This window comes from Miniopterus schreibersii, assembly GCF_964146895.1.
Source record: "Miniopterus schreibersii genome assembly, chromosome: 2".
Classification (NCBI taxonomy): Eukaryota; Metazoa; Chordata; class Mammalia; order Chiroptera; family Miniopteridae; genus Miniopterus; species Miniopterus schreibersii.
The window spans coordinates 122,574,188-122,646,276 of NC_138102.1; positions in this window are offsets into that span (position 1 = coordinate 122,574,188).

The window sequence follows — 72,089 nt, forward strand, 5'->3', positions numbered from 1 at the left end:
TTTTTTGAAAAATAACTAAATTTTCTAAAACAAAAATAATTAGTGACATTGTTTTACATTTCTGTTAATCTCTTTACTGTCTGGTTTTTTTAAAAAGCCAGTTGCATTATATTGACGTATATTGTTTTGGTTGAAATCTTTAAAGATAATCTGACATTACTTATATAGTTGGAAAAGGGAAGACTTTGTGGACCCCCAAAAGATTTGGGGGGACCTCTAAGGATCCCTCAGACTAAACTTTGGGAACAGCTCGTAAAGGGAATAGTCTTTATTCTCAAAGCTAAAGAAGAATATGGTCAAAAGTGTACTAATGTTACGTAAAAACAGGTTAAAAATTATCTGTAGTCTGAACACTAATGAAATTACAGGACCCCAGAACTATCATTTCTACCCAACCCACAAACTCATCTTGAAGCTAAAAGGTAAAGTTTTTTGGACAAAACCAAGGAAGTGCTACTTTTATCATTAGGTGATAAACTTACGACTGAACAAATAGGAGGTGAAAAGTAAACATTTTTAAGGAAATTTGATAATTTTGATTCAAGGGACTTTGAAATACTAGTAGGTAATAAACTCATGATGGCTAAGAGAAGAAAGCAAAATTTCCATTCCCGTAAGTGCTCCACACCCAAAAGAAGCAAAGACAGGCTGGAGAGTACAAAGAAATATTTATTTCATTTCACCTACTTTTGACTTTCTAAAGTAGAGATCAATCTGCCAAGAAAAGGCAAGTCAGAATGCCAAATTATTTGCATTAGTCATATTTTAGGCAATACCCATTTACCACAGTAGACACATTTTAGTTTAAATAGGTTATTTCATCCAAAAATCCATCAGTGAGGGTATATGGAAAACAATAACAGCAACCATGCTATCACCATCTCCCTTGGGACTTTGTAGAGCACAGAGAGAACCATAAAGAAAGAACAGCTACAAGTTCATAGTCCATTTTCATCCTCTTAGCCCACACCTCAGGGTACCCAAGGAACACTGTCTGCACCAGACCCTAATAACTTCTGATAAAAATATAGAAGCCCAAGGCTTATTGCTAACATAAGTAACCCAGGCTTTTTCTGATACCAGAAGGGATAGGAATGGAAGCAGGGAATTTTCACATATTGGTCACCACTTTCTCTGGGAGATATTTAACTCTATGTCAACACACTCACAGCTCCAACATATGAGAGTCTTGGTTTAAATATTCATTGTGTTACACTGCCAGAAAATAAATGCAATTACTTTTCTGCAAATTAACAATTTAAAAGTCAGCCTTAGGTTTATTTTTGAATTAGCTTTCTTTAGCCTTTTAAATTCAAGTGAAGAAATTAACTAGATGAAGTGTTAGCAGTAGCTAAATTCAAGATGAAAAATAAGCTAAGGAAAAGCATTATCTTTAGAATCATTAATTAAACAAATTAGTAAATTAGCAAGGCTGCTAGATATACACAGTAAGTTTTCCCGTTATAATATGTATCTAGCATTGGAAAGGTACAGCTTATTTTATGGGAACCCATCATAATTAGCATAATCTTCCAACCTTCAAATTCATGTGTTGCTATCAAAGCTGTAAATTTAAATTCTGGAACGATGCCCAAAAGTTTTTTTTAACTGGAAACCGAGAATATCCCTGAAAGAAAGAGGTCTCCTCCCTTCATGGTTAATGCACATTTTGCTTCTCAATAGTTTTCGCAACACATTCTTGGAGTCTGTATTTCTCTGGCCTGGCTCTGTGACATCAGTTCTCAAAAGTGATGTGTGTTATTAGCACAATGGGTGGGCAATTTTCAAAAGTACTTTAAACAAAACACAGCCAAATATGATTCATTTTAACTTTAAACAAATACTATTTGACACCTGGCACCATAAAGAAGGAAAGAAGGTCATAAAACCATATGGCGTATCATAGGAATGCAGGACTACAGCACTCAGAAAGCTGTCATCCAAAATGACTGAGGTCAGATTGCTGCAGAACTCAGAATTTTTCAGATTTTAGGAAGGTAATATGGTAATATTCTATATATTACACAACTTTGTCTGGGGTATTAGAGTATCACACTATAATCAAACACATTAATATCCTGTAGTGAAATATACAACATACATTAACTGGAATGAAAACTGTAAACAGTCTCATACTGGTTCAGATTAGGTACTGAGATTAAATGAGATATGAAAATAAAAATCTGTTACCAGTCAACAGTATGTCGAGTTGCATGCAAACACTGGAGAAAAAAAAAAAGAGCAAAAAAAAGTAAAAACAAATATAACAGAGAAAATGAAGAGGTTTGGGCAAAAATGATATGAGGGAGAAAAGAATAACAAAGAGAGAAAGAAGGAAAGTAGAGAGACAGGTCCAAGCTTTCCTGGTATAAACAGCCAGAAGGGACTTTTAAGATTTCATGGTCCAACATATCCAATGAAGAGACTGAAAGATCAAGGTCACACAGCTGGCTAGTGAGGGAGGCTGGAGAAGACTGGGCTCGTTTTTTACTTTGTTTTACTGCCATTCTTCTAGTAGGAAGAAAGACACCCAAAAATGCCCACACACTAATTCCTGGAACCTATAAATATGGCAAAGTGGTTTTGGGGGATGTGGTAAGGTTGCAAACTCCAAAATAGGAATATTACCCTGGATTATCCAGGTGAACTCAATCTAATCATACAAGCTCTTTTTTTTTTTTAATCCTCGAGGATATTTTTTCCATTGCTTTTCAGAGAGGGTGGAAGAGAGAAGAGAGAAACATCGATGCGAGAGAGACACATGGATTGGTTGCCTCCCACATGCTCCCCAACAGGGGCTGGGGATCAAGCCTGCATCGGAGGCATGTGCCCTTGGCAGGAATTGAATCTGGGACCCTTCAGTCAGTGGGCTAACATTCTAACCACAGAGCCAAACTGGCTAGAGCTAATCATACAAGCTCTTAAAAGCAGAAAACTTTCTCTGGCTGGAGTCTGAGAGATCTGAAGTATGAGAAGGACTTGATCTACTGTTGCTGAGGGCAGAGAGAGGAAGTCTCCTGTAAAGCAGAAGCATATGAAAGAATGCACATAGACCCTAGCAGCAAAGACTGGCCCTTAGCTGCCAGCCAGCAAGAAAACAATCACCTCTCTCCTGAAACTACAAGGAACAGAATTCTGCCAGAGCAAGAATGAGCTTGGAATTAGATCCATCCCCAGAAAGGAACATAGCCGAAAACACTAGGATATCAGCCTTGTGAGATTCTAAGCAAAGAATCCAGCTGAGCCACACTGTACTTGGATTTCTGACCCACAGAACTGTGAGATAATAAGTGAATGTTGTTTTAATCCACTAACTCTGTGGCAGCTTGTCATGGTACCACCAGAAAACTAATACAGCCATCCCTGCGAAAAGTAATGTTGTACAACCACAGTTGGTGGATGTGTGTAGGAACAGAGGCATTACAAGTATGGGCTCAGGGGTATTTAAACTTGGCTATAATAAAGTGCAATTTAAATATACCAAAATGTTTTTATTGGGTATCTACTACATGCTGGCAGACAGTGCACTGAAATTTACGTAAATGATTACTTTTATGACTCATGATCAAAGCTCTACTTTTCTAATACCCATGGTACTACTATCATAGGAATTATAACATGATTATTTGATACAAAGTGGTTTATAAAATGGAATACATAAGAAGAAAATACTCTCTCAGTGAAAAGTTGACTTTCAAAGATAAACCAAGCCATCTCAGGAGCAATGGTTGTCATTAGAAATGATTTAAATTTAAGGAAACATTCAAATATCATCTAGCAAGTGATAATATATGGAAAATAGAATGTTATTTTAAATAAGATATTGACAATAATTTGGACTTTAATGCAAAAATAACTAAGTTGCCATATCTCAATAGGCATAAATTACCCAAAATTTAGTTTAATGAACCTTACAAGATACAGGGAGGATCCTATAGATAATTATCTCTTATCTAATAGCCCTGGATCATCTTACTATAGTTTAAAATCATAAAAGCCAACATGGTTTAAGTATTATTGATCTCTCCTATGATTTCAGATCTTAGACTCCAAAATCAAAGTCAACTGGAAAAATCACTGCGTATACTGCTCTGGCTAACTGCCTCTCTAAAGAAGACACTGTAAGCATAAATTAAGGGAGATGAACATTATTTTATAATTAGAGACTACATTTAACTTTAAGGTTCAAATGTCTAACTTTTTACAGAAATGACCATAAATACTATAACCATTTTCAGTACTATATAGCATAAAAATTTCCAAAGTTCACAGAAGTCAAGGAATTTAGTAGCCATTCACATTATATATTATTAAATACGACCTGAGGGCTATATAAGCAAAGTTCAATTGTTTTCTCATCAAACCTAGCGCCATAAAATTCATAAAAGACTCCTGAGCAATACTTTGACAATATCATCAAAATGACTCCAACCCTCTTGAAAATTTTTAAAACTTTCCCTAGGCATATTTTACTTTCTTTTGGTTATAAATTCCCTTTTAGCAAAACTACACTTTCCAAAACAAGTTGTAGTTTTTTAAAAAACACATTCAAAGTAGGAATTGTCTTCTCAGAACTGACTAGGCAATGTACAATAACTTTCTTCTAAAGTTTGCCAAGTAGTAGGTGCCTTTAAATTTCTAACCAGTTACATCTGCTTTTGATCTAATTCATTAACTTATATTTATTGAACTAGAAAATTAGAAAATAAAAATAGACAGCAAACAAAATCAAATTTAAACCTAACCATAAAATGCTGGAGGTGTGCATTAAAATCAATAGTACAATTCAGAATATGAGAGAAATGTCATTGGCGATCCTATTAAGAAAAACATGCAACCAGCGACGCATATTGACTTTCAAAAGGTATTTAGTAACTATGCCTATGGATTCGCTAAAAAAGGCGAATAATTGATAAAATTGAGAAAGCAGCCTCACTCTAACAACTAAATGTCAGTTTTATCCCTGCATTATCTCATAGTTAATGTGTGATAATTACGAGATATTTCTTCTGAGTTGATGCAGGAAACCAACAAAATGGGCCACCCACCACATTCCAAGTTTTAAGTCGTTTTCCAACATTTGCGGTTTTCTTGACTAAACTCCAAACGAAAATGTTTAAAATATCTTCTGAGAGAGGGAAGATGGCGGCCCTGTGAAAAGCAGCAGAGCCCCCGCCACCTCCCCAGCCACGGACTCGATTTCCTCCTAAAATCCTGCGTAGCCAGCTTGGAAAAAACAGAGAAACATACCTGAGTGGATGGAGTGCGAGTGGGGAGCACTGAAGACACGTCATAGAGTCCGATAAGAGTGGGGGGCATAGAGAGGGGGAGACCTCCCTGAAGCCTGTGCTGGGCGCCGAGCCCCAAGGCTTGGAGGCTGCAAAGCTCCCTCCCCTCGGGAGTGCGGACGGCATCCAAAAGCGGGGATCCCACACCCGGAGCAGAGGAGAGGGGAAGGGGCGCCCCGCGCACAGGGCAGAGGGACCCAGGGGAGCTGTGTGCCCGTGAGGAGGGGACAGCGCCTTCCTAGGAAATAAAGCTTCTAGTGGCGGCTGCGACCAGCGTCTAATGTTCGGGGCGCTGACCATAGGGAAGGCTGTCTCAAAGTGTGTGGCACCCGAGTGGTAAGGGACCAGAGGACTGCACTGAGCAGCCGCACACAGGGACCCTCTGCCTCCCTGTGGGGCACTGCGTTGAGCCCCAGAAAGCGTTGAATCTGCGTGGTGCCGGGGAGGGGAGGAGCCCTCCCGCCCTGAGCTCCCGGGGCCCAGAGTCTAAAATCTGTGACCAGCCCTGAGGGGCGCCATGGTGGTGCGTGGAGCCGCCCCAGCTTTGCTGAGACCAGCGGTGCAGGGAGATTCGTGGAGCTGACTTTGGGTCCCCTCCCGCTGGGTGCCTTGGCCCGCGGGTGGTGGGACCTTGCGGGGCGGACTCTCTGCCTGTGTGCTGCTTTGTGCCTTTGCGAGTTTGATCACGAAGCTGGCTCCCACCTTCCCGGCCTGGGGGACAGACAAGCGGAGGCTGCCATTGGGGGCTGCACAGTAGACGGTCTGGGGGGGGGGGGCCTGGTGCGACCAGCCAGCCAGAGCTGAGCAGGGAGGGGCGGAGCCCGCCGGCCTCTCCTGCAGCCGGGAGCACCGCCCCCAACAGGAAAGGGGCGGGTCCCGCTCACTGAGGCCCCAGACACCCCCGCAGGGCACAGCAGTCCTGAGGGGGAAGGGAGAGCAGCTCACAGGAGGACTTTACAAGAATAAGACTCTCAGGGACTGTTGTTTGGGAACTGGAGGGAACGCTGAAAACCCTGGCTGGGGGCTGAGCAGGCAAAGAGCTCACTAGAATGTTCTTTAATAGAACCCACTGAGCCCAGGCTGCTGAAACGGCCCATAGAGAAAAGGCAACAGGCTAAAATCAATCTGAAGCTGCAGCAGGACAGAGCATGGGGAGCTAGAATCAGAGGACAGGGTAGGGACTGAGGAACTGGCTGTGGAGCAGAGACTAACTCCCGCAGAGTGACCACCTGACAACGATACCTCTAAGGGGAGTGATACCCTGGGCTACACTAGCCATCCTGAACCCTAAATACTCTATAGAAGACTCTGGAGTAAGACCAGGCAACTATAAGGTTGCAAAATAGTTAACAAGAAGAGGTGGTCCACTGAGAGCCTCAGATCAACCATCTACCTAAGGACACCAGAGCCAAACCTGGACGGCTCCTCACATTGGGTGATACACAAGTACCTCCCAGGAGAACACGAATCAGGACACAAAACAGTTAGCCTCAGACAACACAAGCTGCCCAGAAGAAACCCACCTGATTGTTTTGGTTTTTTTTCTTCTCTTTTTCCCTTAGGAAGAAGAGAAGGGGGGGGGGGGGGATCATTTGTTTTTTCTTCTTTTTGAGTTGTATAATATATTTTTTTTAATTTTAGTTTTTAATTAATTTTTTTTCTTATTTTGTTTTTTTTTTAAAGAATTTTGTTTTGCTTAGCTTATTTATGTTTTGTTTCTCTCTTTTGTTTTGTTTCTTTGCTTTGTTTTGTTTTATCCTTGCTTCTAATATCAAGACTTCCTTGATATTCCTGCTTAATGGCTGGGACTTTATCATTATAACCAACAAGTTTTCTGCTTTTCTCTATAGTTTCCCCCAAATCTCTTACTGGACTCCCTCCATGCCCGAGCTTGATCTCTCTCTCTCCCCTTGATCCATTGTCATAACTTTTTTTTTCTTTTTTCTTCTTCTTTTCCTTCTTTCTTTTGTTTTCCTCCCTTCTGTTTTCCTGTCTGTTTGTTAGACTGTTAGTTTCTCTTATTCTCTTTAATGTATTTTAAGTTTTTCATTTTCAACTATTATCCTATTTCTATTCTCTCCCTTAATTGTCTGTTGTCCCTTCTTTCAGAATCTATTCTCTGCCTTTATTATCTCCCAGTAGCTTCTCTATTTTTTACATTTTAGTTTATTATTATGATTTTCTAAATTTTAGTCACTATTAACAACTATATACTTCTCTCTCTCTGAGCTTTACTTTTCATTCTCTTTCTTTTTTTAAGCTTTTTTCTTTTTCTCTAAAACTTGTGTTCTCCCTTCACGCTCCCAGTTATATTTTCACTTGGGTTGTCTTCATTGTGACTGTTAAGATATTTTGTAAGATACACCTTGTTTCCTGGAAGTTTAGTTGGGTATTGTCCTGCCTTGCCAGCACCCATACAACAGCTTACACAACAAGGTTGGGGCTGAGACACACAGTTAGCCAACCTGAGAGGAAAGTCCTCCCAAGGACTGGTCAACAACACTCTAGACCCAACCACAACAGGAGAACCCAAAGGACCCACAAAAGGAACACCCACAAAAGGGACACGCCTAGAGCCAAGATCTCAAAAGTATAAGGAAAACACACCCCTGGACTCCACTGGTATCACAATACAAAATCCCTCCCCACAAGATTCTAAGACAGTAAATATACCTAATATATAGATACAAACACTAAGACCTACCAAAATGGGGAGACAAATAAACAACCCCCAAATTAAAGAAAATGAAAAATCGCCAGAAAAAGACTTTAATGAGATGGAGTTAAGCAAGTTTTCAGAAACAGAGTTCAGAGTATTAATTATGAAGATGTTCAAGGAACTTAAGAAGACACTAGATGATAAGATTGAGGACCTTAGTGAAAACATGAAAAAAGAGATACATAACATAAAACTCAGACAAAGATAAAGAATGCTGTATCTGATATCAAGAATGCACTGGAAGGAATTAAAAGCAGGCTCAATGAAGCAGAGGGTAGAATAAGTGACTTAGAAGACAAGGTAGAAAAAAAATCACTCAATCAGAGCAGCAAAAAGAAAAAACACTTAAAAAGCATGAGGACAGTCTAAGGGAGCTTTGGGACAACATGAAGCGAAACAAAATCTGCATTATAGGAATGCCAGTGGGGGAGGAAAGAGAGCAAGGGATAGAGAACTTGGTGGAGGAAATTAGGACAGAAAACTTCCCTATGCTGGTGATGGAAAAAGCCACACAAGTTCAGGAAGCACAGAGGGTTCCAAACAAGAGGGACCCAAAGAGACCCACTCCAAGACACATCATAATTAAAATGGCAAATGTCAAGGACAAAGAGAAAATATTAAGGGCTGCAAGAGAGAGACAAGCAGTGTCCTACAAGGGAACCCCCATAAGACTGACAGCTGATTTCTCAACAGAGAATCTTCAGGCCAGAAGGGAGTGGCATGAAGTTCTCAAAGTAATGAAAAGCAAGAACATGCAACTGAGATTGCTTTATCCAGCAAGACTATCATTTAAAATTGAAGGTGAAATAAAAGGCTTCCCAGACAAAAAAGGGCTAAAGGAATTTAGTACCACCAAACCAGCATTGCGAAAAATGCTAAAAGGACAGCTCTAAGAAAAAAAAAGAATAGTGAGAAAAGGGTACATCAGCATAAAGGGGAAAAATGGCATTAAATAAGTTTATATCAATAGTAAACTTAAATGTAAACAGAATAAATGGTCCAATTAAGAGACTAGCTGAATGGATTAGAAAACAGGACCCAAATATATGCTGTCTACAAGAGACCCACCTGAGAGCAAAAAATTCACACAGGCTAAAAGTGAAACGATAGAATAAAATATTCCATGCAAATGGAAAGGAAAAGAAAGCTGGAGTAGCAATTCTTATTTCTGACAAAATAGACTTCAAAATAAAGGCCATAACAAGACACAAAGATGGTCACTACATAATGCTAAAGGGATCAATCCTACAGGAGGAAATAACCCTTATAAACATTTATGTACCCAATATAGGAACACCTAAATATATAAAAAATTTCTTGGCAAACTTTCAGGGGGAGACTGACAGCAACACAATCATAGTGGGGGACTTTAACACCCCACTGTCAGCACTGGACAGATCATCAAGACAAAAAATCAACAGGGAAACACAGACCTTAAATGACTCACTAGACCTAATGGATTTAATTGACATTTACAGAACATTTCACCCCAAAGCAGCAGAATACACATTCTTCTCAAGTGCAAATGGAACATTCGCAAAAACAGACCACATGTTAAGCCACAAGGAAAGTCTCTACAAATACAAGAAGAATGAAACCATATCAAGCATCTTCTAGGATCACAATGCCATGAAACGAGAAATCAACCACTATAAAAAAACTCAAAAATATTCAAACACATGAAAGCTAAATAGCATGTTATTAAACAATGAATGGGTTACCAATGAGATCAAGGAAGAAATCAGACACTTCATGGAAAAAAACAAAAATGACCAGACAACAACCCCAAATCTATGGAACACAGCAAAAGCAGTTCTGAGAGGAAAATTCATAGCATTACAGGCCTATCTCAAGAAACAAGAAAAAGATCTAATGAGCTATCTAACAACAACTAAAAGAACTGGAACGAGAACAAGAAGAAAAGCCCCGAGGAAGTAGAAGAAAGGAAATAATAAAGATCAGAGAAGAAATTAATGACATAGAAACTAAAAAAAAATACAAAAAAATCAATGAAACCAAGAGCTGGTTCTTTGAAAACATAAATAAGATTGATGCACCTTTAGCCAGACTCATCAAGAAACAAAGAGGGAAGACCCAAATGAATAAAATCAGAAAAGAAAGAGGCGATTTAACAACTGACCCTACAGAAATACAAAGGATTGTAAGAAAATACTATGAGCAACTATATGCCAACAAACTGGGCAACATGGGGGAAATGGAAAAATTCCTAGAAGCATACAACCTTCCAAAGCTGAATAAAGAAGAAGCAGAAAACCTGAACAGGCCGATAATAACTAATGAAATTGAAGCAGTAATCAAAAAACTCCCAGCAAACAAAAGTCCTGGACTAGATGGATTTATAGGCGAGTTTTACCAAACATTCAAAGAAGAATTAACCCCTATTGTACTCAAACTATTCCAGAAAATTCAAGAGGAGGGAAAACTCCCAAACTCTTTTTATGAGGCCAGCATCATCCTAATCCCAAAACCAGGTAAAAACACTACAAAGAAAGAAAATTACAGGCCAATATCCCTGATGAACATAGATGCTAAAATCCTCACTAAAATACTAGCAAACCGGATCCAGCAATACATTAAAAAAGATCATACATCACAACCAAGTGGGATTTATTCTGGGGATGCAAGGCTGGTACAACATCCACAAATCAATAAACGTGATATATCACATAAACAAAATGAAGGACAAAAATCATATGATCATATCAATAGACCCAGAAAAAGCATTCGACAAAATCCAGCACCCATTTCTGATAAAAACTCTCAGCAAAATGGGAATAGAGGTATCATATCTCAACATAATAAAGGCCATATATGACAGACCTACAGCCAACATCATGCTCAATGGTCAAAAACTAAAACCATTTCCCTTAAAAACCAGAACAAGACAGGGCTGTCCACTTTCACCACTCTTATTCAACATAGTACTGGAAGTCCTTGCCATAGCCATCAGACAGGAAGAAAACATAAAAGGTATCCAAATTGGAAAGGAGGAAGTAAAACTGTCATTATTTGCAGATGGAATATTATACATAGAAAACCCTAAAGACTCCGTCAAAGTACTACTAGATTTGATAAATGAATTTGGCAAGGTAGCTGGATACAAAATCAACATCCGGAAATCAATGGTATTCTTATACACCAACAATGATCTTTCAGAGAGAGAATCTAAAGAAACAATACCATTTACCATTGCAACTAAAAAAATAAGATACCTAGGTATAAACTTAACCAAGGATGTACTCGGAAAACTATGGGACACTGAAAAAAGAAATAGAGGAAGATTTAAACAAGTGGGAGAATATACCATGCTCATGGATTGGAAGAATTAATATCATTAAAATGTCCATACTACCCAAAGCAATTTATACATTCAGTGCAATTCCTATTGAAATACCAACAGCATATTTCACAGATCTAGAACAAACATTTTGAAAATTTATATGGAACCAAAAAGGACCCCGAATAGCTGCAGTGATCTTGAGAAAAAAGAACAGAGTTGGAGGAATCACTTTCCCGGACATCAAACTGTACTACAAAACCATTGTAATCAAAACAGCCTGGTATTGGTACAACAATAGGCTTATAGATCAATGGAACAGAACAGAGACCCCAGAACTAGACCCATGACATTATGGTCAGTTAATATTTGACATAGGAGGTAAAAGCACACAATGGAGTAAAGACAGTCTCTTCAATAAGCGGTGCTCGAAAACTGGACAGCTACATGCAAAAAAATGAAACTAGACCACCAACTTTCACCATGCACAAAAATAAACTCAAAATGGATAAAAGACTTAAATGTAATTCACGAAACCATAAAAATCCTGAAAGAAAACATAGGCAGTAAAGTCACAGACATCCCACGTAGTGGTATTTTCACTGATACATCTCCTAGGGCAAGAGAAACAAAGGAAAAAATAAACATATGGGCCTACATCAAACTAAAAAACTTCTGCACAGCAAAAGAAAACACCCTCAAAATACAAAGGAACCCCACAGTCTGGGAAAACATATTTGCCAAGGATGTATCTTATACGGGGCTAATTTCTAAAGTGTACAAAACACTCATACTACTCAGCAAGAGGAAGACAAACAACCCAATTAAGAAATGGGCAAAGAACCTGAATAGACTCTTCTCCAAAGAGTACATACAGATGGCCAAGAGACACATGAGAAAATGCTCAACATCACTAATCATCAGAGAGATGCAAATTAAAACTACAATGAGGTATCACTTCACACCTGTCAGAATGGCTACCATCAACAAATCAACAAACGACTTGTGCTGGCGAGGGTGTGGAGAAAGGGGAACCCTAGTACACTGCTGGTGGGAATGCAGACTGGTGCAACCACTATGGAAAACAGTATGGAGGTTCCTCAAAAAATTAGAAATGGAGCTGCCTTTTGACCCAGTGATTCCACTTCTAGGAATATATCCTAAGAATCCTGAAACACTAATCAGAAAGAATATATGCACCTCTATGTTCATAGCAGCACAGTTTACAATAGCTAAGATCTGGAAAGAGCCCAAGTGCCCATCAGTAGATGAGTGGATAAAAAGGCTGTGGTACATTTACACCATGGAATACTATGCAGCTGTAAAGAAGAAGGTGCTTGTACCCTTTGGGACAGTATGGATGGACCTGGAGAATATTATGCTGAGTGAAATAAGCCAGGCAGAGAAAGACAAACATCACATGATCTCGCTTATATGTGGAATCTAAAGAACTTAATAAACTGATGAACGGAATAAATTCAATGACATGGAAGCATAGATCAGACTGATGAATGTCAAAGGGATGGAGGAGGGTGGGTGGGTGGAGGCGGAGAGAGTAACCAAAGAATTTATATGCATATATACACAACCCAAGGACATAGACAGTGATGGGGAGAGGGACTGGGGAGGGGGATGGGACAGAGTGGAATGGGTCATTGGGGAGAAAAAGGGACATTAGTAATATTTTAAACAAAAAATAAAAAGATAAAATAAAAATATCTTCTGAGTAATGGTGATACGTTTTCCCCTTAAAGATAAGGTGAACGAAACTACAAATACATTTACATTCCCCTGGAAATGAGCATTGGTCCAGAGGAGGGATCTGGCTAGACCTGAAAGAGAGTCACAGGAAACTGAGAATATGAATAAAAGATGATGACCTCCCTATCCCTGGAGCCAATGCATAGGCCTCAAGACACAGATATTCTCGGCCACATAATTTTGAAAAATAAAAAACAATGTTTGCAGACCTTTCTCCAGGATTGAATGAGTTAGAAGCAACCCATAAGGCTGGGTTTTTTCCTTGGCCTTCAATGTAGTTTAGATTGGATGAAGTTTACATCACATTAATCATATTCTTGCCAGAGGACAGTCCCAAGCAGGACACAGCAACACATTCATTAATCCTGATATCAAGTGCACTAACAGATGATAACCTGGCATTTATCTTTCATTTCTTGCTACCCCACTAACGCAATCGACCTACATTGTTAGTATATGACTGCCCGTGTGAGAATGTCTTACAGAGAAATATATATAACTGCAAAGAAGAGGGGACCAGCTTTCATCATATGAAGCTCAATAACAGAATGACAACTAGCATTATGCAAGTGAAAAGTAAAAAGCTGAAAAGGCAGTTAGAAGATGATCACAAAAGGAGCAGGCACTTGCCTCTAAATTTCGTCATGTGTAGCTCACAGACTTGAAATCTCCTGCAGCTGAAGGTTAGAAATGGGGGCTGGGGCTATAAAAATGCTTACAGAGTGATCCATGCAGAATTGAGGATGGTTGGATAAATCCAAGACTCTCATGACCTCTGGCAGCATTCACATCTCATCACGGCGAGGAATGTCCCAGTGATGCTTTGGAGAGTGTGGGTCACATCAACAGTCTGCCCTCACTATAAACCATCTCTGTGACGTACAGGCATTGGCAGCCTGATTGCGCCCTTTCAGCTCTACTGCGTAAAGCAGGTGCCTCCCAGGTCGTTTATGTAAAAGGATGTTCAGTTCCATTTTTCTGGAAGCTGAATTCTCATTATTTCAGACAAGTAGCAAGGATTTGCCTGGAAGGTTTCAGTACCTTTCAAGACCCACCTCTTCATTTCAGTAAACTCCTGAAAAACTTACCCCAAAGTGATTTTGCAGTTTTCTGTATACATAAGGTAGCAGTTTGGAGTTTTATCTCTGCAAAAAACTTGGAAAACCAAATTGATTTTCTAGATTACCATCTCTGACCGACTTCCACTAAGTATGGCCCCTCTCTCCTTCAAACAAAACAACTCACTCAATGGCTCTGTAATGCATGCAGGGTTAAATTCGAACTCCTTGAATCAGCATCTTCAGCCCTCTACAATCTAGCCAGGGCTTCTCAACATGAGCACTGTTGACATTTGGGACCAGAAAACCCTTTGCTGTATAAAACTGTCCTGTGGGTTTTATAATGTTGAGGAGCATCCTGGCCCCTACCAACTAGATGCCAGTAGTACCATCTTAACCCTCCAGTTGTGACAACCAAAAATGTCTCCAAAACATTGCCAAATGTTACCCCTAGTTAAAAATCAAATCTAGCCACAAACCACCTTTCCAGAAATTGCCTACCAACAGGCCCCTCATAAAGCTGCTGACCTAGCAAAACTCAATTCTCAACTGTAGTCTAGAATATTGCTTGAACTCTCTCATTTTTCTATGTTTCCAGAATGTCCTACCTGTATTTTCAGGATCCACCTTATATTCCAATCCCTTAAAAAAACAAAACAAAACAAAACAAAAAAACCTACCTTGGCCGATTTGGTTCATGGTTAGAGCATCAGCCCGAGGACTGAAGGGCACAGGTTTGATTCCCGTCAAGGGCAATACCTAAGTTGCAGGTTCCCTGCCCCAGTCCCAGCACTTGGGGGAGACAACTGATCGATGTGTCTCTCTCGTAGTGATGTTTCTCTCTCCCCACCCCCACCTTCCACTCTCTCTAGAAATCAATGGACAAAATTTCCTTGGATGAAGATTTTTTAAAAATCCTGTATACGTCATTTTGAAACCTAGAGTTTATTTTTTAAAGATTTTTATTTTACTGCTATTACTACATATAGTTATGACATCATGTAAGTCTCCTAAGCTCTAGCCTATTTATCATTATTTAATGAGAATAATAATATGTGTACCTGATTATTGTGGGAAGTAGATAAGATGATGTACATGACAGTACTTTGACAACTATAAAATACAAAACAAATGTGAGATATTATCAACAAATCATGAAATGCCTTCCGCTAGGTCTCTCATAGGGATTTTTAGCTTTTGTACTATAATTTACATGTTCATGTCTCCAACAAATTTTCATTATATGAAGAAAAGAAGATTCCCAGATTATGAGAGTTTTCAATAATAACTAGGATAATTTGGCATTAAATAAATATTTTAATTGTTTAATTAGTTGTTTGATTTAACTCTTTAATCACACCACACAGCCACTGCAAGGAAAGGTCATTTAACTTTATTCATATCTTCTGATAGCCATCAACCCTTCGGAAGTTCCATATGGGCTAAAAGACTGTTTTAACCACCCCATCATCTCTCACCCAAGAAAATCTAGTATTTCATTACGAGACCTGAGACCTTTTCTGAGAAGTTAGTAAATAACATTAAGACATATTGGAAGGAACATAGGAAGGAAGGAAAGGAGGGAGGGAGGCAGAAAAAGGAAACTAATGAGTACTAGGGTGAGACAGTAAGTTCTAATTCAATTTCCCCTTCTGCTACCCTATCCAGAAAACTTCCGCCCTTCCTTTTCAAATTTTGCCTCCTTTGGCAGTGACAAAGCTGTTTCTATTTAGAAAAGCCCCCAAACTCATCAGTAAGTATGGCTCCAAAGGTGAACTAGCTGTCAGATTTGCATCACAGTCACATGGGTCTTCACTATTTAATTTTCGGTCACAGCCTAGTCATTCAGACAAAAGTTCATGAATGAGTTTGGTAATCAATTTGGGTAACACTGTACTTTATAAAAACTTAATTTTACAACGTTAACCTGTGTGACTCAAACTCTATACAATTACAAAACAGAAGTGACAAAGTGTTTGAGATAGTAGCAACATTTATTGAATAAGTGTGTAACCTACCACATGATAATTAAAGCGATATTTATATACTTTATTATCGATAGTTTATTATAAAAATAGTTGTATTATATAAAGCCAGAGCTCACATGGGGAAAGCAACTAATTGTAAGCACCACCTGTGAAATAGAAACAAAATATTATGGAATCATTCCAGCTGTGTTCTGCACTTTATGTATAAGTTTGTTCCTGAATAAATATTATAATTTAAATACTTACAAGTCCAATTGGATTATTAATGCATTTGAAGCAGTTTTTAGTAAATACTGTCACAAAAGACATGATCTTTTTTTTTTTAATCTGGGGTAAGAGTAATGTAAAATTCCCATTGAGTTCATTTACTCTATAGACAGTAACCAATATAGATTATTTTAAGTAAGCAAAGTGGCTTTATTTAAAAATCTTTATCATCTCTAATGTTAAAATGCAGCTTTCAGAAACAAAACACACTCTAAATATGGTGCCCATATTTCCTGCTTGCATTAAGCAATGAATACCCATGGGTGACTCATTTATAAAACACACCATAGTTCACTGTAAATTGTACTCCCACAGCATATTGGCTAAGATTAAGGAACCATCTGAGTTACTGATCAAGTCTGTACATAAATACACAGAGATGCTTTTGTGGTTTATAAGTTCTATCTAAAATAAGAGCCTTTAAAAAAAATCAATGTTTCCTAATTGATCCACTAGAAGTTTCATTTGGACAGTGAGGAGTAGAGTCAGAAATAGTATCTGGTTGATTTAATTCAGCACTTTACAACAGTGGACCGTGATTCAGATGTGGTTAGAAAGAAATCTATAGAGACTTGGAGTTGGATTTTAGAGCCTATTTGATTTCTAAAGCAGCCAACTCCATAGCTAATTGATAACTTGGAATTGTAGATGAGTGGTGATATTAGGCCAATTTCCCTGAAGTTAAAGAGAGAGGACTTACAAACTCCAGTTCTCATAATGGATCTGAATAAATACATTTCAAAAATAACACAATATGAGAACCAGGTAATTTAAACCTTTGTAGATCCAATGGGGAAAAAGTTACTTTTTCAACCTAGAAGATCAGCTTTTAAAATATTCAACTAATGGTCTACAGACTCTTAGACGGTAATGTTTAATGGCTTTCTGTAGTGCTTGATTCAATGTTATCATATTTGCTAAAGCCAGGAGAATGCTCTTATTATACTTCAAAATAAAAAATTAAAGAACTAATAGTCTAAAAGGGTTTAACAAGAAAAAGAGCAAGTTATAGTCTTCTTATAAAATAAATTTTAGCTAAAAAGAAAACCCCAAACACCCCTTCCATCAAGAAAAAAAAAAACACCTGAAAGTCTAAATCAGCTACACATTAGTATTATCAAGAATAATACCAAGGTATTAAAGACTATTTATATTGAATGTAGCACTGAGAAAACCATGAAAATAAGCAATATTCTGTCTGTAATTTAGCATGTCTCCTCTAGAAATAAATATTGTCTTCTGTAGGAGTAAAATCTTTAAGAAAAGAACTTATGATAAAGAATGAAACAAAGTCAAGGGAAGTAAAGCTAATGCAGAAATATATAACTAGTTTAAATAAAATAAGCAGTTGCACTTCCAGACAGCTTGTTAAATTCCAAATACTTCCATAGATCATGAAAATAAAAAACGGTCCCAAACTCACTTATTTAAAAAGTGAGCTTTTGCAAGATACAACATCCACTTACGATAAAAATACTCACTAAAATGAGTATAGCAGGAAATTGTCTCAACATAATAAAAGACATATATGACAAATCCTCAGCTCACATCATTGTCAATGGCAAAAAACTGAAAGCTTTTCCTCTAAGATTAGGAACAAGAGAAGAATGCCCACCATTCTCACCACTGTTATTCAACACAGTACTGGATGTCCTAGCCAGAGCAATTAGGCAAGTAAAAGAAACAGAGACCATCTAAAATGGGAAGGAAGAAGGAAAACTGTCACTGTTTGCAGATGACAGCATGATTCTATTTGTAGAAAATCCTAAAGACTCTACTAAAAAAAAAAAAAAAAAAAAAAACTATTAGAAACAATAAATACAGTAAAGTTTCAGGATATAAAATCAACAAAATCATGTTGTGTTTTTATATACCAATACCAAAATATCAGAAAGAGAAATGAAAAAAATCCCATTTAAAATCACAATAAATAGAATAAAATACATACCTGGGAATAAACTTAATATAGGAGGTGCAGGACCTATACACTAAAAACTATTAAGACATTGTTAAAAAAAAAATTGAAGAAGATGCAAAGAAATGGAAAGCTATTCTGTGTTCATGGATTGGAAGAATTAACATTGTTAAAATGTTCATATTACCTAAAGCAATCTACAGATTTAATACAATCCCTATCAAAATCCCAATGACACTTTTCACAGAAATAGAACAAAAAATCCATAAATTTGTATGAAACCACAAAAGACTCTCAATAGCCAGTGTTGAGAAAAAAGAGGTATCACACTCCCTGACTTCAAATTATACTACAAAGCTACAGTAATTAAAATAGTATTTGCAGAAAACACACAAACCAATGGAAGAACTCAGAGCCCAGAAATAAACTCAAATATGTGTGAATAACTAATTTTTGACAAATGAGCCAAAAATATACAATGAAGAAACGAAAGTCTCTTTAATAAATGGTGTTAGGAACATTGGACAGCCATATTCAAAAGAATGAAACTAGACTATTAGCCACCACAAACAAAAATTGAATCAAAATGGATTAAGGACTTGAATGTAAGACCTGCAACAATAAACCACTCCGAAGAAAACATAGGCATTAAATTTATGGACCTTGGTCTCAGAGGAACCTTTGTGAACTTGACCCCAAAGACAAGGAATGTTAAAGCAAAACTAAATGAATGGGACTATATCAAACTAAAAAGTTTCTGCACAGCAAAAGAAACTGTCAACAAAACCAAAAGGCAACAAATTGAATGGGAGAAGTTATTTGCAAATGATACCTCTGATAAGGGGCTAATATCCAAAATATATAAAGAACTCACACTACTCAACAACAACAAAATCAAACAACTGGTTAAAAAATGGGCAGAGAACCTGAATAGACACTTTTCCAAGGAAAACATACAGATGTGGCCACAGACCTATAAAAAGATGTTCAATGTCACTAGTTATTAGGGAAATAAAGATTAAAAAACCAATGAGATACCACCTCACACCTGTTAGAGTGGCTATTATCAAAAAGACATGAAAAAACAAGTGTTGGCAAGGATGTGGCAAAAAGGGAATTTCCTACACTGTTGGTGGGAAAGTAAATTAGTGCAGCCCCTATGGAAAACAGTATGAAGGTTCCTCAAAAATTAAGAATAGATCTACCACATTATCCAGCAATTCATCTCTAGGATACTTACCACCAAAATATAAAAAAACTTATTTGTAAAGATATATGTACCCCTATATTCACTGCAGCATTATTTACAATAGCCAAGACATAGAAACAACCTATGTGTCCACTGCAGATGACTGGATAAAGAAAACGTGATATATACATATGTGCGTATACACATATACTACAGTGTGTGTGTGTGTACATGTATATACATATATACATATAATACTACTCGGCCGTATAAAAGAAGAAATATGGATGGATCTTGAGAGTATCATGCTAAGTGAAATAAGTCAGATGGAAAAATACAAAAACCATATGATGTCACTCATATGTAAAATATAAAACAAAAAGTACCAAATGAACTAACAAACTAAACAAAAGCAAACTCTTAACTATAGATAACTCTTAACTACAGATAACCAAATGAACTAACAAACTAAACAAAAGCAAACTCTTAACTATAGATAGGGAAGCTATCAGAAGGGAAAGAAGGTGAAGTAGGTGAAGGGGATCGAATATATGGTAATGGAAGGAAACTAGACTTTGGGTGGGGAGCACACAATAGAATACATAGATGTTGAATTATAATCTTGTACACCTGAAATTATTAATTAACCAATGTTACTCCAATAAATTTCATTTTAAAAAAACTATTATCGGGGGTGGGGGAAAGTGAGGTACTAATAAAAGCTAACACTAATATGGCTGTTTCCAGGCTCTTTTCTAACTTATTTACATCTATTTAGCTTTCTCAATAACAAGTAAGTACTATGACAGCCTCCAAGATCACACAATTAATAAGTGGCAAAAGTATAATTAGCCTATGTATGCTCTTAGCCACTGCCATATATTGTCTCTGCTAAGATAAGCAACTGCTTAACAGTGAGGAAGAACAGGATCCAAATCCAATCCTTTCTAAATTACAAAAGACTAATAACTACAAGCAAATGGTTTACATCCAAAAAACAAAACAACAACAACAACAAAAAACAGAGGAAGATGGGAACCCCATTTACAATGGGGACCTTAGGAAATAATCAGATCTCTGGAGAGTAAATCTAAGGTAACAGTTACCCCTGTGCCCCTATGGAAAAGTCAAGCAATGTAATGGATTAATCAAGTTATTTACCGAATACCAACTAAGCGCATAGTACTGCTAAGTGTTGTGGGAAATGAAAAATAAGTCAAAACATGTCGTGTGCCCCACAGGACACTAACAAGATTTATTCCAAATATCTTGCTAGATGCAAGAAGCAGCAAGGCCAGAAACAATTAAGGAATAAGCTCATAGATTCTGAAGTGCAATTAATTGCAATACAAATAGTAACTACTCTGAAAATCTCTTTTCTTCTTTGGTAGAAGATTGCAAAACCATCCAAGTTTACACTGACCTATCTGCAATTACAAGCTCCCACACAAGCTGCACTAAGACAGCAAAACATCTATTTGAAACAATTGTTCATAGTCCCTCATAGAGAATTCCAACCTCAAAAATAAACAGGCAAAGAACCGTCTAAGTTTATTTTAAATGTGCATTAATGCAAGATTTGAGCTAATTTAATGGTGACTATTTTCACTGCTTTCCTGGCTTTTCTCACCTCCTCCACCCAAAGGGAGCATGTGGGGAGTGCAAAGGATAATGTGATTCTAAAAAGCTCCTTGCTTCTATATGGAGGCCGCAAAGAGCTGGAAGAAGTGGTGAAAAAAGAGTTCCTATGTGGGGTTTTGTTCCTATCATGCAGACTGCTTAGATTTTAGATACAGAAGAACCAGAGAAAAATTAACTTCTGTCTGAAATGTTTTACTTCCCCCATTGAATTCACAAGCCAGGAAACTCCCACTTATTCTCTATTTCCATCTTATTTAACAGCACTCCACCTCTTGCTTCCCGGGCCCCGAGAAAAAGACTCATGGATTCTTCTCACACAAAGTAAGTATCAAATTTAGAGTTCCTAACCAGAGCAAACTATAGTGCATTGCTGTGGCCCAAAAGCAATTACAATAATACAGGACACTAGGGAGTTTGCATAAATGTGCAATGACTATTGTCAATCCTCAGGATGGAGAGCTAATTATACTGTATACTTTCTCAGTGTCTTAACATCCAAACTCCAAAATTCCGTAAGAAAATGTCATTACCAATTCCAGATTCACTGAATGAAATTACAGACCTGCTGTAAAGTTTAGGCAGTGAGTACCATTAAAAAGTAAATACCTGCAAAATTTTATAACGTTCCACTCTTTTTAGACCTACTCTCAGCTCTTAGTGATGACAGCATCTCTTTGTGCCAATGTGAAACAACTAAAGTATCAGTGCTCCAGAATGTGTGCTGCGTGAAACCTTTATAATCATTCCTCATTCACTTATAAAAACAACTATAGAGTATTTTCCATCAAATGTTGCTTTTGAAAAGCTAATTATGACAGGAAAAATAAAGACGATTCAATCCTTTAGGTGAGCACTCCTTAAATGTGATAGATGGTAACATTTTCACAGTCAAAACCTTGAACTCAATGTAGAGATGCAGAAACTTGGTCATGAATAACTGGGCTGGCTAAATGCAAGCTCAAGGGCTAGAGATTATTTCTCTAAAGACTCTTCAGTATGAAAAGTTTAAAAACATATTAATTTCTATTATTTGAATACTTGTTTTGTTTACTTTTTTTTCTGGTACTGAAGAATCAAGGATATTCTCAATGAGAATAATATTAATGATAAAGGCTAACAACTCAAACCTTTTTAATATGTAAATTCCTCACATTTCTCTAAGCAGATTCCATACAGCAAGTCAGGTTAATTTCACCACAAATATATGAGGAGAGGTGCTGTTATTATCTTCACCATACAGTTGAAGAAACTGAAACACAGAAACAAACAGCAAGGAAGTAGCTGGGCCAGGATTCAATCTCAAGCAATGTGGGTCCAGAGTCTGTGCCCTTAATCCCATGCTGCCTCTCAACTGTACCCCAAATGCCATCCCTATGCCACCTGATGCTACTCAACTGAACAACTGCATGAGAACATACTATTAGACTGATTTTTTAAATTTCTTTACAACTGCAGTTGTTCAATATTTACTTCTCAACAACTTTCCTGGAAATACATCTTCTCTAAGACTAGTCAGAAACATTTCTACAACACAGTCAAAGCTTGAAAAAGATACTGCGAGAAATTATTTCTTACTTTCCTACAGCATAATCAAAACTATGAATTTTTCAGTGACTTCTTTATGTGTTGTGCTGTGGCAGTGAAACACACATTTCATATTAACAGCTATAGTCTTACCTCCCCCCAGTGCGTAATCATGTATTCAATGGGCAAAGATGTTCAAAATGCTTGGTGATGAGAGCAATAAATGCTGTCAGTCTCTTGACTTTTACATAAAAGTCAAAGCACATGTCAAGAACAATGCAATGGAAAACATCTCTTTTGTGTTTATGAATTCTAATGCTGTATTTACATTCTACTAAACTACTTTGGTGATGAACAAGATCCAGCAGGAGCACTTACTTAACAGAATATAAGAATGAATTATCCAACTTCAACTATGAGAATTCAAGTATCTTATATATGGCTATATATGGTATCTTTTTTTTAATAACCATTATTGAATGGGTTAGCTGGTCATGATCATAATTGGCTCACCACATTATATACAAAGGAGGGACAGTGAACACAACTTTCTAACATCAAGGGCCAAATAGGGTATTTTAAGTTATATTGTCTCAAGATTAAGTTTAGTAAATGAAAAATAGGAAAAAAGAAATGCTGGATCTTTAATGCAATACTAACAATGACAAACTAATTTTTTAAATATGTTTTTATTGATTTTTGTAAATAGAGAGAGGAAGGGAGAGGAAGAGAGAGAGAAACATCAATGAGAGGGAAACATCTACTGGCTACCTCCTGCACAGCCCCTACCAGCGACTGAACCCCCAACCCAGGCATGTGCCCTGACTGCGAATCAAAAGGGGACCTCTCCGTACATGGGATGATGCTCAACCAACTGATCCACACCCACCAGGGCAGCAACAAACTAACTGGTTTGTTCTTCAGGAAACTAATTTGGAGCCCTTCTTTAGACCAGGACCACACACTCCACGAGGAGGAAGTGAGGAAGAAGAGTTGAGGTGGGCTGGTAAGTGCACATCTTGCCCAAAGGTATCCAAACTTGCAGTTTTTTTAAAACCGTGTTTGATATAAGCTAACACCTCCACAGACTGAGTTCACCCTGTATGTGTCTCCTGCTTTAAGTATTAGTTCCATCTCATAATTCCCCACCAAGGACCTCACATTTGTTACTTTCCCCTCAGACCCTTTACTTCTAAAGAATCTGCTGTAGTTTCAGTCCAAAGAAAATGACTTTTAAAACAGTTTATGCAGCAATAAGAATTATAAATATGTTGTTTCTCTTAGAGTTTTTGAAAGATTAAAAATATCCATTAGAGAGTGTTTAAACACAGGCTCTGGGGCCAGAATAATCTTGATATGACACTCATTTCAGCCACAATCACATATGAGTTAGATAAGTGACCTTGGACATGGTTTTTAACTTCTGTGTATCTGTTTTTAAATATAAAATGGGGGTGATAGCAATACCAGCTTCACTGGACTGTCGGAAGGATTAAATGAGTAAACACCTGAAAAACCCAGCACCTAGTTAAGTCCTCCATGAAAATGAGCTGACACAGCTACTATCTGAACACAACAGATTCCTAAAGGTCTCTAGACTGACCACCACAGGCAGAACGACTATGTTGTCTTCTTTCAAAAAGAAAAAAACATGTCATGCCCTGGCCTGATAGCTCAGTTAGTTAGAGCGTCGTCCCAATATGCCAAGGTTGTGGGTTCAATCCCAGGTCAGGACGCATACAAGAAGTAGCCAATGAATGCGTAAATAAGTGGAATAGCAAATCGATGTTTCTCTCTCTTTCTCTCTCTAAATTCAGTACATAAAAATTTAAAAAATAAAAAATTCCCAAATAAGAAATGGGAGTAAGAGATCCTTCTATTAGTTTTTTATGAAACAAAGGGCCTCAGTGGAATGGTATATTAACAACTGGCAGTCCCTTGCAGGTAAAGGTTCATTTTCATTCATGAAGAACAGGCCCATCAGCTTTGCTATGTGTCTTATGTTCACACTGAGCTTTAAATCTCCATCTTCAGTTTTCACTGTTTCTTCTTTATGATTTCATTATGGTAACATGTTTTCAAAGTGTTATACAACATCTTATACCACTGTTATTACCTTACATCTCCATGTGAAAGAGCCTTGAGTATCATCTTCTGTGATATAACATGGCAGATTCTCCTTTCAAATTCTATCCACAAAGCCAAGCCTAAATCGCTGCTGCTATTTCACTTCTCAAGACGAGAATGATCCATCGCACGGAAAGAATTGACATGTTTGGGTTTGAATGATAGCTAACATCTAGCTGACTGAGTAATTACTATGCACTGGGCCTGGTGGTTCACACATCACATGCATTAACTCCTACAAAAGTTCTGTAATTATTATCCACATTATACTAAGAAAGAAACTGCAACAGACTTACAGAACCTAACAAAGGCCTCATAGCTACAAAGCGCCAAGGTTCAGATTCAAACATAGGTAGCTTGTTCCAGAGCTTATACTCTTTTCTTTTTTCTCTTTTTAAAAATATATCTTTATTGATTTCAGAGAGGAAGGGAGAGGGAGAGAGAGAGGTAGAAACATCAATGAAACAGTCATCATTGATTGGCTGCCTCCTGCAGGCCCCCGACTGGGGATCGAGCCCTCAACCCGGGCATGTGGCCTGACTGGGAATCAAACTGAGATCTCCTGGATCCTAGGTCGATGTCCAACTGCTGAGCCACGCCTGGCTGGGCCAGAGCTCATACTCTTTTCTAGCACAGGTACTTCCTGCTTGTTCTGTGGGACTTCAGCTAGAAGCAATACTTAAGTTTTCTGTGTGAACTGTCTTCTCTCGTATGGGTATATCAATACCTAACTCATAGTCTGTTATAGGTCTAAGAAATATATATGAACTGCCTAGTATAATGACTAATATAGAGTTGCCATTCAATAACATTCCCTCTTCCTCAGTTCTCTAAATAATTATGGGGCTAAATTATACCACAAATTCTCCTTATAGAACATTTCCTCAGTACTTTGCAGAAAATATCAAACAAAAATGTCATTTTAGAAGAGGTTTCTTTAATTTTCTACCAAAAAAAAAAAAAAATGGTGACGGAACAATTGGACATCCACATGCAAAATTAAATAAATAATAAATAAATACAGAAATACAGAAATAAATACATAAATCCATCTATACACAGACCTTACACCCATCAAAAAAATTAGCTCAAAATGGATCAAAGAACTAAAATGTAAAATGCAAAACTTTAAAACTCCTAGAAAATAACATAAGAGAAAATCTAGATGTTCTAGGGTTTGACAAATTACTTTTTAGAGACAACGTCACAGGCATACTCCATGAAAGAAACAATTGATAAGATGAACTTAATAAAATTTTAAAGTTTTGTTCTACAAAAGCTATTGTCAGGAGAATGAAAAGACAAGCCAAAGACATAGAAAAATATTTGCAAAAAGACATATTTTGGTAAAGGATTGTATGCAACAAAAATTTTTTTTAAATAGGCCAAAGATTTAATAGACACCTCACCAAAGAAGTTACACTGCAAATAAGCATATCAACAGATGCTCCACATCAAATATCATCAGAAAAATTCAAACTAAAACAATGAGATATCACTACACATCTAGTAGAATGGCAAAATCCAGAACAATGACAAAACCAAATTCTGGTGAGTATGTGGAGCAACAGGAACTCTCATTCATTGCTGGTGAGAATGCAAAATGGCACAGCCCTTCTAGAAGACAGTCTGGTGATTTATTACAAAACTAAACATAGTATATGTATGTATACATATACAGGGTTTGGCAAAAGTAGGCTTACAGTTGTCCATATGGAAAAATAATACAATAATTAACCACCAAATGACCCAACAATCATGCTCCTTCCTTTGACCAAAAGCCACTGGAAATTTATGTTCACACAAAATCCTGCACAGATATTTATAGCAACTTTGTTCATAATTGCCAAAACTTGGAAGCAACAAAGATGCCCTTTAGTAGGTGAATGTGCAAGTAAACTGTAATGCAACCAGAGAAGGGAATATTATTCAGGGCTGAAGAGAAGTGAGCTGTCAAGCCATGAAAAGACATAGAGAAAACTATACATTGTCTGATTCCAACCATATGACATCTGAAAAAGGCAAAACTAAGTAAAACAGTAAGACCAGTGGTTGCAAGCAGTTAGGGGAGGGAGGGATGAGTAAGCGGAGGAAAATGATTTTGGGGGCAGTGAAACTGCTGTTTAATATCGTAACAAGAGATGCATGCCATTAATAAATGTCCAAGCCCATAGAATGTGCACCACCAAGCGTGAATCCTCAAATAAACTATGGACCTTGGGTCATAATGATGTGTGAATGTAGGTCCATCAATCATGAGAAACGCACCACTCCGGTAGGAGACATGGATAATGGGGGAGGCTACGCATGTGTGGGGGAAGGGGAAAATCTCTGTACCTCCTCCTCAATTTTGCTGTGAGCCTAAAACTTCTCTTCAAAAAAATCTATTTTTAAAAAATTATAAGTGTATATTTTTCCTTTTAGAATGTAAGCTCCTCAAAAGCAGGGGTAATGTTTTCTATATGTTCTATTGTATCTAGTAAGCTATGTATGCTCAATAAATACTGACGATGAGAACCAGTGGGTCCTGATGACAGGTGAGAAACTGAGATCTCTAAACAAAAAAGGTAACTATTAAGAACATGTGTATGCATACATATACAGGATTCGGCAAAAGTAAGTTTACAGTCGACAGTATGGAAAAATAATACAATAATTAACAAATAATAATACAAAAATAAACTGTGTTTCACATACTCACAACTGTAAACCTACTTTTGCCACACCCTGTATATACAGACATATGCAGACTATGTGTGAATATACAATACACATATGAATTTACATGTAAGGGTGTATGTGTATATGCATACATATATACATGTTTATATACATGTATGAATGTGTATATATACATATTTATACATTTTATATATTCAATTATATTATTTTCTACTAACATAAAATAGATAAATAGAGGCCCCCTTGTTTCTAGTGGTTCTGGGAAACAGTTGAAGATGTTGCAGAGGGTTGTGGTAGGTTGGGTTTTTGTTCACCCATATGTGCATTCTATGTACTCTCTGAGATGCCCCTCCCTGCTAGTAGATTATACATCTCACTGAGTTTAGCTACCTAACTTTGTTTGGGCAATGAAATGTAGGCAGAAGTGATGTATGCCATCTCTAGCTTAAGAACCAGTGTACTGTGCATTAACTCATTTTTCTCTGCCACAGACCAGTAACAGTCTACTGCCTTTAGCCCGGGAATCAATTGAAGAAAATGTGGAATAGTGTTGTTGCTGAACTGCAATAGAAATGTTCTGTGCATGAGAAACAAACTTATTTGTGTAATCTAATGTGACTTTAGGATTATTATTTCAGCATAGCATAGCCTATACTGACTGATAGAGAGGTGTTTCCATCAGAGCCTAAAGCTTGGAGGTTAATCAATAGACAATTATCCCATAGTTCTATCATTCTTTTTCCAGCTTACACACATGCTCTCCAGCCAAAATACTGCAGCAAAAACTATGACACCCTAACTATTTTTCTCTGCCTTTAGGATTTTTTAAATGTAACCTTCCTAGTTGTTTTTATTTATTTATCTTTATTGTTGAAAATATTACAGACGTCCCTTCTTTTCCCCATTGACCCCCTCCACCCCACACCCACACCACCCCCTAGGCCTTCACCTCACTATTGTCTGTGTCCATGGTTATAAATAACCTTCCTAGGTTTTTATTAATGTTTTTTGTGGAGAGAGAGAAAGTCAAAGAAAGAGAAAATAAACCATTTTCAAACTTTCACATCTAAAATCTTGAAAGTTTTTAAATATTTAGGTCCTATGTTTTATTTAAAAGAATGATCAAAACTTAAAATTCTAGAATCCTTAAATTATTCCAATTTTCTTAAATGTATAAGCAATCACAACTTTTACCACTTGTACAGCGGAAGGAGGTCTTAACTTGAAATCAGAAGATCTGGGTGTGGATTTTGGCCTGTTCTGCAGCAGGTACATTTTGAGATGCCAATTCTGTCCATGCTCCTTTAGTTGAAAATGACCCCAACTTACCCCTCTGCAAAAATGCAGCCACATTTGTGACACATGAATGGTTTATTTCTATACCAAAATGACTTCGGACAACCAGCTCCCAGTCTGCAGGGTCAGGCATCATATGGTCCAAATGGACTTTGCTTCCAAATCTTCAATGTCTATGAGCTTGCATTATAACAAATCTCTCTCTACTCAGAGTAGATCAAAAAGGATTTAAAAAGAAAGCAACAAAAAAAAACTTGCAATTAAAAGAATTTTGATTAAAACATACATGTGCATTTTAAGTGAATTAATCTCTGAGCCTGGGTCTCCTGAGCTGTAGAAACAGATTAAAACATCCTCGCTTTGTGATTGTGAGATTCACATAATGTGAATATGTGCAACTACTTGGGAATGATCAATTTTAAAAGAAATTTCACAGGAGCAATTAAAACCATCCTTAATTAAACATTCTTCTAAATTCTCAGGCAAAGAAACTACTGGTAATCAAATGTTTACTATAACAACTATACCGGCCATATTTATTTAAAGTATGCCAAATTTTATGAGAGCATTTATAATGTATTAAAGCTCCCTATATATCTAATAGAAATATAGTATTTTAAAATTCAGAATATTGGCTATAAAGCATAATTTTACTATTTTAGATGACAACAGTGATTTTTAGCTGAACCTCTTAGTATTATACCTTTTTGTTTCTTACAACTATCTAGTCTTTATTTAGAAATGCAACTAAAAAGCACTGTTTCTTTGGAAAAGTATAAGGTGCTTTATGTTTCCTGGAACAGCCTGTAGGAAAAATCTAGAACCGGTAGGAACCCATATCTGGGCAAAGAGGGAGGAGTGCGTTGGATTTAAGCATATCTTTTAGGTGCCCGGAGGATTTTTGCTTATTTTCCTGTATACAGCTTAGAGAACAATGTTTACTAAGAGACTGTCATTCTGATCACGTATTCAACCATGGGAACTTGATGTTTAATAAGTACCATCCTTATACAAGTGGCGCTTCCTTTGCAGGAAAACACTGAAATTTTTCCAAAATATGACTTGAAGAAATTTAGGGAATATTTATGGAAAATATATTTTAATATAGATAAATTCTGCTTCCAAAACCAAGACAGGGATATTAACTGCTCCCTGAACCATGAACTTCATTTTAAATGCAATCCTGTCAGTTTCTTTTTTTTTTCTCCAGGACCCCAAAGGTTGCATTTACCTGTTTACCATGTTTTGAATTGCTTTGCCAGAGACCATTTTCAACATAGGACTTTATTTTACTCTCCTATATCGTCTCTTTGTGGATCCAAATTTGTAGAGTTATGGTCTGCTCCATGAAGGCCATTTTTAATAAAATACCTTAATCTTGCAATATTTTTTAAAGTAATCTCTTTCTTCTATGTGTCTGAAAATTGCTTGATAGTATAAAAATTGCTTGGATGTCTCCTCCTGAAAGCACACTTAATATAGCGGCATCAGCATGTTGAAGCTTAATGACTAAAGTAGCAGTGATTCCAGCTTGAGCTTGATCTATTTCAATCTCAGCTGCATACGGACAAATAGATAGAAAGCACTTACAGCCATTCTTGGTGCCATTCTGTTATGTCTTAAATGTTATTTATTGCATAGTTCTCTCGGTTTCCTTTTCACATTAAAATGCTTAACTCAAAAAGAATTTAACCAACACTATACTGATAAAATGGAAGAAAATAAGCATATGGGATCATTCAAAAGGAACTAGAAAAATCTTGGACTCAAAGTCCAAAAATAAATATATCAAAAAGGCAAAATTCAGCATTATACACTCAGTGTGGATGTCTTTCTATTTCTGTAAACACCCCTGAAAGTAATTCTACTTACAAACATATCAGGCAGCTCTATAGATCATTAGAACATTTTTAAATCAAAATAAAATTATTTGTGTCATTTCCAAAGCATTTGAAGTTCTAAAGCAGCGATGATCAAAATATGGTCAACGGATCATTGGTGGTCTATTGACTCCCACCAGGTAGTGTTTAATCAGACCTGTTATGTTACTCATATTTTGAGTCTGTTAATGAGTGCATTAAGTAATTTATTTTAATTTCAGCTGATGGGACATTACGAAAGAACACTGTCCATTATCCCACTTACAATAGCAAACGTATCGCCTATCTTTATCTCATCTCAATTACAAGCAGAAATATAAGACATGGCCCTCTGGTTCTTTTGTCTGGAGTACTGAATATTAAAAAATTAACAATAAAAGAAAATCAAATATCAAAAGTATCCTTCAATGGAAAGATAGTCTGCCCTTCTGGCCAATGGAGGAGGCTGGCTCTGCTGAAGAAGCCACAGCAAGCTGTAGGGCAACAATTCCATTTTATGCATAGAGAGGAATAAAGAACCTTAACCTCTTAGCATTCCACAAAGCAGTACAATAGTGAAATACACAGCAGCAGGTAAGACAAGAAAACAACAGTTAATAAAGACCAGTATTCACACTTTGATCAATTTCAGGAAGAGGAACTAAATATATTCTATAATTAGCCTTTTCCTTCTAACAGTAGCACAAGTGGCTTAAAGCAGTGCTGTCAATAGAATTTTCTGTGATAATAAAAAGGTCCTATTCTGCCCTGTCCAAAATGCAGCCACTAGTACATGTGGCTGCTGAGAACTTGAAATGTGGCCAGTACAACTCTAAATTTTTAATTTTTTAAATTGTATTTAATTCAAATAGCCACATGGGGCTAATGGCTAGCATATCAGACAGTACCAGATGAGGAAACCTCATCATGGAAACTTAGCACAACATGGTACAGAGAATGAATGAGAAACACAAAGCAGGTGAGTAAGAGAACCAACGCATCAAGACCAGATGAACCCAAATGAGGCTGGGAGATGGGAGGTCACCAGTTTCTTAGGGAGCGGAAGGAGATGAGTCTATGTCAAAATCACACTATATTTTCATTTCAATTTTCTAAGCACGTTGTCACATTTGCATTGTTTAGCATAGTTCTATCAAATGTAGGTTTAATTATTTCAGCCATGTCTATGAATAAAATAAGAGAAAATATACAATACTTATCATATCAATTGTAAATTGTAGGGAATTAATAAATGTTGGGCCTTTCCTTTTCTATATTAAAGTGTTTTTTTTTCATTCTCACCCAAAGATATTTTTCCATTGATTTTTAGAGAGAATAGAAGAGAGGGAGGAAAAGAGAGAAAGAGAAAGAGAGAGAGAAACATCAGTGTGAGAAAGACACATCACTGGTTGCCTTCCACATGCGGGACTTGGGGGATTGAGCATGCAACCCAGGTATGTGCCCTTGACCAGGAATCGAGCCTGCAACCCTTCGGTGAGGAGGCCGACATTCTAACCACTGGGCCACACCAGCCAGGGCTAAAGTAACTCTTAAATATTGTTAATGAAAGTTACCTGAGCCAGATGGAGCCAAGTGAAAATTACAAGTAAGATTCTGTGCCTTACAGTGCAGACTAGGTAACACTCTCACCCCATTTATAGACTGGTAACTGTGCAGTTCTATTCCTGGTTATGTGGATCACGTGCTGCAATAACTAATTTTAAGATTTAGGACTTGCACATACATTAACTTCATACCAATTGGGAATGTTCTAACACATAGTGTGGCTTAGTCATCAAGCTATCTTAGCAGTATATTTAATAGTAGATATGAGAACTAATGAAATGCCTTATAATATTTAGCAAGAGGCAATAATTCAAAAGAAGGGGAGATTTTTATTTCTATTAGCATGGGTAAATCTGTACTTGAGCTCAGAAATTTAGATGTGTAATTATGAGGGGAAATAAATGTTGGAAGGAAATTAGGAATTTTAAGCATGAGAACCCAGAGAGTCATTTTATCTTACAGTTTTCTACACATTCAGTAAAATTAATCTAAAAGACACAGAAAAATCAATCTTTTGAGCAGTTGTTAATAATTAAATAAATTACTTGCTTTAATAATAAATGATACATATCAAGAGAGAAATTATTCACTTAATGTCTAGGGTATCTAATGATGTTTGAACTCTGACTATTACAATATACTAGAATTTAACTTGATCTTATGTTAAAGCTGCAAGATCTTAGCACCTTTTAATTATGAATTGAGAGAGGGTTTCATGTGTAGGCTTAAAAATGCTGCATACTCAATGTCAGAAATGAAGTGGTATTTCAAAAAAAATGAAAACTGGAGTCTTGGCTATTCTGGCCTTGAAAGTTTTGAGGGTTCTCAGGTAGAAAACATGATTCAAATATGGTAATTCCATAGACTTCACAACACCCCACACCTTTTACAGAAGGCTCAAATCTCAGTGCTATAGGCTAGATCTGTGCTATGGTCTTTTTGTCTCGAGCTAAGCTTTTTAGATCCTATTTCTGAGGCTATAAAAAGAAGAAATATATATATTGGAAAGATATATATATCTTGGATATACATATACATATAAATACATGTATACTGAAAGAGAAAGGCATGAATTCCTTTCTGGAACATTGTGCAAAAATCAAAACAAAGTTTCATTATAGTGCTCAGTGTTTTCCACCTTCAATAATTTTCCTAACTCATTTTTCTGTATGTAAAAGTTCTTTGAATCATAAACAATTTAGAGAGTAAAACAACATTAACAATAACAATCTCCAGTAAAGCACATACCTTCTGTTAAGCACAACGTTAGGTGATTTATGTACATTTTCTGTCTCCTTAAAACAATCCAGCACAGGTAGGTATTGACAGTCCATTTTTTAGGCAATGAAACCCCAGGCTGAAAGAGACTGAATAGCCTTTTCCAAGGTCATTCAGCTAGCAGTAAGCAGAAGAGCTGGAAGTCAAATCCAAGTTACCTCCAAGTCCTCACCCAAACACCAAGGGATTACAGACAAGCTGTGATATGGGCACAATGAGAGGAACAGGGGGAAGATGCAAGGAGAGGACAGATATTTTCTCTTCCCTGCACTACCACTTTCCTGATGGTAAAAGCTCTTCAGCAGCATCATTCCCTGCAGTATGCTACAACAGCACACCTCTCTAACATGAATGCTGCAGGCATCAGTCAATCCAGGTATTAATACCAGGGTGCTTGTTAACAGCAAGAGAAAATAAATCTGTAGTACAGTGTCACTCTGTATAAGAAAATGCAAGAAGTAAAGTTAAGTAAAATTACATGAGGCCCTGCTTTTGTAGAGGAGCTTCAAGGATCATTAATATCCTTTACCTCTTTTTTATAACTGAGCAAACAATACAAAGCCTCAAGACTTTTGCAACACATATTTCTTGGAAATACTTTCTTACCAGAATAATCCATGCAGGGTGTTAAACTCAATATATTGCCTTTTATAAAAATGAGCTTACATGTGCCAGAGCTGGAACATAAGAGTGTTAATGATATGAGTGACTAAATATAGTGGATTTTTCTCCCACAGAGGTTTTATCATTTTTCTCAAGCAAACCAATGTTCACATAAGGCTTAGTTGTGACACAAAGCCAAGATGGTCCTTGGGCACCCATACTGTTTCAGGTGCCCACTCATCCCAGGTGCCAACACAGAGTATACCATCAGGTACTTCAACAATCAGTTCAGGATTCTTTCCCTTAAATGTTTTCTATAAAAAATTTCTCCCAAGACATCTTTCATATCCTATTCTATTAAGTTTCATTCATCAACTGTCTAAAGAGAAGTTAGTAGAGATGCTGAACTAAAAAAATTTAGTAATAGTACCAATTAATAATTCCTTGGCATCAAAATCACAAAATATAAAATTTAACAATTGATAAACTAGACTTACTTAAAGCTAAAAACTTTTCCACTTCAAAAGATACCAATAAAAAATGAGACCAAACCAGACATTGGGAGGAAATTATTTGTAAATCATATATCTGATAAAGAATCTATATCTAGAGCATATAAAGAACACTTACAACTCAGTAATGAGTAGACAAACAAACCAATTTTAAAACTGACAAAACAATTCAATAGATGGTATGCCAAAGAAGAATGGTTAATAAGCATATGCAAAGTTGATCAACATCATTCCTCATTAGGGAATACAATTCCAATCCACAAGGAGATGCCAGTATGCATCAACTGGAATGGCTAAAATCAAAGACAGACAATACTAAATGTGGGTGAGGACATGGAGAAACTGGATCACTTATACATTTCTGGTGCAAACTGGTTTAGACTCTTGGAAAACAGATCGGCAGTTTCTTAAAAATTAAGCAGAGCTGTACCATAAAAGCCAGCAATTCCACTCCTAGGAATCTAAGAGGAATGAAAACATATGTCCACAAAAAGGCTTGTACACAAATTTCCAAAGCAGCATTATTCATAAGAGCCACACAAAAAAAGGGAAAAAAATCCAAACTTCCATACATAAGTGAATGTGTCTGAGCTATACAATGGAACTCTATTTAGTAATAAAATAGATGTAAGCAACTGATACATGCCTCGACATGGACAAACCTCATAAATATTATACTAAGTGAAAGAAGGCAGACACAAAAGATTATATATTCCATGGTAACGTTTTTATGAAATATCCAGAAATTGAAAATTTAGAGACAGAAAGCCTATCAGCGTTTGCCTGGACTGAGACTGACTGCAAAAACTCCATAGGAATTTGGAGGAAACTGACGGAAATTTTCTAAAAGGGAATTGTAGTGATAGTAGCACAACTCTATAAGCTTATTAAAAAATCACTGAATTGTACACTGCAATGGGTAAATTTTAGTGTATGTACAGTTTACCTAAATACATTTTTAAAATAATAATTATGCCTTGCATGGCTCTGCTTTTTTCTTTATTCTCCAATTGGAAAAAACAAAACAGTTTAAACCCAGAGAAGTACAAAAGCTAATATAAGAGACATCAGTGTGCTAATCACCCAGAAATAAGACATGCTGACATGCTTTATATTTTTCCAAATGTTTTCCTATACATTGTACCTTATCTACCTCAATTCTGTAAAGGATGTGGAACTATTATCATCCACATACCTCATACGTAGAAGCAGGCAGAAATGTTTAAAAAATTAATTCAATTAAAGTCACTTTATCAAAATCAAAACATTAATTTTAATAAAATTCTAATTTGGTGTCCTTCCACTTTTCCAAGTTTTATTGCATTTAAAATTTATAAGTCAAACAAAATTCATTTCTTCCCGTCATTCACAAGTAATTGCAAAGAATTAAAGGCTTTTTTGAAACTACTCTGCACCCTCCTTGCGTCTTTCCTCTTATGAAAAATGTAGGTGAGAATACGTCTTTTCTCCCTCACAGGGTTGTGACAGGCATCACAGCCAAATTACATTCATATCTTGTAAATCTGTAACTAAGGTTTTAAAGTCGTAATAAATCAGATGTAAAACTTCACTGGTTATTGAGAAAGTGCCTCAAAATTAGTGAGAATGCCGTTCAAGCTGAACTGCATGAGCCAGGTAATAGCCAGGGTCAGACACCAGCTAAGGGGCATCCCTGTCTTCAAGGAATTCATAGTCCAGAGGTGAAAACAAATCATTTCAATGTCATATGGTCAGCTCCTTTTCTCTATCCACTTAATATGTTTATAGATGACTTTAGAGTTTTTTTCTGGTAAAAGTTTCTATATGCATAAATGATTTTAGACTTGCCAAACAAAAGTGCTACATCACAATTTGGTATGACTTACACTGCTACCATCTCCGCAAAAGTAATTGTGACATGCTTTAAGGCATTTCTGAATTTGGCAGAAGACATATCAAGTTGCCAGCAATAAGTATTTTAATCGACTGTCCAAAGAAACAATATACACCTGCCTGATGACATCTTCCTTGGGTAGCAATGAGTTTTAGCTACAAAATGGAAGACCTGAAGCTTTGAAAATCACAGTTTAATTATTTGGAAATCCTGATTCAAGGGGGAAAGAGCAATTCTAGTCCTCAATGGGATTTCTAATGAAAAGTTTGTTCTAAGCTTAGATGAGTGAACCAAATACATTTTCCCAGCTGCTCCAATTAAACAGGGATCATTTAAGTAAACAAAAACTTTTGTATATGCCCTCAATAAAAACAACAGTGTCTTGTGGATTGTTGCTTGGACTGAATCAACTACATGGCCATTCCTCCCAGAAGCTGAATATAGCACAATGGTATTCTTTAATATACCCTTAAATCTGCCTTCTTTTCCAAAATTTCAGGAAATGCCTGTAATTTGTAAAATGTTTTCCCCCCAGACACTATTGCTTGAACACTGGTCAATGGTGTGTATTTTTGAAATAATGAACTGCATTTTGCTTTATCAGGCAGATATTAAGAACATCTGCTGGTTGAGCTCAGTGGAGGGGAAACATTGGTTGGCCACTGCAGAGGGAAGTTTGCATCCATCCCAGAGATTCCCCTACCATCCACCACTCCACTTTTTCCTAATAAAATTAAATGAATAGAAAGTTCTTAGCTTTCTCTCTTTACAGGGAGTAGCCTTGAATAAGATAATAATAATAATAACACAGTATTTTACATGTCTCTGCTGCTGTTACTCTGAAAAGATTGAAAAATGTTTAAGAAACACAGGAATCCACATCCATTTTGAAACTGAGCCACTATTGAGGCAGAAGAGAGGAACTCAGCAAACCCTGCAGATTCACTCTGCAACCCAAGAACACCAGGGGCTGGATGACTCAACAGAGGCCCCAAGAAGCCAACAAGAACCCTTGTCTAGTGCTGTGGCTTTCAATTTCTAAAAAACATTGTAACCTTTCAAACTGCTCTTTGGCTTTCCTATGAATCTATACATCAGGAACATTTTCATTCAATTCAACAAGCACTGCACCAGGCACCTACAATGTTTGGGGCATTATGCTGTTAACTACAGAATAAATGTCAATGAGAGCTGATCCCCCTTTTTTTTTAATTTAATAGCAACAACATTCACAAAACTCAAAGCAGACATTTAATGAGATATTGGAATCTAGAAGTTTGGAAAAACATTATTCTGGGACGTGAAGTCAAAAGAATTCATAGTTATTTGATCCACAGTTAAAGAGAAGGCATGTCACCTGCTCCTTTTGTGGAGCCACTAAGGTGGAGTGGCATCACTAAGCTCTATTCGTAGGCATGGATAACTGAAGGTAAACAGTAGGAGGAGGGCTGTATAATTAAGATTAAGAAACCAGGTGCAGGATAATTTAGTGATTCTTCAAAGATTCTGTCACTAAAAGCTGTAGGAAATTTTAACTTTCATTTCCACATTTTGGGAGAGTAAATACGTCTAGGAGTCTCCACAATTCCTCAGACTAACTTCATGACTCCAAATGGGTTTCCATAAAAAATAGGGCAAATAATCATAATAAAACCATTCCTCTCTGACAGAGCTAGAACCTTCCCAATTCCTCCTTTGTCCCATCCAAATTAGGTGGGGCAAGGTTACTCATTTAAGCATCTCTCAGCTTCTCTGTGGTTCTTTGCGCTGTTAAGACCACCACTCAACCACCTCATTACCCAGAATTCTCACAGTGAAAATGGGTTTGGATACTGTTCCAGCTCTAAATGCTAATACGAGTATATTCTTTTTTTTTTTTCTTAATGTGATTTGGTAAAGGGCTTCCTGTTTCCTCAAGTTGATATTGCAAGGGTCCAGAATGGGTCACCCCAAGATGTGCCTCTGTGGCATGCAGATTGTTTTGAGCTAAAGGCAACTTTAGGGGCAGGTTCTAGAGAAATTTCTGCCCCCACTTTAACTACCTAGCTGAATTTGAATTAGAGGCCTTGCCCAGAAGGGATTATCAGAGACCAATTCTTTTGATCTATTTATAGGGCAAGCTTCTTTTTACTAAAGGTCTGCTCTTCTATCGTCCTGAAATGACCCTTTGAAGTCCCCAAGACACCTTCCCTCATCCTTAGCTCCAGCAGGATGTCTTATATACATCCAGGTTCCCTTTCTATCTCTGAACCTCTCATGCATGTGGGGTCTCTGACTCTCTCATATACGTGGGGTTCCCATACATATGTATGTATTAAATTTGGTAATTTTCTTTTGCTAATCTGTCTCACGTCTACTTGATTATTAGACCATCCAGAAGAACTCAGAGGGCAGAGGAAAGTTTGTTCCTCACCCAATATATATAATCAGTAATGTGGTACTGTCTCAAAAGTATACAGGATGTACATGTTTTCAAGGCCCAAAATAACATCTGTGTGTCACATTTTTTCTGACCACAGCCTTATGGAGTATAAAAATTCCCCAGAGGACATGAGAGAGATTTTAACATTCATTGTGTAGAATGATCCCTGTGTCTCAAATACGGCAATAAATGGTAAGCTAAAAGTCACTACTTTTAACTAGATTTCAAACTGAATCACATTTGCCAGATAAAACATAGAATCAAGTCCACTAATCAGGATGTCCTTGCATCTGTCATGAAGACACTGGCACTTTATTGAGCAGGCCTGACTATACATGAGAGTTGTGTATATTTCTGAAAACCTTTGGTCCAGTCAGTCCCAAGGGCCATAAATCACCTTTGCAACCTTCATATCTCTATAGTGACATTTTAAATACGATCGTATGGTTTGACAATAAGTTAGTTTCTGTTGTTTTCCTAGGAACACAACTCCTTGAGACGACCTATAAAGAAGAGCTGAATGGTCAAGTAAATTTGGGAAACACTGGGGCCTTCTGGTGGATATTCTCAAAGCAAAATAATATATTCAAGGCTTTAAGAAGTCTTGCAGTAAAAAACTCAATCTTAACTATTTAACCCAGAATTTTGTACATTTATTAGCCACAGAACCTTTTCTCATTTGACACCTTTTCTCCTCATATGATTAGTGTCTGTGGTACTGGTATCCCTAAAACTCACTCTTCTACTAACTGTGCTGATTCAATCCATGAGATCTCACTTAAGAAATGGAATAAATAATGAATAACAATAGAAATTATTAAGAAGGTTGTTGGCAACTACCTGGCATATTTGTCTGCATCTCATAGCTTCAGTAAACATTTTCTAAGTGAATAAATAAACATCCTCCATATTTCCAGCATCAGATGGTGTTTTGGGTTGAATAAAGATATGCCGAAGTCTTAACCACCAGTACCTCATTTGGAAATAGAATTAAAACGACCTTACTTGAAAACAGGGTTAAAATGAGGTCACTAGCATATATTATAATTCAATATGACTGGTGTTCTTATAAAAAAAAAAAAAGAGAGAGAGAGAGAAGTTTAAACAACGGGAAAGACACGCAGAGAGAAGATGACATAAGACACAGAGAAAAGATAGACACCTGGCTGGAATGATGCATCTAGAAACAAAGGATTGTGCCAAACACCAGACACAAAAAGAGTTAAGGAAGGATTCTCTCCATAGCACCTTCACTTCACATTTCCAGTCTCCAGAACTGTGAGACAATAAACTTCTGTTGTGGTAAGCCACCCAGTTTTTGGTACATTGTTATGGCAGTCCTAAGAAACTAATACAGAGGGCATATCTGTGCATACTTTGTATCTGTTTTTATATAGTAACTTGATATAATAAACTAGGTCAGTAATAAATTATTTTCCTTAACAGTGTCTTTCATTATGAAGAGGGTTCATTTATATATTGTTTTTCCAAGTTAAATTTTAGATATCATTCAACAAATCCATATCCTTTGGAGGAAATCTAAAAATCAAGGAAAATGATAAAAAAAAAAAAAATAGATCAATGTCTGATGGCATTACTCTGAAATAGAAGAACCCTACAGAGAGACCTCATACCACAACATTCTCATTGAATATACTATGCTTGATGCTCTCCACATCTGGAAAACTTATGCACAAGCATTATATCTTTCCAGATATTGCAGTGGATGTTTCAGAAAACATAGCTATGCAGAATGCTGGCAGAATTGTCCTTTTTTAAAATTCTAGGTTATGATCACCTTGTTTCATACCAAACAGATATGGTCACAAGAGTAACATAATTGTGTATGGGAAACTAACATTGCCAATATAGTTTTAAAGAGATATTACTTCATGTTGATGGAGCTCTTTTCATTTTCTTAATGGACACAATGAAATTCCTCACAGGAGGAACTGAGAGTTAGCTGTTCAGGAGCCACCAAAGGTACATTGTAGCTGATGGGTCCATATCCAGGCCAACAGAAAGAGGCCCATAGGAAAAAGTACTTGTGAATGTGGTTACCTTTCCACGTATTCAGGTACGATCACCAAGAGCAGCATGTGTCTTACAGTCTCATCTCAGAAGTGGTGACCTCCAATCTTAGGGATGACATCAACAACTAGGGCCCTGCTAGTTATGTTTACTTAGGGCCCACAACCATGGTGTCCAAAAAGGAGGCAGAGGCCACTGTAAAGCACACATCTGTCTGGTTCAAGAGCAGAGAGGGCAATTTTCCCTTACACTCTCAAGGATATAGTGTACAAATAACTAAGTGCAGTATTCACTGTTAAAAGTTAGAGAGAGGGTAAATTTTTTTCTTCCAGTGGTTCAATAAAACAAAATTTCAACCAAAAGCTATACCTTAACACTTATAAATCATAATTGCTAATACAATTAAATATCAATACTTACTGTGTGAAGGTACCAAAGGTATACATAAATACATACATACACACGAGATATATATTATCTCATTGTGATATATTTTATATCATATTACCTCATAAAAATCTAACAAACTATGTAACCTTTGTTGAACATCCAAACTTCTTTGGGTGATAATAAAAAATAAAAAAAATTTTAACTAGACATAACCAACCAAAGAATATTTTTTAAATACAGATATCTAAGAAATACTATTTCTAGCTCAGTGGTTCAAACTGATAAATTAAACATTTATCAGTAAACACCAATAGTGAAGAATTACATGTTAAATGGATAATTGGTTAAGATCGTCTTCAAATTTACTCATATCATCATACTAAACCACCGTCTGTCCCAAGAAGAGTATATATTTTAGGATCCACACTTGGATTCATATCCATAAAATAAGTTGCGTTTAACCATATTAAGATCGGAACTGCTTACTCTGTAAGTATTTGCAAGACATCAGCTGTGTATACAGCTATTTTCTGATACACTAAGGCCAGGCACAACCTGTATTAAAAAGTATCATACAGTAAGGAGTAATATTCCAATACTCTAGAGTCCATATCCCATTATTTATTAATTAGGGATGCATATCTAATGTCTTGTCACCACACTGAAAACACACTAATGCTAATGAAACATACACTGTGCCTTATAAGTGGTAGATATTTAAAACCTAGCTCTAGAAAGCAATTCAGTTTGGTCACCAGCATTGAGCTTTGTAACGACCTTATATATAACCTTGGGCTCAAAAACTAGATTTTGTAATAGCTGATTCGCTTTGTTTAAAAGCCAAGAAATCCCAATCTACTTCTCTATTATCACTGCATTTGAAAATAATACAAGAAATAGAAAGTGCCAAAATACTTTAAATTTCATGCTGCTATTGGCTGTTCAGGATATTACCACTTCAGACAAAATCAGGAATGTCTGAGTACAGAGAAATCCAAGCAATCTTTGATGTTCCATATCAGACAGAGAAACGCTACCGACCGCCTCCTCTGCAAACATCAAGCTGCATGCCCTGAAACAATGCCAAAGAGAAACAGGCACTAATGGGTTATTTTCTATTGTTCCTCATTCTATGGTAGTGCCTTATAATTATGCAAACTACTGAAGGGACAATTTAAAATCTAATCAGGATTAGGAAAAAAATCCTTACCTTATCAAATTTTTTAATAAACCACATTTGTTTTAGTAGCTACTTAGCTACTAAGCTCATTGGGAATAGGTCCCTCCTATAATAAATCAATCGAATTTATTTTGTCTTTCATGTTTCTTTATGCAGTGCAAATAAAATGAGTTAGAAACTGACCTCCCCCAGTAAGATTATGTCAGATTGAATTAGTTTATATTAAATTGATAGGCGAGGAGAAACTGAATCAATGTGACGTTTTCTAAGGCTGCATTTTTGCATCTACTTAAAGCCTTGCAAACTATCAAATTAAGTTGTTACAAAAACACTTGAATCCCAGGGTAGAACACTAGGTTGTTTAATAGATAAGCACCAGGACAATCACTTCTAGACCAAACCTGACACACTGAATAAAATTCAGCAAAATCAAAAAAGCAGGCAGTGGAACTGACTTTGCAGTACACGTCAAGCAAAACTTGAAAAGTACTAGACTATGAGTCAGTACTCATAGTCTCCTTCCCCCAAATTTGTTTTTTTCACCCAAAAATTAGAATAGTTAGCTAGAAGGCAATACATTTTCTGTTATAAATATTGATATAAATACTTTGAAAAAGTAATGCCTGTTGATAAAAATTTCAGACAGCACAGAGGGAGAAAAATGAAGCTCCTCCTTTGTTCCACACCCCATTTCTATTTCTCAGGGGTGACCCACTTATACTTTATTATATATTGTTTTTACATTTTCTGTGCAAAAAAGAGAATCCTATAATTTTTTTCACTTAATACATCTTAGACATCCTCCCAAAAGTATCTACGTCATTCTTTGTAATGTCTGTACATTTCCCTGTGTGGATTTGCCAAGAGTTAATCAGTTCCTAATTTGTTAGCGTTTCAATGTCTGCCGTTTTAGACTTGCTAGCTCAAACAATGCTTCCATGAGCACCCTTGTTCACATGCCCTAAGAACATATCCTTTGGCTGCACAGGTGCACACGTGGCAATAATGCTATGTCAAAAGACTGCCAAACTGCCCTTCCATAAAGCCTCCTGATTAATGCTCAGCCGATCATCAGCATGTGAAAATCACCATTTTCCCACACCCTCACTCAGGAAAAAGGGTGGATACCTAATTTGTTAGCCCATCTTCATCTAATTATCTAAAAACATGTTTCATTCACTCCTCTCAATACAATCCTATAAATTTCATATTATCCTCACTTTAACAGATGAGGAAACTGAGACTTAGAAAAGTTGGGTTGAGGCAAAACCAAGATTAAAACCTAGGAAAGCCAGTTCCTGGATTCAAGCTTTGTCCAGTCTACTCAGTTCCTATGTGAGTCAATGTACTGTGGGTTCTTAATTTAAATTCTGAAACTTGTCCCACCAGATGTCTTAGGAGGTTTCACTGAACAAGGAAAGCAACAGATCTTGAGATTCAATAGTAGCCTCAGAATTTCTATTTAGAAGGTGCCCAAAGTCAATATTCTTACTTTATTAGCCTCAAAAATGGGAGATGCCAGGAGACAGTATGAGAGAGATTTTTATTTTCTGTCTTCTTTCTAAAACCTAATCACGACACTTAGGAAAAAATGACTTTTCTACGTTCCTGTCCTTTGCCCTCCTGTACTATGAGACCTTCTTAATTACCATCCTCTCCCAACCTATGACAATGAAATCTGTAGGTACAGCTCGTAACTCGGCATCCTGTGCTTGTTGTTTTCTTGTCCAAGGACAACAAAGTTCTGCATCTCCTGGATATTAGGAAACAAGGGTTTTTAATCATATCAGCTCCACATTATGTAGAAAATGCTATGATTTGTAATTTGACCAATTGCTTTCAATTTCATTGTCCTTTCCTCATCACATTTAGAAAAAAAGATTCTAGAATGGAAGACATACCTGACTAATTTTCTTAAAGTCAATTTAAGTTGCAAAGTGCAACAAGTGAAAAAGAGAAATTGTCAGGGAAATATCCGAGGGGAAAAGAAACTATACAAGCTCAGTGTTGATTATCTATGTACAGATGAACTTTTTCCAGAAAGGATTTAAAATAGACATACGAATATTCAGGAAAGTAAGATTTTAAAGAGTCAAAAGAAAATTTCTACTTAAAGCACTTAAAGAGATTCACACACAAAATAAAAAATTTAAAAAAAGCAGTGAAGAGGTAAAAAGAACATGTTGGACCAAGGAGTCAGAGACCTAGTTTTAAGTACTATTCTACCATTACTACCCACCCTGCAAATTATAAGGAGGCACTGTAGTGAATACATAGCCGACCTTCAATAAATGCTTTCCCCTGACTACTTTCATTCTGTAAATATTTGCTAAGCACCTCCTATGTGCCAGATACTATGCTAGGTTCTGAGCTGTCCAATATGATAACCACATGTAGCTATAGAACACTTGACATGTGGCCAGTATGACTTGAGATGTGCTACAAGTATAAATATACACCAAATTTCAAAGAATTATTAAAAATACAGAATATCTTACAATTGTTTTATATAGATATGTTAAAATGATAATTATTAGGATATACTAAGTTAATGAAGATAAAGTTAATTTCTTCTTTTTGTTTTTTAATGAGTTTACTAAAAATTTAAAATTACACATGTGGCTTGCATTCTATTTCTATTGGACAGAATGGTTCTAAAGTCCCAAATTTTAGTGTGTGTGGAATTCCCCTGTAATGTTGATAAAATGCAGACTCATGATCCATCTTGTCTGGTGTGAGGCCTCAGGTGCTACATTCTAACACACTCCCAGGTGATCTCTAGGTGGCTACTCTGCAGACCTCACCCTGAGCAACTGAGGCTCTGGATGCAAGCTACTCTAAGTGTGTTACATTGAGCAGTGCTGGTCTGCAAGTGTCTGTTCCCAGTGTAAAAGGTGTGAGGTACAGAAATGGAAGAAAATGAGAATGAGTTGTTTAGAAACTATTAAACTATTAGTGTAATTTGACACTGTTGCAATATCCACCTGCATGATCACTAGACTCATCACATTGAACAAGACATAGGCCAGTTGGAATGTTGTCAGACTCCTGTGGCACAAGCTGTTTACCAATCATCACTAATGGCCTATTATGACAAACTGCAGTTTTAAGAAATTGGAACTTTACCATAGTAGTTTCAGAAGTACTCCCCTAGAGTTTAGACCATCCTGGTCAAAGAGGGTTCACAGAATACCAGGGTGTGGCATATTAGGGAATTTAAAAACTTCCTGGTTAAATAAATTTAAGAAACATTATGGTTCAATGAAGTTTAACTGGCCTCTTTACTGCAGGACTTCTCAGAGCCTTCAATATAATTGTGTGGCTTTGTATCTCCAAGAGTACACAGCATATAGTGTTTCCCAACTATGTGGGGTATCAAAAACCTGCATCTCAAGAAATAGTGCTTGGTGGAATACCATGCTATGAAGTCATTCTCCAAAATGATTTCACTAAGATATCTAGCTTTTTCAGCCATTTGAAAAATACTGATTAAATACTAATAAAAATTAACCTGTGGTACATTCTTTACCAGGATCCTGAACAGTTTAAGCAATTTCAATTCACAAAAACTTATGTTTCTCTAAGATGAGATTTCATCCACTAATAGCAGAATGGTTGTTTTGGTGTTTAAATACATCACTATGAAACATAACTTAAATTTTTAAAAACATATTGATATGATACCACAGTACTTTAGGGTCTTACAGCATTATTTCTTACAACGTTATTATACAGTTAATTTGGAATTTAATTTAGATAATAGATTTGGACTGTAGAGTCTGTCCTTCTCACCACTAAAAAAATCCTTAGTAAAATATCACCCCTCCCTTTGGTTGACAACGTTACCAATTTGGCTGAATTCTGTTTTTACAAAATCATACTCCATTACTTTGTAAGCAATTAGAGACTTCTAAGTATCGATTGTGCCTAAGTTAGAGGGTATGATATGCATGTTAAATGTCTGAACAAACTTCACTTCCACGCCTAAAGAAATTTCAGAACAAATGGAATGAGACTGAAGTTTACAAATAGAACATTAAAAACAGAAAGATGGTCCTCAATATCTTTTCTTTTTACCACCACTGGCAGCAGGAATACTTTTGGCCATCAGAACCACAATTCTGTAAAATATCCGTGTTCATTTCGTCAGGACAGTAAAACTAATAGCCTATTTGTTTGTTTGTTCATTAGGGAATGACTGCTAATCATTGCAGCAAGTGCACTATAGTTAAAATGATGTCTTTAGGAATATGGGCTGTTACTTCACAAATACACCCTTTACACCTAGAACAGTGCTTGCCAGATAGTAAGCATGCAACTAATATGTTTTAATAAATGTGCAAGGGCTCTTACATGAAAAACAGCAATTAATACCAACAGAGTAAGAATTTGTTTATAGAAAGAAAAGGTATAGAATCTAAAAACAAAAGCAAGAAATACCCATAACCTTCATGGTTTACCTTTAAAGTCCATTTGCACCTCAGTGCATATACTTCAAGAAACTTATTATTTCAATAAACATGGGATCATACTCCATGATACATTTTTCCTAATGTTATTGGTACTAAGAATACATAGCTACGATCTGAATGGCTACACAGGCAGTCATTTTATGAATATAGGAAATTTAAGAAATGGCTCTACAGTCAAAGACTTAAATGATTCTTAAATTATTCTTCCTCCTCTCCCATTTTCCCCTTTGTCTGGAAAAAGATGCTTTCTGGCTCAAAGCTTTGTACATACCCCTAACAGCTTCTTTAGAAAGTCTTCCCGAAAGGACATGTACATTTTAATGTCTTTGTTATGCATTTCCAAACCATCCTTCAGAAAGGCTGTAACCTCTCACACCCCACAAGAGTACAGAAGACTAATCTTCAGAGTTTTAACTAAAAGTCAGAAGACAAGATTCAAGAAATCCACTCTTTCACCTTCCTCAGCATCAGTAAGTGGCATCCGTTAAATATCAACCTGGCTGTGATGGCCACAATAAGAGATTTTAAAAATCTAATCTTTCCTTCAGGACACCAACAATATCAAAACTTGTTTTTAAGTATACAGAAGGTTTAAAGAAATCCCAGAAGCTCAATATAAAAAAATTAACACAGTGTGAAAAACTCAGAATAGCAGGATGAATTTTATCAGGGAAAGTTTGAGTTTTGTTAATTCTGTGCCAATGAGAGTATTAAGATAATAATACAGTGAAAATTACTCATTTATCTCACTCAGAAGAATCTGGTTCTATGTAATGTTTCAAGGAGTAAACGTGAGGTACTTGAAAGGAAAAGACAGTATGTTCCACATATTCTGAGGTAAAAGAAACCCGTGTAACGATACATAGGTTATGCTCTTAGCAAAGAATACTAGAAGCTATTCCCAAGAAAAATTATTATAAATTTGAACATGGGCAAATCAAGAAATAATTATATCATATTAATTTAATGGCAACATCCATCCTAGTGAAAACAAAAGGATCTATGCATCTAGAAATTTCAGTAAGAAGATCATCATAATTTTAAAACATAAATATATCCAGTAGATGTTGAGCTGATTCATGCTGATGGACCCAGTAGCTCCTTAGGTTATGATACCCAAATTTCCATCTACTCAAGTCTGTTTATTAGTATCCATTGCACCTAATGTCAGGCATCTTCTAGCAGAGTTAACGTTAGTTAGCTTCCCCCCAACACACCCTAAGTGTCAGGCAAGCAATTACATTCTGATTTATAAGATCTTTCTAACAGACCCAAGACTAGGTCACATGTTTGTTAAAAATACAACTATTAGCTTATTTGGAGGCCTTAAGGGAGGGTCTAAGAGGAGTTTAGGAACTGGGATTCAATGAGACGTTGGTGGTATTAATTGGCTTGAGTCTAAATAAAAGGCAAGAAAAGGAGAGAGGCAGGTAAGTTTTTGTGTTTGTTTTGTTGTTTCTTAAGCCTAATTATCTTTTTCTGCAAGAACCACAGCTCCTGCCCATGAGAGAATGCACCCAACTCCTTGAGAACACTGTCTGATTCGCAGAGCTACACAGGCAGTCATTTTATGAATATATGAAATTTAAGAAATGGCTCTACTATTGAAGACTGAAACACCCATTTATGTGAGGCCCTTGTATAATGTGACATCTGCAAGAGGTACAATAGTGGCTGATTTCAAAAATTTGGGAAAAAATGTGGAGACTGAATATCAGGAAAAAGAATGGCAGTAAAATAATCTGCTGATGTCTTCTTTCACATAAATATTCAAAACATCACAGATTAAATACTGAGTTTTCATTGAAACCATGTATAAAACTTCCATGATGACAAATTCTTCAAGCATTTTTCAAGATATTTAACAGGTTTATTTTCCTTTCACTATAATTGGGCTTTTATTTTTAAAAATTGGATCACTATCTTGGTGAAAAATCCCAGTCATGTGGTTATCATCAGGGTCAAACTGTTAATGACAACAAAATCAGTGGGTGCCTAGAAATTAGTGGGTGGCATCCACTTGACTCCCACAGGCACCTTAACTCCTCTTTTAGGATAAAATGAGGCTTTAAAAAGCACTCTTGTTTCTTGGTTGATTTATTTAGAACTACATGACATGTGCTCCCTAGTCCATGTTCCATGTTCAGATTTTCCTTCATCACCACCCTCTACACACACACACACACACACACACACACGCAAAAAAAGTTTAAAAACTCAAGTATCTTCTGATCTCATGTAGAAATAAGATAACTTGGTAGGTCTAAATCTAAAAATGTTCCAATTTAATATAGCTCAAACTAATTGCACTTAAAGAGCCATTTCTGAAATTTGTTTTCTAAAAGTAAAAAGAAAATAAATCAAGATATATGTTGAGTTGCCTTTAATGATTACATAATTAAAATTTGATTTTACACCATTATGACATTTTTTTACAATATCTTAACTGACAAGATTTGCTGAAACTAATAAATAAAATTATAAGAAAAATGTAAAGAATTTAAAACAAATAAATTGACATCTGATTATAAGGACAGAAACAATTACAAGGTCTGCTGGTTGAGGAAAGTTGAAAGGCTTGTTTTGGAGACTCATCCTGGATACCTATTTTTCTTGATAATAAAAGGATAGTACTATGGTTTTTCTGCTACAGCCTCCACTTTGCTTCCCACCATTCTAAATATCATCTAGAAGCTAGATTTAAAACCCTTACTTTAAAAGTAATCTGTTTCTCAGTATCATAAAAGTAATGAATGAATGAATTCAGTAAATATTTACCGAGCAATTCCTCTGTGCCAGGCACCATTCTGAAAACTAGAAGTACAAAAAGAGACAAATGTCGCTATCCACACAGAATTTTCTTCTTTGGACTAAATTCTGATTGAAAATTTACCATGTTCAGGCACTGAATTAAAAAGCAAATTTATAACAATGAATAAAACACAATCTCACCCACAAGAAGTTGCAATTTACTTTTTTCCTGCTAACTTTCCTCTTGTTCTTTTGTTTTGTTTTTTTTGCTACTTTTACAGAAAGTGAATTCTAGAATACTTAGACCCACGTTATCCTGCCTAACAAAATTTTCAGTAGATAATCATTTTAACATCAAATACCAAGAATTTCCATTCATTTGGTGTTTGAAAAGTGTTACCAAACTCATTACTTTACACAAAACTTCAAAGTTATATCTAGAAGAAAGTGACAGTGTTGTCAAATTTGACTCATTTAGGGCTGTTAATTTCTAGGGACTCATCTCAATTTTTAAACTATTTTTATCAATACCTCTGCCTATTTATGTTCCCACACCCTTTCCCTCATCCACTATCTATAGGCTGGACCATTCTCACATTTTGACATTGAATTAGGTGATACCTTGAGTTAAACTGCTTTCCCTACTAAGGCCTAAACTATATTTTCTTTCTCTCTTTTTTAAAATTTTTATGTTTTCATTTGTTTTAGAGGGAGAGGAAAGGTGAGGAAGAAGAGAAAGAGAGAGAAGCATCCATGTGAGAGAGAAACATCAATCAGTTGCCTCCCGCACGCACCCCGACCAGGGATGGAACCCAAAACCTGGGCATGTGCCCTTACAGGGAATTGAACTGGCAACCTTTCAGTGCACGGGATTACACCCAACCAACTGAGCCACACAGGCCAAGGCCCCAAGTATATTTTCTTTTTTCCTACTTAGGCACATTAAAAGATAAGTCTCCATTTGATTATAGATTCAAAATTATTCAAAAAAGGATTTCATTTACTTACTTTTTTAGTGCAAAAAAGGTATATTTAGCATGATGAGATGAAAGAGGGGCCCCAAGCAGAGTTACACATAATAATGTTAGAAATGTTTTATCACGTAAGTGATAATTAAGTTGTATTCACCTATACTATCACAGAATTTAAACATGCAAAAGGATCATATATGCAAAGCACAAAAATGAAAACAATGATAAGATTTGAATGCAGTGTATAAAAAAATAAAGAAAATGAAAGCATATTGTTATTAATCTGCTATTATTTTAATGTTAATATCCTAACACTTTAAAATACCTGAGGAAAGAGGGACGTTTTTCTTTTTTTGATTAAGATATAATAATAAAGAAGCCCATTATTTTTATGCTGGTGCATGAGAGGAAATTAACACTTGTTTGCAGTTTTATGTTATATTGGGATTTCACAATTTACAATTAGTTTTATTATAAAGCAAATTAAATGTGTATACATACACATATATATGTGTGGTGTGTGCTTTAATCATAAAGACCTGTCTTTACATCATTGAACTGTGAGAGTTTGAGACTGATGTGAATCCACAAAGAAACATTCTGACTGCAAATAGACTATCCAAGAAGCCCAAGCAATGCACAATCATGACACAATGATCTTAGTCTGCAGATGTGAACATGCTTTTATTAAAAGGGTTACTCCTCAAGACAGTGCAACAACTCCAATTACTCTCCCTTCCTGAACCTCCACATGCACAATGAGGAATCAGGACTTGAAACAGTGCCATGATGTAAAAGGGAAATGATGGAGGAGAAGAAATGGGCTTTGGATTAATGAGCTGGCATGCACACCACAGCCTTAATGGGCAGCACTGACAGGGTTCAATTATACCGGAGCGTGCAGCCTCATTACTGCCAGGGGCTGTCACTTAGGGCACTGGTGCAGAGGAGAATCCAACTGACTGCAGACAAAGGGAAAGAAATACATGAAAACAAAAGGCATTGACAAAGCATCTTCAGGAGCAAAGACCCTACCCTCTCCCCCAGCACACACACAACACACTCAGGCAAACACACATGTGTACACACAAGCGCCTCAGCTCTGCTTATAAACAAGCACCCAAACAGGCACAATCTCTTTGTATTTACACAGTGAAGTTTCCTCTAGCTTGGCTTGCTAATTGATTATCAAATGAAGGGCTTTTTGGCAAAAATAGAACTGAATTAAGAGCTAATGTCAAGGCAATTTTTAAAAATTGGGCCTTAAAAACTATCCCTCCAAAAAATAAATCTGCATTCAAATTGTTAGTCTTTTTCCTGGGCACTGGTGCCTTCTAGTTCCATTACTCCACTTCATCTTACTAACAGTTATCCCTCTTTACCACAAAATTTTCATGACAAAGTCAAAATAAAAAATTTAAAAAGGAAGTATTTTGATCCCATGAATAGCTACATGTAAATTTTCTAGGCTATTTAAATTCTCCTCATGTGCTGGTGTTTAAATGGAGGGGGAAATGTGCTCAATGGAAATTTGATAAGGCCTAATAAAAGTTTCAACAATGTGTGGGATAAAGTCTTGCCACAGAAAATCCATTTCTCAAATGCATTCCATGAATTCACTTACAAAAGACAAAAGGCTGCCTCTCCCATGAAAATTCCTTTGCCTCTAGAAAACAAATACACATTTAATTAACAAATTCTAAATCAGTGGCTTGACATGAACACAAAAATCATCAGCAGTATGAATAGAAAGCAACTGTACATCTACTATATATTAATATAAATGTAGCCTATAAATTTTAACACATAACATATATATTCAGTATTTGATACACAGTATAATCTTATTTTAGTTACCTGGACATTAAATTGCAATGCTGACATTTTATTCTCCTAGAAAAATATCTTCAGGTGAATCTTAACAATCCATATTAAATAATAATTGGATTACTTTTCAATTATCTATGACCATTCAGAAATAAAGTCAATCTTAGTGGAGATAATTCATAAAATGCTTTGGTAGTTTTAAATAGAAAGAAACAATAGAAAATTCTCTGGGTTGCTCAGAGGATAGTTTCCAGCTCCCCTCCCTGAACCCAGAAAAATGTATACAGTTGAGATGGATTTAAGCCTCGGCGTACACTCTCCAAGTCAGAAGGAACAATACGTAAATGCACAGAGCACAGATTACTGGGTCAAGAGAAGCTAAAATAACAAGAAAAATGCAAGGGGAAAGAAAAATATCACCAATGAATGGGCATTTGTATACAAACCAAACTATCGCTTTAAAAAACCACTATGCTTTCATATTTTACAAATATGGTTAAAAGTAGCCAGTTTTCTATAGGGGAGTCATATCAAGACCTTTTCTAATATAGGTGCCAGAAACAAAGACATAATCATGATTATGAATGTAAAACACAATGGAAGCAGCCAAAAAATGACCATTCCTATTTATTTTTATATTACAGCACATATTCTCACTCTAAAACAGGTAATAAAACCTAAACAAAATTAACTTATATAAACAAAGCATTCTTTTACCAGGGATGGTTACACTCTGGTGGTAATTTCCAATTTGAAACGTTAAGTTAGACCAAAAGCCTCCTAGTCATGAAGGATCTCCTGCTATCATGTTCTACTCCTAGGATCACAAGTAGTGAGGACCAGGTGGGTTGGCCATCAGCTGTCTGGTCACACAAATGGTCCAAGTGTCATCCTCCTACACCTGCCAGGAGTCTATTCACACTGTCTCCTCTCTCCTCCCCATTTACCTCTCAACCCAGGCGATTTACCACTCCAGTCAATTGAATGACATCAGTAATTCCTCACCAGTTACAATGTCAAGTTCCACCATGAGGACCCAACAAATACCAATAAACGAAAGAACTGATCATGTAATACCCACTGTGTACCAAGAAGAGCCAGAGATCATTACTTTGGAGGGCTCCATATAGCACTGAGTAGGCCATGAACATGAACAAAGGTAAATCACTCAGTTCCAAAAATTTATAGATGGAGAAATTAAGACAATCTTAACAGAGTTTAAACAGGATATAAATACAGAAAGAGTGAAATGTATATGAAGCATCTATGTGCAGGGCTTGGCTATTGGAAAATGTTGATTTTCCCTCTTTCTACCCTTTACCGTAATGCATGACTTCATTATGCCTTAAGACCCATGGCACTTTGTGGCTTATGTCCCACCTCAGATCTGCCAAGCTAAACCACAAGAGTGTAGGATGAAGACTGCCACAGCTTAAGTGCCATGCAAACACTAAATATATTTTACATACACCTCTGATCTCATTGACATAACTGGCACACGCTAACATATCCCACAACCCATCTCATCATTTCCTGCCTACAGAACTAGTAGTTCAAATAAACGTCTTGTCTTTTAGTCCTTCTAATAGTCTTAAAAACCCCTATATAATTTTTATTCAGAAGATTTGTTGTTCCTAAATTATGCTTTGTTCTCTTCCGCAAATTTAAATGCTATCATGAGTAAGATTCTTTTTTCCTCCAAAGATATGGAAAGCTACATACCAAGCCACAAGTACTGTTACCAATGGGTAGGAAAAGGAAATAAAATTAGAAGGAAAGAGCAAAAAGAGGTATAGCCTATTAAACATTTTTATACTATAATACAGTTTAATTAAAAATTTTACCATATACTCTTTTAACTTTTTATATTACCATGTGTGCATTTTTAAAAGTAAAATTAACAAAAATGAACATGGAATATTAAAATTTAATTTTAATTAAATTAAATTAAAAATTTTTAAATTAACAAAAAATAATTATTGGCATTTATCCAATTGTGTCATGGGTAGTTTTCCTGTTATTTCCAGCAGAGAATATATATTTTACTGCTTCTCATGTCTCAATTTAAAAATTCCTTATTTTTTTTTACTAATGTTTCCATCTTTGGGCCTGTCCCCAAAGTCCCAGGTCACTGGCATCTGGAGAGAACACCTGCATGAAATAGCTACTCATCTAACCGCAGAGATGAACACAGCTAAGCCAGACTCAGCAAACATCCCACCAACCAAGTATCTTTTCTCTTGGGGGCAAGATTTGATTGGTTTTTCACCCCCAGGAGGATGATTCACCTTCAGCCAACATTTTTTCCCCAAGCTTGACTCAGCTGACACTTCTAAGTCTCAGATCTATTCTGACATTTAGTAGCTTCCAGATCCACAGTCATCCAGTACATGTTTCACCTCTCACCACAAACAAGGTCATCTTATGAACACTATAAAGGCAAATGCCAATCAAAAATGCTGAGTTTTACTGTGGCAATCTCTCAAAATACCAACCATCTTTTCTTACCCCACTCTTCCATCACTAAAACAAACCAACCCAAACTCATCTACCCTCCTTTTATCCTAAATCCCTTGATATATTTGAGATTCCCAGACTCAAGATCCCTTATCTTAGTTCAGGCTGCTATAACAAAATACCACAGGCTAGATGACTTATATAAACAACAGAAATTTATTTCTCATGGTTCTCAAGGCTCAATGTCCAGGATGAAGGCAGCTGCAGATTCAGTGCCCAGTTAGGATCTACTCCCTGGTTCATGGACAGAAGTCTTCTCACTGTGTCCTCACAGGGCAGAAGGGGAGAGGAAGCACTCTGTGGTTTCCTTTATAAGGGCATTAATCCCAATCATGAAGGCTCTATCCTCGTGATCTAATCCCATCCCAAAGCCTCCACCTCCAAATACCAGCACACTGGGGCTTGGATTTCAACACATGAATTTTGTGGGGGACACAGCATTCAGTCTACAGCACATACCAACAACCTCAGGCTTGTTAAGGTGATTGTTGAAGCAGGGGATGGTGCCTCAGATTCTACGTTTCTTACAAGCTCCTAGGTATGTCCAGGCTGTAGGTCTTCCTAATATGAACAGCACGTTTCTACACAGCCCTCTTGGCTTCCTCTACCTTAACGTTCCTCGTTGTTAGGCCTCACTTGCTCTTCCAGTATGGAAAGTTCTCCTGCTAAATGTGACGAACCTTGGTCCCTTCCCACAGTTAATTAACAACATCCCGATACAAACCTAAGTCAGTGATTACATAATACCAAGGTAACTATTCTCCATGGGAAAAATCAGTTCAGATATTTTTGGTCATGGCAATCTCTCTCCTGGGTATCTACTCAAAAACATGCATTTGCAAAGATATATGCACCCCTATGTTCACTGCAGCATTATTCACAGTGGCCAAGACATGGAGACAACCAAAGTGTCCTGCAGTACAGGGCTGGAAAAAAAGATGTGGTACATGTACACAATGGAATACTACTCAGCCATAAGAAAAGACGAAATATTGACAATTGTGACAACATGAATGGACTTTGAGAATATTATGCTAAGTGAAATAAGTCATAAAAAAGTAAGAACTATATGACTTCACTCATATGTGGGATACGAAACTGAAACTCACGGACACAAACAGCAGTGTGGTAGCTTCCAGAGGGAAAGGAGTGAAGGATGAAGGGGGGTCTAATATATGGTGACAGAAGATGATTTGACTTTGGGTGGTGGGCACACAGTGAAGTATACAGATGTTGTATCATAGAAATGTACACTTGAAACCTGTATGATCCTATTAACTATTGTCACTCCAATAATTTTAATTTAAAAAAATAAAGAGCCCGGCTGGGCGTGGTCAGCAGTTGAGCATCGACCTAGGATCCAGGAGATCGGGGTTGTATTCCTGGTCAGGACACATGCCTGGGTTGAGGGCTCGATCCCCAGTCGGGGGCGTGCAGGAGGCAGCCAATCAATGACTCTCTCATAATTGAGGTTTCTATCTCTCTCTCTCCCCCTCCTTTCCTCTCTCTGAAATCAATAAAGATATGTTTTTAAAAATTAAATTAAATTAAAAATTAAAATTTAAAAAAAAAGAGAGAGAAAGAAAATATGCCTGGCCAGTGTGGTTCAGTTGGTTGAGCACCGTTCCATGCACCGAAAAGCCACGAGTTTGATTTCCACTCTGGGCACATGCCCAGGTTGAGGGCTCGATCCCCAGTAGGGGATGTGCAGGAGGCAGCCAATTGATGTTTCTCTCTCTCAAGCAATAAAAACATATTTTTTTAAAAGAAAATATTAAATTAACCAGTCCTTTAAATAAAAATAATCTGTGTTAGGTATACATTCAGAGATATAATCCAGTTCTCATTCTCATACTATGATCTCATTTATGCCATAATACATTGGCCGCACATTTATATCACTGAAATCTATACACATGATCGAGGTTTCCCATGAGCTTCCTAAGCTGTGCTGCGCTTGGACTTCACTTGATGCACAGGGAACAGCTCAGTATTACCTTACTCCGCAGCTGCTGCTTCCTCTAACAATTGCACAGGTTATGTAGTAATAAAATAATCCCATGTATGAGCAAACTGCATGCCTCCTTCACTATCCTCTAAAGGCTCTTTTGCATGAACATGAAAAATCAGCTCTTTTCAAAGGATTTAAGGGGGGGTGGGGGGGTCAAGCAATGTTTAACACCACAGTTAGCAGCTCAGATTGTTCTAAACCCCCTCAGCACACATAAATAAAGCTAGATTTCATTATGGTCCTGACAGCATTGCACAGTCCTAGGTGTTTTATTTTATTTCAATTCCAGACAGAAGCACAGAGGAAGCAGAGGTGTTTATTGAGTAAAAGAATGCATCATAAAATATTCTTCTAAGAAATAAAGAAACAAAGAAAAAGAATGACATGAATCAAGATACACCTTCAACATATCATTTTTCTCAAAAGTATATATAAATTGTGTCTCACACATTGCTCTTGCTACATTTTAATTGGAGCCATATTTTCAGCATCAAAAGTCTGATTACAAAAAAATGCACACTTTCCAATGATATTTTTTAAACCAATGATTTCTCTTTGCCCATAATTCCTCTTTATCAAATTATGACTCCCTAGTCACATATATTCACATTTCATGACATTAGTGACTCCGTCTAGTAATAAACTTATTATAGTTTGCTTCTTGCCAGAATACCTCCAACATTCTCAGTAGAGAACCCAGAAGAGTCTCCAATTCCTGGAATTTATATTCTAAAACAACAAATTCTATGTACCTCAGAATTGTTTAAAAAATAAAAATAAAAAACCTGATCATCATCACACCTTTGCAGAATAATATATAGAAGTGATATAAATGTTAAAAATATGGAATCATATTTAACACTTAACTGATAAGTGAAAACAATTTGCAATAGACCTTGGAAATAATTTTGTCCAGGGTCCCAAACCCTGGTACTTCACAGTAATTCTTTGTCCTTTCTCTAAGGCATTATGGAATTTGCAGTCTCTCTGGGCCCTTCCTACAAGCCACCTTTATTCCTCACAAAAATTTCTCCTACTGTTATATATGATCTTTTTTAATATTTAGAAGGATGGATGACATTTACTGTCCTTCCACTGTTCCTTATGAACTTAAAATTTGCATTTAAACCACCATTATTTATATACATATGAGATCATTTTCAATTCCTGTTAACTATTACTCAGGGATCCTATTTCCCAAACCATTAGTCATGTTCCAGATGTTTCCAAGAAAGAATATCAGAGAAGGATTATTCGTGATTATCATATGCTACATTCCTGTTTAAATATCCCTACTTTCAGTTTAGTAGCCAGAAAAAGGTAAAAGTAAAACTGAGTTTAATCGGGGGATAAGAGATGTGTCTCTCAGGAATGGTTTCAACTACATTAAGAGAGGGAGAACTACTATTTTTAAATACCAATAACTGTTTGGAATTCTGATTGGAAGTAAAAAAAAAAAAGAATCAAAAATCACATGTAAAGTTTATACTGCCATGAAGGAAGAATACATGCAAATGACCTAATTTTAATTGGTTCCTGTGAGTCCTATAATTGTAACTTTTTAAAGAGTGTTTAGTCCAATAAGAAATTCCCACATTTCTAATCTAGAATTTTAAAACATTTTAAACCACTCTTCTAGAAAACTTCATACTTAATGTAAATAAATCATTCATGTTCCTCTCTAAATACAATAAACTAGAAATTTCTTTCTAAAAATGATAGCAATGCATTTATTTTTCTAAATAAGAGAGATGGGGAAAACTTTACTAAAAAAGTTATAAAACTGGATGTAACTGAACAAAATGACAGATTAGGTGGAGCAACATACTCCCTTCGTTATTTTGTTCTTGCTTTATAAATAAAAACCTGGAAGGTACATGCCCGTCAGACATGTTCCATCTGGGATCTGAAAATACTGCTATGTTCTTCCTGCTGATAATACTGCCACCATAATAGAAGTTCTGCAATCATAATTTACATCACTGGCAGCTTAGAGGTAATGCAAGAAGAAGATTTAAACCTCTCTTTTAGATCTGGATTGCTTCTTTGATGGGAACAGCAATGTGTACTTAATCTTTTATTTTTCCTGTAAAAGAGGCAAGTGTAAAGCAAACACTGTGGCTGATGACAAATTCAGTCAGGATGTGCCATTTATACATAACAGTTTTTTCTCTGGACATCATGATGTTTTCTTCTCAAACCAGCCTTGCATTTCCTGAGGTTGGATACCATACCCCGTTTTCACCCTTTATTTCCACGCAGAAATAGTATCTGTGGAAGGTTACTCATTATATCTCTAACTTGGGAGTACACTTCTTAGCTTGGTTGCATTTTCTCTATAGTTGTGGCAAGAATGACAAGGTGGTGAGCAAGGCAGCCAGGAACTCCGAGGCTCTATTCCTGCGTCTGTTCCAACAGCAATAATGAATCAACTTACTTTCTCCCATTTCATTGCCACTGTTCTTCTAAGATGCTACACGTAAACTGTAAAATCCATCTTAGCCCTTAAAGTAGGACTAATTGGGGTATCTTATTTGGAAGAGGGCTGCTCACTTTCATCCCAAAAAGGGTATCATTTTTAATGTAAAGAATTAAGAATTTTACAAGCAAAATTCACTCAACTACAGTCTTAAGAGATGGCTTCAGAACCTATCCTATTCTTTTAAAAAATAAACTTAAAAGAGAAATAGTAAGAAGACATACAATTAAAGACAATTTCCGCTTCGATCAACTTCAGAAATTATTGAGTCCAGTTCCCTTATTTTATAGATGTGAAAACAGAATCCTCAAGAAGACACGTGACTTGCCCAAAGTCCCAGAGTGAACTGCAAGCCAGAACTGGAACTAAATTTCTTCACCAGTTAGACATTTTACTACAATAGTCCCCCCTTATCTAAGGTTTCACTTTCCATGGTTTCAGTTATCCACAGTCAACTACAGTCAGAAAATATTAAATAGAAAATTCCAGAAATAAACAATTCGTAAGTTTTAAATTGTGTGCCATTCTAAAAGCATGACAAATCTTTCACGGTCTCCCTCTGTCCCATGCAGTACTTGAATCATCTGTATGCTCCCCAACTGTTAGTCACTTACCACCTTCTGGGTTATCAGATCCACTGTAACAATATCACAGTACATTTGTTCAAGTAACCCTTATTTTACTTAATAATGCCACACTCACACAAATTTTATTATAGTGTGTTGTTATAACTGTTCTATTTTATTATTATTAACCTCTTACTATGCATAATTTATAAGTTAAACTTCATCATAGGTATGCATATATATGAAAAAACAGTATATACAGGGTGGGGCAAAAGTAGGTTTACAGTTAAGAGTATGCAAAACAGAGTTTATTCTTGTATTATTATTTAATATTGTATTATTTTCCATATGAACAACTGTGAACCTACTTTTGCCCCATCCTGTAGAGAGTTCAGTATTACCTGCAGTTTCAAGCATCTACTGGGGGACTTAGAACATACCATCTCCCACAAATAAGGGGGCACTACGATACCAAAATAAGGATTGATTGCATTAAACCATCATATACAGTCTATCTCTAACCCTCCTATCCTGAGGTTGCCTTGAGACATTTGGGATCCGCAGAACTTCAGTGAAGGTGACCATCTGTAGGTCAGAGGGCCCTCCAGGAAAGTAGAGCGTGCCCTGGAATTTTCATCTGTTTTTTGTTGCATCCCAAACAAAGAAAAGGTCCAAGGCCCTACGAACTGCCCTACCTGTCGAGAGGATGGAGCGTGAACCCAGAAATCAATCTACCAGAAAAACTTAAATGGGACAGGATGTTCCAAGAATCTATCCAGAACAACATAAAATGAATTCAAACACATTCTAGGCCACTCCCCCAAATGGAAAAGTTCCATTGTCTGGGTCTCCTCCCGCCTTCAGTAACTTCACAGCTGACCCATGTGAAGAGATGCCTGGAGCCAAGGGCCCTCACATGCCATTTGTATTCCAAGCCTGTGGGTTGCTAGCATTGAGCACTGGCTCCATTCTAATCACCATGCTTTTGCAAACTGAAAAAGGCAAACTATAATTTGGAAATGGTTGCTGCTGTGTTTGTTTGATTGTTTGTTTCCTTTTTTACAGCCCAGCACATCGTAGCAAAATGCCTCGCATATTGTGTGCACTTAATAAAGGCTTGTTGAAGAATTATTTTTTAACGGTATGTTCAATTTGTGATTGCCCGATTTTGACTGCATCTGTACTGGCTTTGTTGGCATGTTCCAAAAGATAATCCCATACTAATTTTGGAAATGATAAAATGGGACACTAGTCCCCTAAACTGGGCTATATTTTTGCATGATAGTTTATAACATCCAGAAAGAAAGACCAAAGAAACCCAATTAATCCTATGAACTATTTTAAAAGAAAATTTCACTTTTGAATGTTAATTCACGTACCTGGGAGTCTTAATTCTATGAATGAACACAGAATGTACTCAAGCATGAAAGCAAAGGAGGAAATATGTCCATGTCTTTGTCTAAAGCAACTCTCATACACAGCATTTGATTCTCTGTTACAGGATGTTCACTGTACATACAAGAGAGGGAAGTTCTCCTATTGCAATTTTTGTATTAAATAGCAAATATTGCCGCTTTCCCAGCTTCTCAAGAATGTCATCTAGTAATAACAGACTATTAGACATGGAGGGGAGCAAGCCAATATTCTCTTTTTACAGATAATAAACAAATCCTCCTGGCTCTCTTCTTACATGCAAGGCATCAAATGTTATTCTACAGTCCCTCTAATCTCCCTGCAATCTTCTTCTTTTTAATGCCTTCATCTCTGCCACATGTAAATTTTTTCTAGCTGTCTTTTCCCTTCTAAAATTATTTAAACCTTCAGAATAAATTAATTCTTTCCCACAACCAGAACTACCCCACCATCCTTTACAAAGCCTCCCACAGAACTCACACAAAAATTTTAAACCTAGTTTCCATCTTCCAGCAGTTTGCATCAATGCACAACTTGTCTCTGCTAAATGTTCTTGTCCACTCAGACCAGGAATATGGAAAAACCACATTAATACCAATAACAACAAAATTAGTATAATTAGAAAAAATGACTATACCCAATTGGGGAAGACTATAAGAAGCTGCCAGGAGGGCAAGAAGGTGGAACACTCTAAAGATGCTTAAAATGAATGTTGGTTATATAGAAAAAGTGGTTGTCTGGGAGCCGTGACTTATGAAGCACAAAGAAGACTCTTATGTGGAAAACTCTCTTGCCCGTCTGCTAAAAATTCTTTATTTCACTATAGTACAATCCATGAGACTTATTTCTTTAAGTTAGAAAGTTTTACTTTTAAGACACACAAATGCTACAAGAAGCAACAGAGTGACTCCTATGAATTATTCCCAATTACAAATAAATTTGATTGATCATTGTATATATGTATCACATCTGGGGTTGGGGTGAATGGGTGAAAAGGGGGGGAGGATTCAGATGTACCAACTGCCATTTATAAAAAGAATCGTAGGGATCCAAAGTACAGCACAGGGAATATAATCAATAATACTTGAAATAACTACATAAGGCATCAGATGGGCATTATACTTCTCAGGGTGATCCCTTTGTAAGTTATATAAATGTCTAATCATTATATTGTACACCTGAAACTAATGCAATAGTGTATGTCAACTGTAACTGAAAAATTAAAAAAACACTTTACATCAAAATTTTAAAAATTCATTGGTTGTCTTGCTCTCTTAAAAATTAGCTGAGATCCAATACATATGGAACCCCTTATAAAGTATGGATTGACAGTAAAATGTTTTGCATTATAGAGGGTAAATAAGGGATAAGTGTATATTTTTGGAAAGGGAGCATTAGAAGATAAGAAAGAGCCCGGCCAGGCGTGGCTCAGCGGTTGAGCGCCGACCTAGGATCCAGGCGATCGGGGTTCGATTCCCGATCAGGGCACATGCCCCGGTTGTGGGCTCGATCAATGACTCTCTCATCATTGATATTTCTGTCTCTCTCTCTCCCTCTCCTTTCCTCTCTCTGAAATCAATAAAGATATATTTTAAAAAATTAAAAAAAAGATAAGAAAAAAAAGTAGAAAGCAAGACAAGTTCCTCACAATGTTGAAAAAAACCCTGTCCTTCCTTCAAAAGGATGGATTCCTTTGCTAAATAGAAGCAAGCATAATACTTTTACTTTCTGGGAATTGCTGTGGCCCTTGAGACTTTTTATAATCATTAAGCACTATTGAAACAGCTTTAATTCTAAGCCTTTGCACTCACATAGAGCACTTTAGTAAATCCTTCATCCTAAGAAAATGGGTGTTTTCTGAGGGAAAAGGAGTGAGCTGAGAGAATGAATAACAATAAAGAAAAGAGAAATAAATGAGGAAAGTCAGTTATTAGTTGGAGGAGGTAGTATCCAGCAAGAAACAAACGTAGTAAGGTTTATACCAGGGGTTTTCAACCAGGGGTGGCTTTATCCCCAGGAGATATTTGGCCCATCTGGAGACATTTTGGGTGGTCACATCTGGGAGGGGAAGAATGTTTCCGGCATCCAGTGAATGCTGCTGAACATCCTAACAGTACACAGGTCAGCCACCCGCAATAAAGAATTATCCAGCCCAAAACACCAACAGTGCTGAGGTTAAGGAACTCCTATCTATACTTATGTAAAATATGATCAATGATTGCAAGAATAATCAAACATGGGTCTTTGACCAGATACAAAAAGGTTCGCTAGAGAAGATTTCATTCGGCTTGTGCTGACCTGCACGGCCAAGAATAAGGCCTATGTTTTCTCCATAAATTTGTTGAGACAAATGTAGATACAAGTGTGATAGGGTCTAACTCGTTGATATCCAAGGCTCCTTCCCCAGCTTACCAGAGAATTTAAATGCACTGGCACCCAAATATGCAAAGCGATCTGATAAGATAAAGAGTTATGGGTTGGAGAGGTGCCAAAGTCTTAAGATCTGCGTCCATATTTAGAGATGAAACAAAAGCAGACATTATAACCTTGGGATTTTCCCATCCTGTGAAGAGTATGGAAGTCCAAATGAATCCAGAGGATAATGATGACAAGGATAGCAACTGGCATTGATTCAATATTTCCTGTGTGTCAAAGAGGTGCTAAATTCTTTTTTTATTGAATTTATTAGGATGACATTGGTTAATAAAAGTATACAGGTTTCAGGTATGCAATTCTATAATACATCATCCATATATTATATGTGCTAAATTCTTTACATGTACAATATCATGTGGTCATTGGAAACTACCCATTTTACAGTAAGAAAACTGAGGCTCAGAGAGAAAAGGTAATAATTAGAAATAGCCAAATTTAGAAACCAAACCTCAATATGTCTGACTCCAGCATCTAACTTAACCACTGCACCATACAAACTTCGTAATGAATCAGAAAATTGATCCACAAAAAAGAAAAAAACCAGCATTCCTTCATTTATTCCTCAATTATTTAACAGCAATGAAGAGGACAGATAGCTGCTTTCATCTCAGACAACAAACAAGTTACTGGGGATGAAAGAGAATCTCCAGAATGAGACTCTATCATCAGACTCCAGGCAACACCTAAAGTCCACAAAGTCGAAGCAGAAACGAGAGCTTTCTTCATCCAAGAAATTTTGACTCCCTTTAACTAGACCCAGTGCCAAGCATACTTTAACCATATTCTGAATCCTCTACTCTGTTAAAAGCCAAATGAAACCTTTCTCCCCCTTTCAGATACAAAGAGCTCTCTTTCCCCACTAAAGAACACTGGATGACAAATTCCAAACAAGGATTCTGTATAAGGACGTGCCACTTTCTATCCATCAATTCTAGAGAAAATAGGTTGAGGGCCTTCTTGACAGAAATTTGAAGTCCTCAGATCCCAGACCTCCAGTGGACAGAAAATTATGAGAGGCATCAAAATACTGCAAAATAATAAAGAAAAAAACTGCAGAAGCAGTTGTCTGAAGGAACAGCTGCTGTCTGCACATGAATCAGTCTCTTACATTAGGACAAACACAGTAGAGCAGGAAAAGCCCTGGGTTAGGACACAAAAGGCTGTAATTCAAGTTACAGTTTTATCACTTAGTGGGTGTGACCCCAGCCAAGTCAATTAACCCTCTCAGAATATTTCTTCACCTATTAAAAGAGAATAATAGCTCCCTGCCTTACCTTACAGAAATGCAATAAATAAAATAATACATATGGGAGGCACTGTAAAAAATTATCAAGGTTACCCACTGTGCTTGGCATCCAATTTCATCCATCTCAAATTGTTAGAGGCCAAACACTTGGTTAGAAACATAGCTGTTTAACAGCAAGCATGTCACAACACCCTGGCCAAGTTGTAATGCCCCATCACCAGGTGTCACCAGCAAAAGCACACATGCAAGGGGTAGGGCCTGATTGCAGTGACCTCTCCAGGAGGTGGTGCTAGAGCTTCCTCTTTTTCAGTTTCCATCATTATTTTGCTTATAGACACAGAACCAAATAATCCACTTATTTATAGTCATGAACTCTCCTGTCTCAATTTGAGCACATTTTTCATAGATATGATGCACACATGCCCTGGAACCAGCATATCCACTAGGACTCTGTATTCTAGTACACGGAAGCACTCCATAACCATTAACAGGGAAGGGGTCATGTTTCTCCCTTCCTTGCCTATGCTACCCCTTACCAGCCAAGTTTAATAACAACAACAAAAACAAAAAAATGTGGATGGAAAATGTAGCTGCCATCTATTCAAGTACTATTGAAATACTATGAATGAATGTCCAACATATAATGTCAGGGATGATACATGTGTGTATCTAAGAGCAGAGATTCAGTTTCTAGATCTGACTTTTAAATAATCTAAATATCATGGTCCATAACACTAAGGGATGACTTCTTCCCAGTACAAGCTCACAATGCCTCTAATAGTTTCTGAAAGAAACCATTCCAATTATGCAGCAATGATTAAAAGCATGGGCTCTGGGTCAAACTATTCAGGTTCTAAGAGATGGGCCACCATGTGACCTTGAACACGTATCCAAGTGACCCTGGACAAGTCATTTAATTTTTAGTTGCTTTATGTGTAAAATGAAGAAAATAATAGTACCTACTTCCTAGGGCCATTGTGAATGCAAAATGACATAATCCAGGTAAACTATGTAACATTATGCCTAACATTATACTACATACCCAGGAAATGTTTTGCAGCTACTTATTGATTAAATGATAATCATCTGAAAGATATGTAAGGTCTTACTTTTTCTATATAGATAAATAATCTAAAAGAACTAATTCTCAGGTCCACCTTAATTGCTAAACACAAACAGTGAGCACCTGAGGCTAAATTTCTAACAGCATGGCATCTAATCATAGCAGCAGCAACATATTATGTGTAAGAGTGACCAATTTGCATAGAAAGCAATCCACAGCAAGGTAGGCAGGCACTCAAGGTAAATCAGGGCCCTGGTTGCAGTTGTAGCACAGGACTGAACTCTTAGCAGTCCCTCAATTCAGAAAGCACCTGACAGGAGATGATGGAAGGCAAAGGAAAAGCCTGAGCCATACACCACAAAGCCGGCAACTCTCAGGAGCAATAAGGGTCAGAAACAGGCATTAGGATCATGGTGAAAATTCCCACCAGGGTGTAGGGAGGAACCCTGAAGAGAACAGGATTGACAGGAAAACCAGTAAGGTCATAAAATATCATATGGACTTGCTAGAAGTTTAAAGAAATCACAATAACCCTACTATACGACAAGGTATTAAAAAAATGGAGATGGAACTAGAAGCCTTTGCTGGAACTCACCCTACATTTCCCGTCCGCCCAGATGTCCCTTGCTACAACAGTAAATTGTGCTACAGCACTTGTTTTGAAAACTCAGATTTGCTCCAATATGATTGATTACATTAGGAAACAATTTAAGCATGAATGAATTTTGCATTTTCTTGTATGCAATTTCATCTTTGGGAAAGACTAGGTGAACAAAGAGAATGGTACCTGCTGAACCAAGCCACACAGGAATGCAAAAAACAGGCACATGCACACACATCAACACCTATCAGCTCCCTTAGCTCCCATATTAGGAGCCACACTCATTCACTTCGGGAGTTACAATTTTCACTCCCAATTCAGACAACCTTCCTGCCACCACTTCCCAATAATTCACAATCCACAGCCCTTCTCTGCCAACCTCCACAGGCAAACTTCAGACCTCTTTCAAAGCAATGTGCCATATCTGTTGTAATATTTATATATTTCTTAACCTTTTAACATGTGTAAAACTGTGCTACCATGTTTATAATATGTCACAGGAAGTTTTTTAGTGCTTTGCCCCTGACTGCCCTCCCACACTTTTTTCTCATAAGCCTTCTGGTTTTTCCATTGCACAGTTTTGCAATAGTGACTTTGAAGAACGTACGTGTCACATTAGAGAAGAACTGACTGTATCCTGTAGTGACCACATGCACTCTGATGTTTTACACAACCATGTAAAACTGTTCCCACTGGCGAGAGTTCCATCGTGCATCTTAGGCTCATGTTCACCCCTCCTCTTCTAGTTAAATCCTACTTTCCCTTAAGACTCAGCTCATCCAGAGAGCCTTTCTTAGCTGGCCAGCCTGCCTACCTATGTGCCCTTTCTCTGAGCCCTTACAGCACTCTCCATGCATGCGTCTATCATTAACTTAGCACAATATACAGAAATTATACCGTGGCCATTATTGCCAGCACTGTTTTGAACTTCAAAAGGAGGGACCCATCTTGTGGATTTGGTTTCCTTCAACATGGTACATCATGGGAACTTAATGAATGTTTGCTGAGGCAAATGGAACAGCAAAACAAAGCACTTTCCAGTTTAACAACCCACATCTCACAACTCAGAAACCATATCTATACTCTACAAAATATTAGGAAGGAAAGAAAAAAAGAAAGGAACCAAAAATCATCCAAAACAAGCTGAGTGTGTTGAAAGCTGCCCAATCAATAAAGTGGTATAAAATTAAGGGGACTCAATAGAAAAAGTCCATCCCAAAGGAACCCCTACTACCAAAGAATGTATTTATATGTAGGGGGAAAGTACCTGAAAACATTGGAAAAATATGTTTATAAATAAATTGTTTCACATATGGAGAAAGAATGAGACTGTATTACACCTACACAGTGATTGCTTGCCAAAAATTTCATAATAGCTCCTACATAAGTGGTTCCCATTACTAAGCATCCTCTTATCTTTTAAGTAAGATTTTCTACATATGTTGTAGGAAGGGAATTTCAGGGAAGGTTTGCTAACTTTGACATGAGGTATGCTTAAGCCAACCAAAGGGCATACTTTCTGGCCTTCCCTGAATGGAGACTAAAATAAGATAATAATAAAAGTTTATTTTAGTTTGGGCTATCTATGTAATGAGACAGGCTGATGTTAAAAACGTCATCATAGATTCAGAACCTACATATACAACAAAGCACTCAGAAAAGAACCAACCCGAGTGACGTTAAAGAACTCTTGTAGAAATGAGAACTACAATCGAATTTTACCAGATGAAAATTACCCTTTATGCTGCTTTCAAAGCTGCATACTGCATGCAGTGCAACAACTGTCCTTGAACTTAAGATGCATTCACTGCTCATGGGCAAACACAAGGTTAGGACAATGTAGAAACTGAATTAAATTCACTTCAAGCCTTTCATTTTGTTCCTGAGAGAAAAGTTTTCCTTCAACTGGTAAGTGGTGAAATAGGAAAAAACGGAAGAACAAAGAGCGTCACAAAGCATGTTATAAACAGAGGGAGAACCTCAATTCACAAAACATAGTGAGTTCAAGCAGAAGGGCCAGGCACTCCAAAAAAATAGCGGAGTAAGTAAATAAATAACATGAAGGACAGTGCAAACAAACCAGGACTCCACTAAACAAGCTTTATTTATAAAACCCATTCAAGCTGAGACTTCCAAGAAAAACAGCCACAGGCTACCCCTGGACTTCAAAACCTCAAGGGTGATTTAAATTAACATGTATGGCCCGGCCGGGCATGGCTCAGCAGTTGAACCTCGACCTAGGATCCAGGCAATCGGGGTTCGATTCCCGGTCAGGGCACATGCCCGGGTTGCGGGCTCGATCCCCAGTCGGGGCCGTGCAGGAGGCGGCCTATCAATGACTCTCTCATCATTGATGTTTCTCTCTCTCTCTCCTTTCTTCTCTCTGAAATCAATAAAGATATATTTATAAATTAACGTATATGATTACTGACGGGGACAAAGGAATGAGGTATTTCAGAGGGGACAAAAATGCTCCCTTGGATATAAAGCAGGGAGGGTATCGATGAAAAACTGAATGACAGAGGTGGGCAAAGAAACTGCTATCAGAATTAGAGGCTTTTTTCCATGTATATATACAATGACCCCAGAAAACAATCCTCCGTGGTTGTACAGATCTTTATCAAAAAAAAAACCTAATCACTCCTACTTCTATTATTCTTTTTGCTGCCATATAATTCAGTTTTGTTAATTTGTAATGATTTCTAATACCACTTGAGTACTTTTTCACGCCAGGTACCGCTTTAAGTACTTTACGTATATTAGCTTAATCATTTTCTGTAAAAACTAAATATTACCATTCCCACATGTTTACACATGAGGAAACTGAGGCACAGAGAGGTTAACCGACTTAGCACAGATACACAGAGCCAGAATTTGAACCTAAACAGTCTAAAGTTTCGACTGCCACTGTCTATACCAAACAATGAACAAATTTCAGTTGTTTAAATGAATCCTTCCAAAAACATTATACTTAAAACCTATTGAGAAGTGACCCACAAGGCCGGCAGACTCTTTTGTGAATTCCTGCTGTTCACGCATCATGCGTGGTTCACGGGGAGCCTATGTAGCCACATGGCACTTGCAGTTCCTCAGCTATACCCAAAGCGCTGGGTCCCAGAGCTTACTCCAATTTGCTGGCGTGCTGCAGTGCCATTGGCCCAGCTAGGAAGAGAAAATATACACAGCTACTAGGATCAGCTCCAAAATGGAAAACAGCATGCTTTAAATTATGATTTCTCTAGAGACAACACTTTCCCTCTACTCAAAACTGCTGACAAAAGTTCCCTCTTTTGCCCCTGAGTAATTTAAACTACAATTGGTCAACATCCAAAGAGTTAGGTGGGTCACACAAAACCTCTCCTTAACAACCTGCCTCCTACAATACTACTGACAATTGCTCTTGGCAAAGGTTGATGGCAACACTGTTCCCACTTGGCCTAAGGATAGAGAAGGAGGGGATAAAGCAAGGTGCCCTGAATAAATTTGCCTTATGGATTTCATCACAGATTCCAAGAGTTCTTTGGATGCTCCATGGTGTTAAACACCCAATGCCAGAAACAGAAAGGACAGATTGTTAGACTAGTAAGGTATAGAGTAGGGAAGACATACTTGGAAACCCAGTGCTAAGAGCTAAATACCCATATCCAAAAGCACAGAAGGATTTTTTATCCCAAATTATAACTCAATATCACCAACAGCTTAAGTGCTCACTCCCTCCAAGAAATTACTCCTGATCCATCAAGGCTACTCCAGGTGGCCTCAAAGAATCCGTCACTCACTCTTATCCTGGTACATTTTATATTACACTGTGATCTGCAATCGCCTGTGAACTGGGCACTTCATCGCTGGGTTGCTTCCCACGAGACCTCTCTGAGAGCAGACACTGTGTCTTGTCTCCATGCATCCTCCATGCCTGTACTGCACCCAGCACACAATTTTTTGAATGAATGAATAATATCTGCTAGTAGAATCTAAGCCTAAACTCATCTTAAGGTCCAAAAATAGCATGAGCTGGAGTTAACTCCTAAAAAATTCAGGACCACCTAAAGACTATGCGCAATTGAAGCTCGCACAAATATTTTAGGGAATGGGGGAAGGAAAAAGGTGGATGTTGGCCCCATGATGGCACTTCTGAAGAATGTGGAAGGATAATTATTCATAGGGAAAAATGGAAAACAATGCCAGGAAAAAAGTTGAAAGAGAAAATGACAATTCTGATGTAACTTTTAATCCACATTATGGGTTAAGATCCAAAGGAAATACACGGAGCTGGATAATCAGGTAAGATTTTTCTCGTGCTTTATTTCTGCTTTACCAATTTGCCGACATTTTATTTCATGGCCTGTTTACCTTAAACTGCATACCTATTTGCAAATCCTTAAAATCTATATTTAACTGAGTTTGGGTGTGTCCTAGTGAGTTAGGGGAAGAGAATATCAGAAAACTCAGGCAATATTTTTATAGATGAACAATTTTACTGCCTCAAATATCCTTCTCTGCAAGAAACCACTGATGTATTTTATCATTTTAATCTGTTTTTACTTTACAAGAGTGAAGGCGAATCGTTCTCTGAATTCTTTAACTGACCAATTGTAAAGTCATTTCAATCATACATACTGAAGCTTGTATAGGCACAAAGTGTAGAAAGGGTAGGAAAAAAAGTGAAGCAAAATGGGAAAGACAAAAAGCGTTTACTCCATGGCACACAACATCAGTTAACATAAAATATACAGAGTTGTGTTCTGCTGTCCTATTCCAGAGCCTGAAATAACTGCTCAAGCCACACGAATCCATCTTCATTTTAACCCTGTGAGTCAAGAACTATTGTTCATAAGGCAGTAGTGCTGAGACACTGTCCAAGCATCGCCGACCACCATCACCAGTAACAGATACTGCACTTGGGAAACAAACAACTACATAAGATGTTTCTGTAATGCACTAGCACATTTAAAATGAACAGAAGCAAGGACACTTCACGGTATTCGTTCATTCCTGTACACAGCCATTAGTTTAACTAACCAATGTTTCTTAAAGTCCTAGCATTGTGTCAGGCATTGTGTTAGGTCCTAGGGATATAAAATAGAACATTTCTAGTTTGCAGGGTTTGTAATCTATTGAAGGGATGGGCCTATAGGCAAATAATTGGAATACAGCTAAAACAAATACATATATGTGTGTATATATGTGTGTATATATGTGTGTGTATATATGTAAACACATATATGTGTGTGTATATATACACACACACACACACACACACACATATATA